A 72089-nucleotide genomic window follows, 5' to 3' on the forward strand; every position below is an offset into this window, starting at 1 on the left:
TGCAATATGAAATTATTGTAAAGACAAAAATAGATGTAAACAGCAGGCAGCAGTTTGTAGCCGCCGGACAGAGACAAGCTAGCTGTTTCACTCAGTTTTCATTCTTTATGCTAAATTGAGCTAAGCTAACCAGCTAGCTTCATATTCATTTACCAAACAAAAGAGTTGTATTGATCTTCTTATCTAACGCTTGGCAAGTTAAAGAATAACCGTGTTTTCCAAAATGCTGAACTATTTCTTTAAGCCTGATTTTTTGGCAGCAGGAAAAGTTGTGAACACATCGACCTTGACATAGACCTTTTAAGTTGATATGTTGAACTTGTTAGCGAGTATTTTCACATCCAGCATTTAAGGAGCAACATTATAATTCATTTGGTCGTGTTTCTGTTTCTGTAAGTCCAATATTCACTGTCTTTTAGCTCTGTTTTGGTCTCTACCAGCTCCTGAGGGAAATATATGGCTCTTTAGCTGCTAAACGCTGCAATATGTTCACCAGTTAGTCATTAGTCATGGTGAATGTTAAAAAGCTTTGTCTTTGAAAACAGCTGCCTTCTACGGCCAAAAATAACACTATGAGAGCTGTGAGAGTGAACCAAAACAATGCATTTGTAAACAATGAGCTGAAACTCACTATTGCTCCGTGAAGCTAAATCACCACAAGCGACACCTCTGACATTAACCACTGTCATTTGATACATCGTTATTGCAACAAAAATATTGATTACAGCCATTTCATAATAATACACGTGGGCTGAAGTTATCAGTTTCTCTATTGAAAACTATAGAAGGAGAAGACTATTCTCTGGTTTGATGACTGGAGGACTGAGAAAACCCGTGATGATTTTACAATAATGATTTGATATGTGACCGCTGGGACCAAAAATTCAAACCTGGAGTTTAATGTAGACAAAATCCCCTCAACCTGTCCAGGCCTAATTGAATCACCTGAAACAGAAAAGCTTTTTATAAAATGATTGCTAAAGGTGTGCTTGTAAGCTTGGTGCTAATTTAACCATTACTGTTGCCAAGTGAGTGACCTGAAAGTAACTCCCCCAAAATGAATACTGGTCTCAGTGTGGACACACTGATGGAAACTGCTTGGTTTACGTTTATTCTTACTGACACGTAATAAACACTGAAGCCTCTAGGGGACGCAAGCAGCACCTTAGAGTTTAAATTTGTACATGTATTGAAGTATTTGTGTTTTATTTCGTTGCTATCCATCCATATACATGCAAGTCTGACTGTTAACGTGTGTTTGGAGGTCACGACCCAATAGTAACTGCGTGTGTACCAGGTATTCCTCATGTTGTGGGGACTCGCCTCTGGGACCAAAAGCAAGTCCCCTTAATGTAATTCATAAATATTAGGGGGAAGACTTGGTTTATATTAAGGTAAGTTGAGGGTTATGTGAAGGTTAAGGTTTGGGAAGTGGTGATTAGGCTTATGACAATAAATGTCTTTTGAAGTGATGGAAACACAGCGGTGTGTGTGTGTGTGTGTGTGTGCATGTTGAGCCTCTGGATCAGAGTTAGTGAATTAACACTGAAGTAAAATCACGTTACTGTGAGTGGGGGCGTGACGCAAAACCAGACGCCGATTACACAACACACACAAGCACACAAACACACGCACGCACACACACACACACACACACACACACACAAAAAACCTCCAACAATCCAGTTTCGGATTGGAATCCAACACACACACATTTCTACAACACTGTGGCTCCATTGGTTGCTGCCAATGAATGGACGAGTTGTTAACCAATCAGAAGCATGTGACCAGTGAATATGTAGCCCGATCAGCATCAGCCGGCCGCATTCTGACTGACTGTCCCTCCATCACACACACGTACACTTATATACGCACACACACACACTCTTCTAGTCAGTCAAACACACACAGTTGACAGCTTATAAACACACACACACCTATCAGTCTGCTTCATTTTCATCATCATCCTCAGTCATCTGTTATCCGTCCATCATGCACAGCAAAGAAGAGATCAGGTAAGAGAACACCTGTTGAGCTTGATATTAACATCTGTCTGTCTGTGTAATGAACCAGTGTTATAAACTAGTTGCTCTTATTGTGTAGGTCTGCTGACTGTGACCAGTTCAGACAAAAAGTGTTTTTTTGTTGTTGCCTTGTTGAATTGTCTGAATGGGTAAAAGAATGTCACAAAAAAAGAGCAAAAGTTAAAAGGAAAGTTTGGGGAAAAAAGTATGTTTTTGTTCTGCTGCTTTTAATGTTCCTGTTAATCAGATGATGACGCCTCAGATTTATCTTGGGACTTTTTTGGGGGGTGCAAGATAAATCTAAGCAGCTCTAAGCCGTTGGCAGGTGTAGTGTATATTGCCCTTATCCTGTGTTAACTTGATAATCTGTCTTTGTCTTGTGGTAAATCTTCCAAAACCAGATGTTTACTTAGATTAAAGATACAGTTAGATGTGCCAATTGTTAAAAGCTAGCCATAAATGAAGGGTCAGGGATATGTTTCTTGACTGACCAGGAGTTCAGAAGGTGGAGTTTTTAGAAATAGGGAACTATATATACTGAGGTTAGGAATGTGGACAGGCTCAAAGTCAATAGAACACTGACTTTTCACATTTTGTGCAAAGATTTGCAACCACCGTACGTTCATCTACACACTTGGACAGAAGGGATGAGACGAGGGGTATTCATTTGGTTGTAATCTGCAACCTTGCCAATAGACGCCACTAAATCCTACATAATGGTCCTTTAAAGAGCAACTATGACAGTTGTATCAATTTTAAAATGTCTGCCACAAAGCAAATAAGTATTTTCTAAAATGTTGACCTATTCATTTAAAATAAAGATGATTCACCTAGATATATGAGAAAGGTAAATGCTAATAACGTTTGCATTTTTCAAAACAAGGTTACAAAGTTTGAGCGTGGAATTAGCGTAGAATTAAAATAAAATAAAAAGAAATAAAATAAATAAATACTCCAAATATAAGATTTTAAAAAAGAAAAAGAAAATCATCAATAATAAAACAGATAATACAAAAATAAAAGAAAGACCTTTTTTGTGACAACATTTAATGCCTTCACATGATTAAACTTGTGGACTATTTAATAGTTTTGACAGTTATTCCTCTCAGTTTTGGAGACATGGGAAAAGGGGCAGCATCATTGAGTCCAGCATGACAACAACACGAGGAATCAGCTGATCAGACCGGCTTTAACACAGTTACACTACAGTACAGTTACCCAGATTATCTAAACCAAACTGAATGTTCAGGTTATGTAAACTATTGTAAAGGTTACATCACGTAGAGGGTAAACTTCAGTTACGCTCACACTCACCTAACACTGTTGCAAAGTGTGAAGAGCTGCTGGTACCACAAGTATTTTATTTTGTTAACTCTCATTTCTGACCATCAGATTGAGTTGTTTTATGAGAGTTTAGAGGATGACTGTTAGCACTACAATACCCATGAACCTCAGCTGCTGTTGCCATGGAGAGGAAGGCATTCAGAATGTGTAAACCCGTCGCCATGGTTACCGAATTCCTCCTAAACTGACCCAGAATCTGATAGCAAACTAATTTAAACTACAATGCGTCATCTCATCTCATGCTGCAGTTTGCCTGAAATAACTCCTCGAGCTGCAGCACTGTTGTTTTGACTTGCTTTGACTTTAAGGAACATTTTTGTTGCCTTCAGATTAATCTTCATGTGCAACTAAAAACGTTTAATATGTTTGAATTCAGGATTTAATTAAATTCTGAATGACTTCTCATGTTGTTATCACATGAATAAATTATCATCAGTGATTGGAAAAAAGTCCAAAACCCACAAAATTAGGACCCAGGTGTGAAACACTAGTTAGCTTAGAAAGTATATAACATTAAAGTGCATGTAAATTGTAAACCAAAGGGAGAAGGCATGTTTAATTATTGCCCCTAACTGTTTCTAAAGTGTTAATAACAGTTAACATTAACACTTCAGTATAAATATTGCTCCAGCCAGGTTTCATCAAGTTAAATTAAAACTTTTAAAGACCATTTTAAGATAACATTTAAGATTAATGTAATGCCTGTTTCACCATCATACCAGCAATTCTAACAATTCTTAACAATATAATTGTTTAAATCAATGTGTCCAACACCCAGATAAACAGCAGAACATTGAAGAATGGGTTAAACAAATTAAAAAATCATTTAATTTAAGTTCATTTAGCTCTGTTGGTTAAAATTGACACTTCCTCATTATGAGACAGTGAGTGTTTGTTACAGGTTTGGTGTTTCTGACTGAAACAGCTTCCCGCAGCACAATACATCAGTCTCATCAGTCTCACTTGCAGTTTATAGAAATATAATGTATCTTGAAAGACAGAAATTGGATAAAAAACATTTCATAACTTACATTACTGCTGTTAGATTGGTAAATTACATTAAACACTCATAAATACCTTCTAGGGTCTTTTTTTAAGGAAACTAAATGCAATAGTAGTTTAAGAATTTCCCGATACAGATAAAGTGTTCAAAGACTTTTCAAGACAGATGCCCTGTGCATGTAACACAGAACGGACCTTCAAACTGACCCTTGGGAACATGAACTCAGCATGCTTCACTTAATTTTCATGAAAAAGAGACCCAGTTCAAATAAAACCAAATGTAATTAGATCTCAGTGTGATATCCTCAAACAGAGAACAGTAAGATATGACGAGAGTAAGATGATGATGATGATGCACTACATCATCAGAGCTGACTGAACTGCTGCGACTCTCACTGTTAAGGCTATTATAAGTTAACAATGTATTTCCTCCTCTGTTCCCTTTATCTGCAGTCATGACGAATACCAGAAAACTGCTGATTGGTTGATGTCCCAGACGAAGCACCGTCCCCAGGTGGCGATCATCTGTGGGTCCGGACTGGGCATGCTCGCTGACACCCTCAAGTGTCAGGACTCCTTTGCTTACTCTGACATACCAGGCTTCCCACAGAGCACAGGTAGAGATTTATTTAATATCAACAATATTAAATAATAGATGATAAGTAACTTTATTTTTGAATAATACTACATGTTTCTCAATCAAAACTACCAGTGATGTATTTATTCATATATATATTTTACATTTAGAAACTTTCTTAGACTTTCGGTATTTTCTGCACAAATTTGTGTAGAAGGGGCCAAATTCAGAGTTACAGACTAATGTTCTGTATTAATTTAACTTTAATTCCCATTATTTAGCATTTACAGTATAAGCAGCATACCAACATTTATTGTTTTTGTGGGTTAATTACATCACTACACTTGTTACACTATAATCCTGACTGTGTGTGTGTGTCTGTGTGTGTGTGTGTGTGTGTGTATGTGTGTGTGTGTGTGTGTTTGTTGTAGTTGAAGGTCATGCAGGTCGGCTGGTTTTCGGGGAGCTGAAGGGGAAGTCATGTGTGTGCATGCAGGGTCGCTTCCACATGTATGAAGGACACTCACTCTGCAAGGTACACCTGCACACACATGCATACATTTACATCACTGAGCTTAATGGTGAAGTCCACTAATTTCACACAAGATGTTTAGTTTACTTTTCATAAGAAGTACTATGTAAGTTTATTATATAACATTTTAAACAAACAGCCTGCAGTACAAACTAAAGTTGTGGAGCTCGCAAGAGATTTATGTTTAGTAGCCAGGTGATTAAAAGTTAGGATATTGGCCAATACTGCTTTATAATTTGGGCTATTCTTTTTTTTCTTCTGCAATGAGTATCTCATATTTCCAGACCATGAGAATGAACATGAATGCACCATTTAAGTGATTTCACCCAGTTCACATATTTAACTGTATTTATACACAATGAATACACAAAGTACAATAAGCGGTAATCAATTCAATTGTACTCATGCCAAACACAAAAAAATGCAGTGAGCTGATTAAAGTAGCTGAGTCACGCCAAATGGGTGAAACACACATATGACTGTTTGTTTGTTGTGTATGTGTGTGTGTGTGTGTGTGTGTGTGTGTGTGTGTGTGTGTGTGTGTGTGTGTGTGTGTGTGTGTGAACCAGGCTCAGGTCATGGGGGAGAGGTCACGTGTAGCCTTTTAGCAGACTGTTCAATACTGCTATTGTTTTCCTGTATACAACACACACACACACACACACACACACACACACAAACTGGTGCTTCTCATTACTCAACAGGTAACTCTTATTCTGTTGCATTTAAATCATATTTAACCAGTTGCATAAAATATCTGCAGCTGTAGCTCTAGTAGACGTCCTGCAACAAAAATGTCTTGTGGACCTTTTTTAAAACTTTAAAAACAGCTAAATATATATATATTTTTTAAAAAGGCTCATTGATTTCATAGAACAGTGGGTATATATTTTTATAAGGGACTATTTTCACCACTTGCATGGGACTCAATGAAAGCATGTCTCACAGTGCAACAATAGCTCACTGTTGCCAATAGCAAAAATTGAGATGCACCAGACTTCCACTTTAGGTCCTTGGCTTTTCAGTTTATATTGTGCTTTCATGCATACTGACATAATTACCACATAGTTTACCAGGGGCTTTTGCGCTGTGTGAAGCACTTTCTTTGTGGTCTGTCTGAATATACCATGAGTGTCTGGGACACAAAGCCCACTTTGCTCCTTGGTTGACATAGACTCTGAGAGTGATGAAGTGTTCTTCCACATTGATCCCTGATTCACATGTTTATGGTTGGGTCAGTGGTCTGGGTTTCACTCTGACAATCACCGCTGTTAGGGAATTTTCCAAACTTAGATATCATACATTGGGTCAAACTAAGGCCTTAAGGTCATTGTAAGGCTGACCCTGAGACACACTTTCTTCCTGTGAGACAGTAGATGCAGCTGTCTGCTCATTTCAGGGAACACAGGAGGCACCCTGATAGTGTTGCTATGGTAGCCAAGGTCAGAGATATGTTACCTGTCTCTCTGAACAGACTAGAGGTAACTGCAATCAGAGTTTGGATTTTGGTGACCCTGGGGAATGCAGGGAAAGGGCGCTGAGCTGTGTTCCCAGACGTTGTACATTCAGACTCTCATAACAACGAACTTTAACAGGAAGTTTCTCCTGTTTAAGAGACAAATGATCACCAAGGTTATGACAAGATACCCATCTGTCTCTCAGACAACGTTTCCAGTTCGAGTCTTCAAGCTGTTGGGGGTGGAAACTGTAATTGTGACGAATGCCGCCGGCTCATTGGCGGACGGTCTGCAGCCTGGTGACATCATGATCATCAAAGACCACGTCAACTTCCCTGGATTGGTCGGTCTGAACCCGCTGAGTGGACCCAACGATGACAAGTAACTGCTGTTAATTGTTATCAGAGTTTCATGCTTACGATGAAACTCTTTATTCTAAAAGTCCTTGTTTGTTTCTTGTGTGACTGTTTGATAAGCTCAGGTTGTTTACTATGACATTACATGTTTGTGTTTTAACTTGGTTGTCACAGTACCAAGTATTGACATTTATAGTTTTCTTCCTGAGGCTGTTTCATTGTCAGATTTGTTTCAGTTCAGCTGATTGTGTTGTTTGTTAATTATTGTTCACAGGTTCGGGCCGCGTTTCCCCGCCATGTCTGGCTGCTATGACAAAGGCCTGCGTTGCTTAGCAATGGAGATCGCCAAGCAGCTGGGGGTGTCCAGCCTCATGCAGGAAGGCGTGTACGCCATGGTGGGCGGGCCCAACTTTGAAACTATTGCTGAGGCCAGATTGCTACATCGGCTGGGAGTGGACGCTGTCGGTACGACAAACAAAATACAGATATATCGATGTAAAGTGCTGTTAATGCCCCCTAGAGGCTGCAGTGATCATTACAGCCACATTATGGTCAACATCTGAATGATTTAGGTACTCTAAGAGGAGCTAGATAGGTAAAGTTTGACTAAAAGAAAGCTCATGGGGATCATCCTCTAGAGACCTCGAAGTCAGAACACAAAACTTTGAGATTAACTTTGAGACCCAGGAAAAAACTTCATCACCCTGCTGGTCTCTGTGTAGTGTGTATGTATCGTCCAGGATTCGAATCAGCATTACCATTACCATTACCTGGCACAGAGTTTTTCTATTTGTCAGTTAATTTGAGACAGTTTGATTAAATATAATTTATGTAGAAAAATGTGTCTTGTGAAACATTAAAATTAAAAGACTTAATATGGTAGACATTTAGGATGATATTGTACTTAAATGGTGAGAATTCCTTAACAAATGATCAAAGAATCAACTGAAACACAGTGAGTTTGACGCTTTTGTTGCCATAGAAGATCTGAGGTCTGGGTCCACTTTGCTCAGTTTGTTAAGGCTGAACAATTTAATTATCTATCGAAGTGAAATAACATTTACACAAACAGTTGAGTCTTTGTGAAGCTGTTTCTAAGTTGAGTTGATTATACAGTGATGGAAGCACTGTCAGTAACAGTGGTTTCAGTATTAGCAGTACTGCCTCAGTAACTTCAGGTGTTTAACTGTGTTTACAGGTATGAGTACGGCTCCTGAGGTCGTCGTGGCAACTCACTGCGGATTGAGAGTCTTCGGCCTCTCTCTGATCACCAACAAGGTAAAAACACAGTTCAGACACTAATCAATACATCGATCAGTTTTAAATTGATAACAAAGCTGTAGGGCAGGTCTGGTGAAGAGTTATGAGGACTGTGTGATCAATGATTGATTGATTGATTGATTGATTGATTGATTGATTGATCAATCTGTGTCAGGTGGTGAAGTGTTATGAAGACTCAGAAAGTGTGAACCATGAAGGCGTCCTGGAGGTTGGACGACTGCGCTCTCAAACTGTACAGCAGCTGGTGACTGAACTGATCAGCAAGATGGAGATCAATAACAACATCTCTAATAACACTATCTGAACACACACAGACAAACACACACACTCACTGTGTATATATTTGATTGTTGTGTTTACAACATATTTTATAGCTTACTTTAGTTCATCATCTTTTATATTATTTTATATCTTTGCTGTAATAAAAACTTTATTTATATCAACATGGTGCCTAATAATTCTCTATCAGGGTAAATCTGAATGTATTTATTCATTTATGATATTTCATTTTTATCCCACAGATTAATATAACAATGACCTCAAACACCTCTGTGTTTATGGTGCTTTAATATAAAAAGAACAATTTAAATAAATAAAAATGTCTCTTGTACAATGTTGTAAAGAATTTCAGTGATTTCTTGATATATGTTAACCTGATTAAAACTTGCTGCCAAACCTAAGGCTGTTTGTGTTGATCAATCTGCAGTTCTTCTAATGTCCACAAGGTGCTGCTGTGATATTAGAGTCTATTAAAGGGAACTGGAAATCCACCAATTGTTGTATACTGAAACAAAGTCGCATAACTTTTGCTACGTTTCTGCCTAGCATTCACACCACTCCGGTATTTTCGAAACCCCTAAAACTGAGACTTTTGAAACCACTGCTCGGTGCCAGTTTTAGTTTGCGAACTCTGGGTGGCGCTAAACATAAACATAGCAAAAGTGACCAATCAAAGGAGCAGACTGTCTATTCCATCCCTGCCTCCAAAGTGTCAAATCTCAGAGGGTCAAGTTCACATTCATCACAGCCCTGTGCTCACATGACCACATTTGTTTGAGCGAAAATGCTCCATTGGGAGGATGCTTTTCCATTACAGATACTATTCTGTGCGCTTGTATCGTGTGCCTGGTTTTTGGTATGCCCTTTTTTTTTTAGATTAATTAAATGCCACACCCTGCTCACACCTGGAATTAAAAGTCACACTTCCCCACTCTATATGCAAATAAACAAGTACATCATTTGTTTTAACCAATTCACTTCACATGCCTATTCTGCCAGTAATTAAACAAAGAAGAAGAAGACGTTTGCAAAGCTTTTGCAAACCTTGGAGACGTGTGGGCAAAATCAACTCTTCTCCAAATGTAAATCAGAGAGCATGTTTCATGTGTACTCCATCCACAATAATCTATTTAGCCAGTTGTTGTGGCTTCTTCCTCTTGTTGTTTCTCACTTTAATATGACATTAGTTGAGTAGGCGGTCTTTCAATATGGCTGAGGACACATTTAGTGTACAGATTGCTAAAAGAATGTGGCCATATGCAGCTCCTCAATACGTCTTGGGTACATTCATGTATATACTAGAGCTGTCCACTTTAAATTAGATAAACCTAGATGCATTTTAATATTAGTGTGAACAGGGTCAAAGAGAAATATTCTTTTGAGTTTGAATGATGATGAGTGCAGTTAATCTCCACCTCCTGACAGTTCTGATTGGTTTAAGTTCAAACGGAATGTTTTCTTTCAACTTTCTCAGAATGAAGAAACAAACAAATTAATTTCCTTCAAACGACAGGATCCCCACAGGAAAGGAAGGTATGTTAAATTTAGAAATTAATACATGCAGGAGCTTATCTTTACTTATTTTTTTGATAGTAAACTAAACTACCAGTGTGCTGCTAGCATCCCCAAGCACCTGAAAGAAGAACCTGAAATATAAACTAAAAACAATCTACAGGTGTGTTGGATTGCATTCAGTTTCTGCATCTTCTTGTTCAGATGTCAGTGATAGACAACCAGGTGAGCTTTGACCTCTTCCTCTTGTCTCTGGTGGTTCTGCTGCTGGTTCTGGTGGTTCTGTTAGTTCTCTGTTGGACCCTTAAACTCAGTAGAGTCAGGTAAGAACATACAACCGTTTTTTACATTAAGGTGATTGCAGTGTTTTCTTTGTGTGATGTCCCAAATTTGAGACTAAACAAAACAAAATATCCTGCTCTCTTTCTAGTTCTTTTTGCTAAACATCCTCCCTCAGCTCAGTGTAAATGTTCAGAAACGTGATCTTATTCATTAAAACATCGTCAGAGTTTCTTTTAGTGCCGGTGTGTGTGTGGTGAGGGAGTTCTGAATTGTGTTTATGGTCTCTGATTCCTCAGAAACTACACACAGCTGCAGCTCTCAACGGGTCAACCCGTTCGCATCCTGACCGTCAAAACTGAACCACACCAGGCCCAACAGCTGTTGGACCACATGCTGGACCGGGTCCTTGTCCAGGTGCAACCAGAAGCAGAACCTGTAGAGGGACCCCCAGTGGAACTCGGAGAGGAACCTGCAGGAGAACGTGAATCTGTTTGTATATCAGACCCTGAGTTTCCAGCAGCAGCTTCTCCCCCCAAAAGAGGTAGGCGTTATTGAACCAAACCTTTTCAGGGTCAGAAGCAGTTAGATTTCCTGTTCACTACGTCATCTTCTTCTCATGTAGAGTGTAATTATAAACACATTTAAAACTAAAACTAAAATTTAAAAAAAGAAGATGATAATGCCTACTTGGGACTATACTGTGATTTTGGATTGTAGAAATTAAAATGACTTGACTTTTCATTTATTCAGCCTTTCTGGTGTTCAATTTTTAATTTAACCCTTTAATGTAACTTAACCTTTTTAATTAAATGTTTAACCCTTTTTAATTGTTCATGAGTCATTTCCTCCTGGGTCCATCTCTTCCTGAACCATCGGTTCAGTTCACTGAGCAACAGCTTCACCTGCTGGAGCTGAAAAGGAACTTCAGTAATTTCTGTCACTGAACCCTTTTTGAAAGAGCTCAAACAAAAATCAGTGCAAATCTGAATTATTCACCATTGAATTGATTGACATTAAGAGAAGTCTTAACTAGACTTGTTTCTCTCCTGTGGCAGTGAACACTCTTCACAATAAACTGTGGACATGGATCACATCTGCACCTCCTCCTCCAGGTGAGAAAAAATATATTTAAAAGTCTGTATGGATCAAAACTTACATTTGTACAATACAGTAGAAAACAAAAAAATGTATTATAATAGTTTTATTATAATAATATTTTTTATTATTCTAATGTATCCCTTATTTCTCTAATTCTACTGGGGTACATTGTAATATATACTATTTGTTAATATGACAAATAAGTCGACTATGCATGCATCAATTACTTTAATTATTGTATATATAAATATTTATTATTATTATTATTATTATTATTATTATTTGCTGTACTATTATTTTGTTTTTGTTACATAGTAATTCAGCATTATTCATTCAGGTTTATATTGTAAGATTTGATATATTGTATTTTTCTGTAAATTTGTATCCATTATTATTTAAATTTACAATAACTAATTACATTTCATCTACGTTCTGCAGCACCTGCCCCTCCTGCCCCTCCTGCCCCTCCTGCTCCTGCTCCTGCTCCTGCTCCTGCTCCTGCTCCTGCTCCTGCTCCTGCTCCTGCTCCGGCTCCTGCTCCGGCTCCGGCTCCTGCTCCTGCTCCTGCTCCTGGTCATAAGGATCAAACCAACGACCCTGGTACTCAGGAGTCAGATAGCTCTTGCTCTTCTCAGAGCTCCTCCGATAGTGGATGGTAGGAGGAGGAGGAGTAACATGATGTGTCAGAACTTTAGAGAGGATAAAGGGCATTTATATTAATAGGAATAACACTTACATACATACTGACTGACTTCTGAAAGATAAAACTGCCCAATAAAAATTAATTGTAATATGTTTTCAAGTTCAAGTGTGTGTTTATTTGTCAGTCCAACTATAAAAAAATGGAGTGAAAAAACATCCAATATGCATAAAAAGCCTGAAAGCAATAAAAGATATGAACTTGCCCCCTTAAAACATATATCATAGTAAATAATAATAAGTAAGTAATTCAAGGCTGACAAAAGCTTCCTGTTCTTTCTTTTGACACTTTGGATTATAATTAGATCACTGACTGAACCTTTAAATTAAATTGTGCCAATTTCATTCATTTTTTAAATGATCATTTATCGATGTTTACAGAGAGCCTGAGAAAACTTAAACACTACATTAAACTGTTGGTTTGACAGCCGCTGTGGAGTTATGTTTCATCCTGTGACCATGTGGGGGCAGCAGGAGTCAATATTCCACATTATAAAACCAGCAGCATCAGAACAATAATTACTGAGAGGTCTACAAGTTCAGTATTGTTTATTCATTCATTTTAACACAATTCATTTGCTGAAAAATAAGATGAAAAATAAAATAACAGAAAATGCACAAATGTATATGTTTCTGTTGCAGAGGTTGTTCAAGGACTCATAAGGATTTTTTCATATAAGTTGAAAAGAGATTAAAGTTAAGAAAGACTATTATTACTATATTCAATATATGTTTATATATTATACTATATAATTACTATATTCAAAAAAAGTTAACGTCATTGTATCAAATCAAGAGCCAGGTCATTTAGAAACACATTTTTGACGATATAAAAGTGTCAAATAAACTACATTAAATAACAATGAGTCCAAAACTATATAGAATAAAATAACATCATGTAAATAAATGACTCATGGTGTGGGTTTATGATCACTGTCTCGTTCCTGTGCTGGTATTGAAAGAAACTGTATTTTAGGCTCACTGGATTGGATGAGGTGATCCAGCAGGAAACGCCTCCTCTTCAATTTTCAACTTTTAAACTGAGGGGGCGGATGCAATCTAAACATCTGTGATGTGTTGAGTTTAAGGACGGCCACTCACACTCACACAGAGGAAGTGATGAGTGCCTCTATAACCTTATTTTCCATGTCAGTTCATGTCATGTGAGACTGTGGAAAACTGTGCCAGAAAACAAACAACAGCAAAAAAAAAAAAACTAGACAAAATAATACAATACTTACAATAAATTCAAATGATGAGATAGTACATTTTTTGAACTCTCCAAGTATCACACTTTTGTTTTAGTAGATTGGACTGCTGTAACGCCCTGTTCTCTACTCTCCAAAGAAAACTTTAAAACAATTACAACTCAATAAACTTTAATATCCTCTTACTTCTTTTTATATCAGCTTTGGCCCTAAATATATTTCCCAATACTAATTTCTTTATGAACCCACTGGAACCCTCAGATCATCGGGGATCGGTCTATGACTCGTCCCTCAGCTTAAAACTCAGCATGGAAACAGCTTTTAGAAAATGTAAGACATCTGTAGATACATTTAAATCCAGACTTAAAGCTCACCTGTTTTCCAAAGCTTTAGAGTGAACATTAATTTAGACCTCAGCACAGTCATTAAGGGTCTTATGTTAACAGACATGTTTAATATGTTTACATTATCATGCTTATATATGTGTGTTTTACATGAGTTTCTACATAGTTTTAATATCCAGTTTTATGTGTTTTTAGTTTATTTTAATTTGAGTGTTTTAATAGTTATTTTATTATCCTCACATTGGTATTTTATTTAATAACTTGAATTGTTCCTGCTTCAATATTCTCTTTGAATTGAATCTGAAATAAGATAGTGAATAAGTTGCCTTGCTTATCTCACTATGACATATTGACAGACCCTGGAGTCATCATTTTGAGATATTGTGAGTTTTTACTTTTCATTTCATTTATTCATTTTGCATTTGGTTTTTGTCAAAAGCAACGTACAACTGAGACACAATCCAAGCCACAGTAGATAAAAGAGGAGTCTTAGACACTAAGTGCCTCAACACTCAGCTCCACGTTCACATTAGGTATGAAGATAAAGTACTCTCGGAAGAGGTAAGCCTTCATGCGTTTTTTTCTTTCTTTTCTTTCTTTTCCAGGCTGATATGAGCTTCCATAGTAAACAAAGTCACAGAGCTAAAGGGGTAGTGTAGGTATTTTGTATTTTACCTCCATAAAGGTGGTGAAATAAAAGAAAACAACAACAAAAATCTGAGCAGCAGATGCAGAAATATTATATTTTAGTCTCTTGTACGAGTGTAGATCCAGTTACACTGGATCCTACATGTCCGATATTTCAGGTGGATAGAGTCTTTCATTAGATTCCCTCTGTGTGTAAACACACATCTCTGAAACTCCACACGTTTGTAAAGCATTAAACATGAGTTCATGTGTAAAATTAGTGTAATATTCCTTTAATGTTCAAAGCTAAAATGGGATGAACAAGCAGCGACCATCTGTCAACAAGGCAGATACACCTCCAACCACACCTTTAAACTATCTATCTTTATCAGTTTGCTAATAATTACCATTTAATGTAACTTAATTGGTCATATGTGTATGTACTGTATGTGTGCTGGCATAATTACATGATATCCAATTAATTTGGGTTTAATTACAATAGATGGTGGACTTTAGCTGATGTGAGGTGTTCATATTTGCTTGTTTTTTAGGCACCTCTCTATGATTAAAGGTGCAGTGTGGAAAATGTAGTGGTATTTAGATGAATGGACTAAGCCACAATGGGCAAACCAAACACAGACTCTAGAGACAGCCTTTTATGTTTTGGGGAGTTTCACGGCCACCATAGGTTCTCATTTGGAAGAGGAGAGGGAGGGTGAGGGTGAGGGTGATGTATTCATTTGGTTTTAATCTGCAACCTCACCATGAGTCCCCACAAAATCCCACACACTGGTCCTTTAAGTGCCAAGTCAGCTATATCTGGACTCTCAGAAAAATTACTTACCTAGTTGTAATTATGGCTTGAAGGTTGACGTGAAACTCAAATATGAGATAAATGTGGCATTAGTTAGCTAGCTAAACAAAACGCTAGTTAGGTAGTTGGTCCTTTGTATGGTTTGGTTTTTTATCTGCTCGTTAGTGAGTTGTTAATCAGATCAATTATATTATGTCAGCTTGCCCTTCATTTGCTAGTTGCTTGCCATGTTTTATTTCATCAGTTAAAGTATTTGGCTGGTGAGTTTCTATGTTTTTCTTATTGTTGAGACATGTGCAGGACCAAACCAAGAATTAATTCAACCTAATTGATTCTGTGTATCCAAAGCCTGATATATCTCATTCCTCTTTTCCATAGACCTCCATTGTTATCCATATCTAATCTAAGTTGCACTAAACACAGCATTAGTCTGAAGTGACATGTTCCTTCACACGTTCCAAGTTAGGTGACGTTAGTTTGTTTTAAAAAACGGTTCCAACGGCTAATAACAGCCATTGGTGTTTTCAGTCTCCAGCTCCATGTGCATGTGATTTGTTGACAGTGAGAAAAATCCCCAGCCGTATCCTTTAATGAGTCACTTTGAACTTTTCTTCAATGGAAGAAACTTTTTTACTCATTTAGAGTTAATAAACTGGATAATCTAGACCATTGTATTGTTTATGGTGTTAATTATCACAGTCATCCTACTAAAACTTTACAAAACACCATCATTTAATGTTTTACATGTAAACTAGTCTCTGCTGACTGAACTGGTCATGAAGCCAATTTTTTTCCCTTTGGGTCAGACAGGAAGTGACCAAAATGTTTCCTAAACCAACTCACCCTCCATGCTGATAAAACAACACACACACATACACACACCCACATACACACTCACACACACTCACACACACACACACACACACACACACTCACTCTCTCACACACACACACACTCTCTCTCTCTCTCTTTCTCTCTCTCTCTCTCTCCCTCCTCAGATATCTGTTTCTCCTCTGCTGTCGCTCTGACACACACACACAGAGGGAGGTAGATAACTCTGTGATTCCGCTGCTGAATTTTTAACGCTGTTGTGGAACTTTTTTTTTTTTTTTTCCAGGCGGGTTACTGTGGCACCAGGGTACTGTTACACCGACAGAGACAGAGAGACTGGGTTCAGTTCAGTTCTGTTGTTTACTGAGGCTGGACGGACAGAGACTGTTCATGGGGTTCACAGTAAGTTTATCCATGTATCCATCTCTCTCTATAGATATCCATCTACTGCATATTATTTCAAGTTTTTATATAGTTTTTCTAGCTCTACTTTAAAATGAAAACACGTTCAATTTTATGTTTTCACACATTAAATATTATTTCTCACATGTGTGAAATGCCTTAAAATAAGTTCATATTATATAGATTTTTAGATATTTTACATCATAATCAACACCATATATAAAATCGTAAAAAAAAAAAAGTTCACATTTGGTAAATGTATATATGTAGGCTCATGTGTTTTTTAGACATATCAGGTGATTTTTTTTTTTATTTTTTTTTTACAGCTATTTCATATATGTGAAGTGTAATTCTGAAAAGTTAGACTTCACGTGTTTGTTTTGTGTGGGGTTTCCTGTTATCTTCATGTTAACTAAAAGTGGCTGATGCAATTCATCAACTACTTTTCAATGAGCAAACTAAGGGTTGTATACTGTATGATATTGTGCATGTGTGACCTGTGACCTTTGACCATGTGGCTGTCTGGTCTTGTTCCTGTTGGTCATGTTGTGAGTGAAGAATTAGAAACAGAAAGACTGAAATTTAAAATATAATTATTAATGATAAACACTCATTTTGAGGATTTTTTTTAAAGAGGCTGTTTATCAAAAAATAAATTACTGTAACTCGTCTATACTGTCACTCCAAACAAGAGGTCTCACCTCATCTGACTCTCCCTCAGCGTCAGTGATTGTCATGCTCGGCACCTTTAAATACTTGAATTATTTATTGTAGGAGGTTTGTTTGTGTGTCTGTGCTCTGTTATGCATACCAGAGGACTTCATGGGTCCATTTGCCTCCAAGTAACCAAGATACAAGCAACCAAGTTTGGCGGGTTCCAAATTGTATTTTATAATGAATAAATATTTTATTATATTTATTCTAATACGATTTTTTTAGTTAGGAATCTGTGTAGTAACTTGAATTGATTCTTTATTTTGTAGTGTTCATTGTAACAGTAGTCCTTTATCTTTTTCCACAGAAAAACTAGTTTTTTTGTTCTCTAGACCAATAAGACTCAGTCAAATCTTACTATATGGCTGGACCAAGTATAATTAATGTGCACAATTGTGGCCGATTTGTTACATGGACAGTCCTTGATAGTGTCATTTGAATTCCCGGTTATAAAATGTCCATCTGCTATTATCTGCAGTGGCTCCAGTAATATTTGTTGTTAAAGTGTACTGAAGTAGCACATGACTTGGTTCAGCAAGATTTGACTCAAAAAAAGGGTATAAATGCAGTTGCAAGATCAATACTTTCCACTCATTTCGATTTTGAGGCTGAGCAAGATTCTTGCTTGTAAAATTTTGATAAGTACTGTCTTAGACCCAAACGTCCCACATCATGTTTTATCTTTTCAGAAATACAGACATTAGTTTGGAGAGTGGGTTGGCATTTCTGCTCTTATTTTTTAGAATACACTCTGTGGTTGGTTGATTTGAACGTCAACCAAAAGAAATGATCTAGAATCTTAAACATGTTCATATCCACAATGGAACCAGACTACCTTCTGAAACCTGTGGCCTCCTGCCTCCATCTCCTCAGGCCCATCGTGTCCTGATGCTGCTACGATAAAAAAACCATGACCCTCAACACCCAGAGAGAGAAGGAGCCCCTGCAGCGGCGAGGAAGCACACCCATTCCTCCTGCAAAGTTCTACCAACACCCATCCTGGACTAAAGACCCTCAGCTACCCAGCAGAACCCTGCCTGACCCGGAGAAGCCCCGTCCCCAGCGAAGCCACCCTCCTCTGGGACAGTCGGCATCCTACCACCCTGGAGACAAGTCCCTCCACTACCGTGCACAGTGGAGTTCAGACTCAGATGATGATTCACAGAGTGACTCGGACTGTGTTTACAGAGTGATGTTGCTAGGCGACCACGGCGTTGGAAAGACCAGCCTTGCAGGAATCTTTGCAGGGATCACAGAGAAAGATGAGCAACCTGGAGGTGGGACGTTATGTTTGGTTGTCTAGTAGAACAATTAATCCTTAATGTTTTGGCTTTCAACAAATGCTATATTTAATATGTTTCTATTGTAGCAGCTGTTGAATGTATTTGCACTTTGTAAATATTACTCTGAACGTTGGTTTCCATTAGCCCTGGCTGGGTAAGGCAGCAAATTATCAGATTTAAAGTTAAATTTTGCCATCTTATATGTATATTATGATATGTTATATGTATTCAGCCATTAAGTGTTAATGATAAATCTCTCAGTGTGTGCGATATTGACTGAGATAGTTGAGTTTTCCTGCAGGGCCATGTTGGCAAGAGAGAGAGAGCTAGAGATAATATTGAAAAACGGCAAAATGGTCCTTTAAATACAAAGCATTAAGTACTGTTGGTTGTCTCAGCTTGGACTTGGAGATTACAAATTTATCAGATTTACAAACTGGAGTTGAGGAGCATGGATGTACGATATGAACTGGAAACCAAAGTCAAAGATGAAGCACAGACATTCTCCTGCTGGCCTTGCCATCGTATTCCCACAAGACTTGAATTGGAATGACATCACACTTTAAGCTTTCCTAATGCAAAACCTTTCATGGATTAAAGAAAATGATTACCAAAGAGTCATAGATTACCTCTTTTTTTCTTTCTCTTTTTCGTCTATTAGTCTTAAAGGTGGCCCTTCAGATTGGGACAGTGACATTCAGTCCACTATGGAGGAGAATAAGGGTAAAAGAATAATTTCCAGTAAGGCGTGTCATTGACAAAATACAAGAACCGTAGGTTTGTTGGCGGCTGCTCTCATCGCTGATCAAGCAACTACTGTACATTAAGAAATCTCAGACTATAGTAGGCAGGATCGGTAGATTACAGCTCTCTCAGTACATTCATGGTGTGGAGATTGAAAGGCTATTAATCAGTCACAGAGGCTCTACAAAAAAAAATCCAAAAACATATAGCATATAGAAAACATATACAATTTCACAGCTTGACCCCCAATATAGGGACAAAAGGTTTTGATAGCTCAACCATTTGACCCTTCTCTTTTGAATTTGAATTGACCAATCTGTCCAGCAACAATATGTAAAGTGATGGGCTGAATTATTGGATCACTCCTCTAAAGGACAAGTTTGGTGATTGTCTGTACTGTTTCTTTTATTGTTAACAAATCTCATGTGAAGAGCCAAACTACACAATACATAGTGTAGTAATGAGTTTATTGTTGGTTTTGGTTGGGACATGAGGGTTAGGATTAGATAAATAAATAGATAAACATTGAAAATCAGCAGCCTTGTCCTTTAATGTTTCTATTGTTGTGTTGTAGCTTTCACTCTAACTCAGATTATTGTTCGGTTTGTGCCTCTGACTTTGTTCTGACATCATAACCTTGAACGACCTGGCGTCATCGATCAGCTCCTGTGTCACGTGTCGATTGGCCCGAGGCTGTGATTGACAGTCTGTATTGATCCAGTGAAGTCTGACATGATGTGAAAGGTCTGTCTGCAGTTAGTTTTCAGGTTGACTGAGCTTTGTTGTCTGGTCACAATCAGCTTTTAGTTTAACATGTTTTTATTGTTGTTGTTGTTGTTGTTGTTGCTGTCGTATGCTCAGAGAACCGATTCTCCAGATTGCTAGTAATTGACTGTGTTGTCATTGTTGTTCACCAGGTTGTTGTTTGTGTCTTTTTAACCAAAGATATACAGGGCAGCTGTGATTTGTTGATGGTCCTCCATGTTATTTATTGTTTTTAGCAACATAGCAGCGTGGCTCTAGGGATGATGATGATGCTGAATGGTTGGTCAGTTGGTCCACCACTTTAGTCCAGACTGAAATATATTCACAGCTGTTTGATAGATTATCATGAAACTCGTCAAATGTAATAACTTCGGTGATCTCCTGGCTTTCAATACACCACCACCATCACGTCATCTTTGTCCAATACTATCACAAATACCTGCAAAGCTAATGACATACGCATCAGCCTCTACTTTGTGTTTAGTAATGATCAACTAATTTTAGACATTGTCACTGTAAGCACGTTCAAATCTTGCTTGAGTACAGCATCACAGAGCTGCCATCATGACTGAAAACCTCTTAGTCTTACTGTGTGTGTTTACTTTGTTACAGTGGACACATACGAGCGAACACTGACAGTAGACGGCGAGGAAACCACACTCATCGTCATGGATACCTGGGAGAACGACAAACTGGTACATTGTGTCCGTGCGTGCGTGAGTTTGTGTGTGAGTTTGTGTATGTGCATGCGTTGATGAAGTACAGTACTAGAAAGTTGAACTTAAGGTGAACTCTGACCTGACAGTGGTGGTCTTTGGGGAAAATGCTTTGTGGGCCGCAGGGGAATTTTTTCGCTGCTATACTGCAAGTGGCCATTGGGAAAAATTGGCTGCAAGGCCAAGCAGCAAAGCCCTTCCAACTTTTATGATACATACATCCATTGTAGGAGTAGGATCAAGTAATGTTGTTTTAAAGGACCGCAGTCTAGGATTTGGTTGTATCTAGTGGTGAGGTTGCAGATTGCCACCATAAGTTTGACCAGATCCACCTTAAAAGCATTTATTGGATCAGTGTTTCCAAAATAGCTCCTAAAATCTGGATCTTTTTAATAACAGATGTTTCTCTCTCTCTCGCTCTGTGTTCATGTCTTTCTACTTGTCAGGAGGGGGAGGACAGCTCTTCTCAGGATGACTGTCTAAAGGTGGGGAGTGCGTACGTCATCGTCTACTCGGTTACCGACCGATCCAGCTTCGACTCCGCTTCCGAGCTCCGTATCACATTGCGACGCACCCGCCAGGCAGAAAACCTTCCCATCATCCTTGTGGGCAACAAGAGCGATCTAGTTCGGTCCAGAGAAGTCGCTGTGGAAGGTAGGAGATAAAAATCACAGGGGATACACAGATACCAATACGTATATGCAAGAAATTGCTATCTGGTAGCATGTGAGTGATGCTACGTTTATAATATATCCTCTTTTTTTCCCAGAGGGCCGAGCGTGCGCGGTGGTCTTTGACTGTAAGTTCATCGAGACATCTGCGTCCCTTCAGCACAACGTGACTGAGCTCTTTGAGGGTGTGGTCCGACAGCTCCGGCTCCGTCGTGACGGCGGCGAGGCGGTTCAGCACAGACGCTCCATCTACAAACGCAAAGAGAGCATTACCCAGAAGGCTCGGCGCTTCCTGGACCGACTGGTGGCTCGCAAAAACCAGCGCATGGCGGTCAAAGTGCGTTCCAAGAGCTGCCACGACCTGGCCGTTCTCTGAAAACACCGCCCACCAGGTGCGTCAGGTTGGACTTTCTTTGGCTCATTGAGGTTGACTCCGGTTGTGATGTCACGGATGATGTCACGGCCATTGATGTAGGCGGAGATTCCCACAAAGACAAAAAAAATCTGCCGTGAACAGAGTCGGCAGACAGTAAACGTACTCAGTGCGATCGTTTTTCTGTTTGACTGTTTGGTCTCAAAATGTTTGTGACTTTTCCTCCAGATGACCTAAATATAAAGATACCAGACAGACTGTGAAAGATCATCACTGTAGTGTTTAAGATCATATTTTATTTTATTCTTTTTTTTCTTTTTTTTTGTATTATTATTTTATTCTCCTTCATGGAGGTGGTCCTGTAGTTTCCACTGTGTCCACTATGCTGTTCTCCTGAGGTTTCTACTGTTTTTGTTTCAATGCTATGCAGAATAAAGTCTTAAAGGAACAGTCCTCTCAAAATCATGTTTTACAGACGACCACTGTGATATAAATATGGATTTTATTTCAGATACTCATTACATTTTGTTCTTTATTTTCATTTTTTATAGATTATTTACAAGTGACCTCCCCCTACTATCCTTAGAAAATGGTCAATTCTCTTTTATTATTTTCATTTTAGATAATTTTATTTAGTTTTAAATGATTATTGTCATTTATTCTTACATGTATAGTTGGCTTTACTTTTTTACTTTTTCTTACTTAGTTTTTTTATAATTTGATTATCAATTTTCAGGTGTTCTTCCAGCTGTAAACTTCTTTCTACAGTAGCTGCAGGGATCAAGCATCTGCGCACCACTTCACATAAACTCCTAGACGTTAAATGTTGCCACGGTGACCTGGGATGTTGAAGAAGATGTTGTTTACTGGGCGGTCGTCGTGACAACACAGTCGTATGCAGACCCCATTGTGTGGTTGACAGAAAACAGGCATTGGGAGTGTTTGTCTTTTAATGGCACTTTTCTGCCCCTGAGTTTATTCTCTTAGGCTTGGAGTAAAACCTGTGTCTTTTCTCCTGGAGTCAATACTATCATTTGTAGATTTGTTATGTTTCAGTAAGAATTATAACATAACCAAATGTATTGTTTACGTATGTTCACGGCCTGCAACAATCATAAACAAGTCATAAACCAAAGTGCTAAACACACTCCCAAGTCTTACTATTGAACTGAAGTTTCAAGTATCGAACAAATTAAAAGCTTGACCTGATGATGGTGCTAGATGCAAAGTTAAGGGATCACATAAACATCATTAGAATTCATCCTCTTGGGAACGTGAATGTCATTACAACATTTCATGGCAATACATTCAGTAGTTTTTGAGATATTTCTGTCTGTTTGCCCAAAGCAGTGGACCAACACACAGACTGACATTGCCATCTACAGAATCACGCCACTAAAAGTAGGTCATGCCAATGCTTATCAGCTGTGAAAAGTGAGCAACTGCCTCGGGGCCCTAAAACTCCAGAGGCTTAGGTTTACTGTGTGTCAGATGCTTTTTGGTAATTTGATTACTTGAATTTGCACCACTAAAGTTCAACATCAAGACAGTCCTGCAATACAGTATTACTAAACCCCTTATAAAACCCTGTTGAACTCTTATTTTAATCTTATTTTAATTCATTTTATGCTCACATAATACATGTTCCTGAATACATAGCCCTGTTTCATCAAATTATCACAAACTAACTGACCCATGGACATGTAGTATTCTGTAGTTTCTGTGTTTCTTTGTACAGAATATAATGAAGCTGCCATCTATACTATACTCTGTGCTCTAGACTTGATGGAAACTTTGGGGTAACACAGGTTCAACAGCACATTTTTGACCCAGGGCCCCTAAACAGGTTAATCATGCAATGGTGCAGTGATTTTGGATTTGAGGACCAGACGTTTATGTATTCAAATCTGCAGTTCTTCTTTTTAAATAGAGCAGATACTGGCTACAATGAGCACAAACAAACTGAATGTGAAATTATTGTTATAAGTGAGAACAAACAAAAAAATGTTTTTGTATAGTCTGAAATTAGAATTTGACTCAAAAGGCTTTGCAGGATGGAGAGAATATTACTCTAGAGATGCAATTATTAGTCGATTATTTGATTAGTTAATCAACAATATATTTGAATCTGCAACTATTTTGATAATCTGGGGATAGTTTTAGTCCACAGCCTGATATATCTTATTTCTCTCTGCTGTAGAGCTCCACTGTTGTCCAAAAAACTATTGAGAAAACCTCAATGGGCCACACTGCTGCAGTGGGTGACACGTTGCTTCGTTACCATGAACACACACACTGTAGTTTATTTTGACTCAATCCCACACTCAGCAAACCAAATGTGGATTAAGCAAAGGCGGAAAATTGGTTCCAACAAATGCATTATTTCCTCCTGTCTGATGTTTGTTAAAAACTGCAGTTCCAAGCAGTTTTAGGGGATCGAGTCTTTGAAAGAAAAAACAGAGAGAGTTCATATATTTGTAAATAATTTTTAAAGATTTATGTCTTCAGTAAGAACCAACGTGATTGGGGCTGAATGCCACAGACAGGAGAAGTCAGCAAGTATTGAGAGTTTGTTGGTTTTAGTCTTTTTGTGAAATTTGTTGATATTAAGAAAAATATGGAATGATGGTTTTACTTTAATTAGAATAAGAAAGATATTTGGTTAAAAGGCTTGATTTAACCCTTCAGAGATGTTGGATGTATTGTCATTAGAGTGTATTTACAGCAGCCAGTGCCTCCAGTATAATGAAACTTCAGAAATGTCTATACTTATGTTTGTTTTCTTTCATTTTTTTCATTTTTACAAGATGTGAGCAGAAGTGAAGCTGAATAATGACACACATGGTTTAAATCAGTTGTAGTTTGTCTGGAAACTACATCAGACAGACCAGGTTTTACTGATCAAATATCCTATCTGGTTATTGATCAGACATTTTGGTGACACGCACACACATACACACACACACAGTCTGTGGTTGTACAGGGACAGTAGATGGAGGAGGAGTGTTGAACATTGATTTGATGAGGGTAATGGAAAGAATGCATGACTCTACTTAACCCGAATCACACACACACACACACACAAGCACACATGCACACACACACGCACACATGCACACACACACACTCATGCTGTAATGTGTAAACATCCTCTCAGTGGAGGAGGACCAGAGGCTCAGAGCTGTAAGTTCAGATCCCTCCTGAGTCTGTTATGAATAGAAACCTCAGAGAAATCCTCCTCAGTGTTTCCCCTCCAAGGTGTAATAGTTGTGGAGAAGTTTTGATGAAGTCTGATGAAACTATTTTTACAGTAAGTGATGACCTGTTGGTGCTTATTTTATTTCCAGCTGTGTAGATAAAGCACCAGCTTTAGCTGGAATCAGCTACCAGTGAGCAGGTTTGGGCCAGTGCTGGCAGCCTGATATGAGGTCTTAGCCCAAGGCGAGTGTGGATCATTAGCTGTTGGCTAACAGGGACAGAAAGCCAGCTGTCCCCTGCTGTGAGGCTGAGATGGAAACATATTTCATCACATCACGGCTTGGCATGGTACGGCTAAAGCAGACGGACCTGGGCCCATGGAAAAACCGTATTAGTTCCGGGTTAAGTCAAATCTTGGAGTCGTGGAGCAACGGGCCCTGTGGTAGTAGACTTCTTAGCAAAGGCCTAACTAGGGTTTCAGCTCAGGTAAAGATGTTGAAAAGTAATTTTCCCCTTACAAAATAAACTGATTTTTACCCCAAAAAACAATTTGGCTGAGCAACTCTCTCCTCCTCATGGTGACCTCAGAAAACCTTGTAAACAGCCAACTGCAGGGCTGTAAACAAATCTGAAAGCTCCAGAGTAAGTGAGAGAAACACTCTGTAGGCCTATCTGTGTCTGAGCAGACCTTCACTGACCTGATCATTATTCTAAACGACATTTCAAACATTTCAGCCCCTTTTTAGGTGCATTTGATTTACAGAGACAGAGGACAGAACGCAGAAAATCAAACACCCTCCTGTGTTTATTTAAGGCGCACAGTTTCCTCTCTGTCTCTCTCTGGTTCGGTGTCAAACCCTCCGTACTGTAACTGCGCCTCTTTATTCACACACACTTACATTCTCTGACACTGCCAAGAGCTCCAGGAATGTAAACTAAGGACACTCTGCCAGCTGGAAGTGTGAGAGAGAGACTCTGGCTCCCCCTGCTGGCAGCTGAGTGTCAGTATTTTAACCTCAAAATGTAGGAGTGGCTATACACTTCAATGAATATTAGCACTCCTAAAACACTGCTTTTTGGTTTGAAGAGAAAAATTTAATCTGACAGTACACAAAGCAAGATATTTATAGAACTACCAAGTCCTAGGGATGAATGAGAACACTAGGTATATATACAGTATATAAAACAAGAATGAATGAATGAATGAATGAATGAATGAATGAATGAATGAATGAATGAATGAATGGGTAAATTAAATCAACAAGTTATTGCTGACAGATTGAATGAATGTTATCAGAAATGAGTCAAAAAAATTGATTTTGGATCACTCTTTGTATCAACTTTTAGACTCAGACTCAGACTTCTTTATTTTATTGAACAACAGTTTGCATAGAAACAATAAATACAAGCCAGAAAATATACATATATACACTTCAATACTGTATACTCTCAGTTATAAATATAGTATGTACATGTATGTATACATACTCACATATGCATTTTATAACATAAATAGTGGAAAGAAAAAGGAAACAATAAAAAAAAAACAATTTGCATTAATGTTCATGACATTTAACCATAAATATAATTGCGTTTACCATACCCGACACCTTCCTTAGGAGACCATCCTCAGCAACCTGAAACAGATCGGGGGGGGGGGGGGGGGATGCCAGTCTTGTTGCATTCAGTGGCAGGCTGCAGAGTCTGGATACTGGAGCTTTATCTGAAAAAAAGAGTTCCTGGAAAAGTCTTTAAAACGTCAAAGTACATGATACAATTACAATTAGAGGATTGCAAAAAAATTATATATATGGTTAAGTGTACTTGGCTTGTGGCTTCTAGGGGTCTTTCAGTCTTACTTCTTAATGAGAGTTTCCTTTCTGGTGCTTTCAGGAAAAAAGGAAAACGACAACGCCCAAAACACAAACCAGCTGGCAAGGGACAGAAGCAAAGCCAGACAAAGAACTGTAAACTTTTATAGTCCAGGAGACATGTTTAGAGGGAGACATGTTTAGAGGACACCAGATCCTTGGTTCTCTTTGTTTTTTGAAATGGAAAATGGTAAGGTGCAAAAAGCCAAGAAAACAATGTAGCTTTTTCCATGTCATCTTGTCCATTTCCTTTTTTGAGTTTCATATTTGATGTTCCCATTTCCACTGCCATATTCAACTTCATATCTACAATTTAAGCTTTCAGTTTGAGCATTTCCATTCAAGCTTTTTGGATTTTAACTTTCACTTTTTTAAATTTTCACTTAACATTTACAAATGATTCTAAATTAGCTTTTTCCTTTGTCTTTCTGAGTTTAATTATGGCCTGATTATTCCTAGTAGTGAAGTAAAATAATAATCCTTTTAATGTTATCTCTTTAAATTTTGTATTTGAACTTTTCATTTTAATTATGACTAAAAATATCCTCCACAGCAGATCCTCAAACTGATGTTTTAAAAGACCATTTATGAAGTAATGTTGATCCTGTGTAAACAACCTGAGGAACAAAAGGACGTCGAACATGGCTGTCAGCCAGGGACAGGGGTGGAGACGAGGGGTGCGTGGGTGACGTGTCATCATCAGGTGTCTGGTTGCTCAGAATTACTACTTATTCCAGGTGACCTGAGAAATATGTACCTTCAGCAAGCAAGAAGTGCTGAAACATGCCTGGCTTATAAAAAGCAGCTCCAGACCTGTTTACACTGATGCTCAAGTAACTTTGAGATATGCATCTATCCTCTGTCTCAGTCAGATCAGTTGCAAACCTGGTAACTCCACCATAAGGACAGGACTGCATAATGATGCTGCAGAATTGCTATAACACCAGACCCTCCTTTTGAATCTTTTCATACAGCTGTTTAATTACCTGCATGTTTAGTAAATCTTCCTCGGTGAATACTCTATGTTTAGTTGGTAAACATTCCTTGTTACTTTGTCCACCTCAAATGCCCTTTATCAAAATAACAGTTCTGTAATCCATTTCAGATGGGGCGTGGTCGACATTCCTGAAATTGTCTCAAGCTACCAGAGAGACAAACACAGGAACATAAGAGGCTTATTTCAGAATAAATGCCTCCAGAGTCTGTTTAGAGATGGTGGTCCGGTCCAATGAGAGAAAACAAACAAGATAACAAAAGCTGCAACAATAGATTCTGTAATGTTGAGTAGAAACAGATACTAAAGCATATCAATGTGTTATTAAAGCACTTAAAACAAAGACAAAAAAACTGCACAAAGGAAGTCTGTAATCTCTCAGAATAAACTACAGTCAATACTCTTCAGGATTGATCAACTTTAATAAAGCAAAACATATGTTGGTGCACAGTTTCCATTAAATGTTACTTTAGCTGCTTGATGTTGTTCTTTGACGTTGCATATATGTTACTGAAATGTTTAACAGCACACAGAAAATTAAAATGAACTACAATGATTTTGAGAAAAGGTGAACAAGCTGAAGGTTTATATTTTGGTGTGTTGCAGGAAGTCCTAAATCTTTCCCCGTTGCAAAGACCCTTTAATCCTGTGTTTTATCTTCAAAGTAATGTTGTGGGTCTAATCTTTGACTAAATCCAAGAAACTTACATTTCAAAGAGGAAAACATATTCTTTCATCTATTAGGAAGGGTGTGGCATTGAAAAATGTAATTCAATACAGATTAAGAATATAGTAAATATCAGAAAATATGACATTATAAAAAATACACTCTATACCAATGCACATGCTCAATATGTAATGATGTTTTTAGTTTTTTTTCCTCTGAAATTACTTCTTTCCCCAAAAAAAGCACCAGTTTCTCCTCTTTTTGTTCACTTTGATGATCTCAAAGTTTCCAAAGTTAGAGAAATCACGTTGAATTTTAGCAACATTATGCAGCAGGTCTGTGGAATATTTCTATCTGATGGAAAGTGCAGAAAAAAAATCTAAAAAAAGAAAAGAGTCTTGATTGAACATTTCCCTTGTGGAAATGTCATAGAGTTTCAATGGAAAGCCTTGGAAAGAGAAAGGAGGGTGTGGAGAAGGAAAAAAGACAGCAGGGAATGAAAGGAGGTAAGATTAAAAAAAGTGAGGGTGGGGAAGCTATCAGGGGGAGGTGAAGAAAGTAAAGGATAAAGGGTAGGACTAAAATCTTAATCGAAGGCAAAGTGAGGAAAGGAAAGGAGTGGTAACAAAATGGAGAAGGGTAAGTTTAACATGATTACATTGTCTACACGTGTAGTGTGATTGCCGTTCATTCTGTGCTTTCTTTTTTAATTTGTCATACATGTTCTATGTTTCTGTGCTTGTAACATGTGTAGAAACACAGATGTATCTTTGCATGTAGTTTCCTTCATTGCATGTAATTTGTAACATTGCAACTTCTACCCTGTGCTTTGCTTGTGTTGCACCCTGTTTTTATTTTATTTATCCTTTCAATACTTCTGATCTGTTTTCTTGCTTTTTATATAGCTATAATATACATACAATCGCCAATATTTTAGATAAAATTGTCCTACAGGAGGAATAAGTACATTCTAAGTCTCATCATTAACATCTTAAAACAATAGTCAGGTATCCATATGAACACTGAAAGATGTCTTCCTCGCTGTAATCATTCCTCTTGTTCATACTGACTTTATTTTTTAAATTAAATGTGCTGTCAGTGTAAGCGATTGGGGCCAAGATCAACAGTACGTCTGCAGTCAGTTTGTGCAAAAACGCATTTAAAAGTTGATGTGAAGCTTTGACTTGAAGACTTTGGCTCAAAAAACACTGTAATGTTAAAAGTTTCATATTAGCTTCAGATAAACGTTAACATACATTTTCACACAGAAGGAGGACTGTGGGTTTTTTGCTTCCCATCTCTTACATTGTAAGTTTATTATGAAGGAATCTTCTCATGGTCAGTATGAGGAATTATTATGACATTATGACATTATGATAGGAAAACCTATTTCAGAGCCCATTTGGGCACCTGACTGTTGTTTTAAGACAGAATTCCTTTAAGGTCCTTTAAGATCCTTTAAGGTTAAAGCTGAGCTGTTGCTTATAAATTAGAGTTTTATTCTGAAAACCTGACCGGAAATTGTGGTTGAGGTATTGCACACTGGCAGAAGCTTGTGTTTTCGGGCACAGAGAGATCGTCTGGATTTAGTGAAAAACGAGTTGATCAAACGGATCAAACAGCTGCAGGATGAACAGCGCAGGTAAGATTTAAAACACACGACAGGACACCAAATTACACATGTGGCCAAACTCAACGCAACACCACCTGCTGCAGCTGCATATCAGACACTTAAAACCGTCCATCAGTAATCATATATGCTGGCACTGCCTTCACTGTAGCCTATATGAACTGTACCTATGTATTGCATTGAATTCGTTCTTGTTAAAGGATTGCATTGATGATATTAGGTGATTTATTTTTAATCAGACCATAATTTAAAAAAAAAAAAGAAGCTATTTAACTAACTAACTGGTCAATGCGGAAACTGAAATATTGATTATTGCACGCTGTCTGAAGGGAATAAATAAATAAATAATTACTTCAATAAATAAATAACTAAATCTGCCAGGTTACCGTTATAGTAACACATAGCTGGAGTGCCTTTTAAACATTTTATAGCCTGCAGATACAAAAATATTTTACTACACTTCAACACGCAGGGGTGGAGCAGCGATTTTACAAGTGTAGGGGCTTCAGCTTCCTTCCTAGGGGTGGGACATGAGCACTGCAACCCATCACCCCCACCCAGTCAGGTTTTATTTTAAAACCTAAGGAGCTTAAGTTCGAGAGCTTCATGAAAAGTGGCCTCCGCTAAAAAAAAAAAAATGAGTCTGGGCAATGACTGACAACAAGACACTGGCAATAAAGTAATTAAAATGTGCGTGTTTCAGGAAGTAACTTAATTATAAAGCCATGCAAATAAGCAACAATGTACTATTGGCCATACTGTACCATAACTGCTATGTACGGGGTTAGGGTTAGATAAATATACACACAGCCCTGCATAGCCTATGTGTGTGCATGGGTGTGTCTGTGTGTGTCTAAAAATGTATGTATAGATAAATTGATAGATAGATAGATTGATTGATTGATTGATTGATTGATTGATTGACTGATTGACTGATAAATGGGTGACTATTTGATGATTCGGTGCTATTTTTACTGCAAAGTGGGAGAAATCAGAGTCTCTAGAAAAGCTCCCGTACCCCCATCGTCAGGTCGTATTAACGGTACTTGCGGTACTTGCGGTAGATCCAATATAACATGAATGCGGAATAGACTCATTACAAACCTACAAACTTGTGGCTTTTTAACTGTGAACGTAAGCCACTATCTTCATCGTCCACGAGCAAAGAAATGAGTTCTCAACAAACTAAAGGTGGGTTCAACATCTGAAATACTTTTATAAATGGAAATAATATTTGTTGTATTAGTGTGGTAAGTTAATACAAATATTGATCATGTCACATGTAGGGCTTATTTTAAACTAATGTTAGCATTTGCTGTTAGTCAACCTAGCTAGCTATAAGCATCAGTTAAGCTAGCCTAAACCTACTATTCATTCCCAAGTAAGTTAGCTAGTTCAGAGTCCTGCACAGGACGCGTGAAATGCTAAATTTTGATGAAATGGGTGAACAATACCCTACTGTGTAATATGTGGGTAAGGGTCCAGTTGGACATATGCGGACCGCTGCTCTAAAGTTCGTGTTCGTGTGTCGCCAATGCAATAATTGAAATGGATCCTGAGGAGTTGAGGAGAAGAAGAAGACGAGAGATTTTTTTTGTATATATGTAGTAGACTGATTCTACTCAGGGTGCTGGTCAGGTTTCAGTTCTATTTACAGTAAAGCGGGTCGGGTATGGAATTTAATTAGTGATGCTGGCTAGGTGCGGGTTTACAAACAAGACCGATACAGGAGCTAGTTCTTGTGAAAGAGGGTGCGGTTACAGATACATAATTTGTCAAACATAAGATAATATTTAGCACTCAGGGGGACATGAAGCCAGCCGTCTGTCAAGCTGGCACAGACAAGTGAAAGGTAGTAACTTAATTGTTTCCATGTTGCAACATGTATTAGATCTCCTTCTAGTGATACACTTTAACCTTGTTTAACCTCCCTACTGTTAATGTTGGCTACTATTTGGTTAAGATAAGATATTATTATTATCATTGCCATTATCAGCTTCATGTGGTTAATGTATCACAGTTAAAGTACTCTTAAAGTATTATCAGTAAAAGTAAAAGGATTAACAAAATTAACCAGAATCAGAAACTGTTTAATGGCAGGTAGGTTTACAAATGAAAGGAGTTGACCTTGGTGTTTGCCTATTCTGTATGCACAGCAAAGTTGCAATATGCTGTACATATCGTTGTTTTTATCATTTTCTTTCTTTTCATTTCAGATGACAAACCACTGGACTATTGATGATGTTTGCAAATAGCTCCAAAGCAGTTTAATTGATGCAATACAGGCCTTCAGAAATACTGGAAACTCAGAAAATGCCAAGTTTGTAATGGTGTAGTGTTTCAAATGTCACAATACTTGCAATACAGACAGCTATTGCACCATATTCAGCATTGTCTTCAATATAGATGAGTGCAAGAGGAGTTAGAAAATTGTCAGTTTTAGAGCCCACATGTATAGAAAACAAAGGGCTGCTATCAGGAGGCCAACAGATAATCATTATCAGAACAAAACTCTCTCAGAGAAAAATGAGGAGGACGAAGTGGGTGATGTAGACGAGTCCGAGCACTCACAGTCAGTCAGAAAAAACAGTTTATCTGACATACGATAATATAATATCCTGCTGTCAGGGCCACAGAAGGATGTGGCACTTTTTATCTTCAATCTACAAGAGAAACATCTTCTCCCCCAAAGTTTCTCAAGAAACAGTTGTTGAAAATCTTCCATTTGTTTTTCACATTTTTTCCACTGTATAATGCCGACATGATGACATAACATGGACTAATCAGCATGCGGACTAAACGACCACAAGGATTTGGACCATCTGCTTCCAAATCAAACAGTTTTTGACCGTGTCTTTGAGGAGGGCTGTGTATCTTTTAGGGTATCGACTGAAATAAATACCAAGTAGTATTAAAACTTCTTCCATCAAACGATACCTGCAATCAGTCCTCTTTGTACCCAGAACTAAAAAAATATGAGTAATTGTGTAGACCTGCTCACACCCATCAATGCAATTATTGCTCAATATGTAATGAAGTGATTGGCACACTGCCCAGCCAAACTCAAGGAATGGTGGCATTTTTACGCTATATTGCTTCTGTTCACATGATGGGTATCGAATGAAGTACTCAGTTGATATCGGTATCACTTTAAGGCTGCTTGGATTGGTAATGGAAGCGTAATTTTTTTAGATGATACCCAGCCCCACCTTTGAGTACGTAAAGTATGAATATAAATTGCTACAATTTATCAAAGAAAATCTGCATCTGGTGCAGTCAGTCACCTGTGTTCATGGGGTTAATGGAAAGCAGAAAGAAGACCCTTTACAGCAGTATTGTCAAACTCATTTTGGTTTAAGGGCCACAAACAGTCCAATTTGATCTCAAGTGGGCTGGACCAGTAAAACCACTGCATAATAACCTACAAATTATATATGATATATATTATAACTTTACTATAAGTGACAACTTTGAAGTGCTCTTTGAAAGACTTCATAGATGGTAGTATTTCCCATGCCTGTCCATTGTGCAGATATCCAACATACCATGCATACATTATACACTTGAATTTGAAGTAATGAACCCTCTTCTCTCCAAAAGAAAATCCATAAAGTAACTGCTGTCTATTTCACTATTGGAAACCTAGAACCAAATTACAAATTCCAGTTAAGGTATACACTCATGTCTTTTTATAGTACACTATCAGAGGCCTCTCATACGTCCTCATACTGTTAGTATAGAGACAGTAGGAGTTGCATGCTAAGCTAACAGTCTGTCAGCTGTGCGACTTTATATATCCATGCCGTGACATCTTTTAGACCACACAATCACTGCCTAACATGGTTCAGAGACACTGCAGCAACATCTTATTTTTATACCGTCTCTAAGGCTACAGACAGCACGACACAGCTATGCTAACGATGCTAGCCATACTAACTTGCTGCCAGCCACAATTCAGGCTACTAAATGGATCTGTCACGTCTCTTTGTGTCTTTGTTTAATTTGAGATTTAGTGTGGTTTTGTTTTCTCTGATGTATAATGTTAAGAGTGAAATGTCAACCATATTCATCATTAACTTGTTTACCCACCCCTTTTTTGTTCATGCAAGTTACACCAAGCAGTGAGTAGGCGTAAGCATTTATTTAAAATTCTTACTAATGCCATGAGTGATGCAACTAGTTTTTAATCAGATGTTGTGTAAATTTCCATTAGTGCTCATGTGACCGGTCACGAACAGCAGCCTTAGTGTGGTTACAGAAAACAGAGCAGAGTGAGAGCTCGTTGCCTCTTTCTGCTTGAGTGCCCTGGTATCATGTTATCCCACCAATATTTAAACTTGACTTACTGGAACAGCTGCGGGCACTGTGGGAGGAGCGGGATCGGGAAGGAGGAATTTCCCTTCAGAAACAAGTCTTGTTGAATTAAACACAGATGCTTATTTTCTGTAAACTGAGAGTTTTATAGAAGAGCTGGGAGCTGCTTTTCTTCACTGTTTCACCAATTTTCTGATGAAAGTGAACCATGTGGGGTGGGGGCGGGGCTCTGAAGTGCAAAGAGATCTAACAAATGAAATGGCAGCCAAAGGTGCTATAAAATATGATTTTACTTTATACTAAAGACAGCTTAATGTTTCCTTTTGTGGGTCACATATCTGATATTTACCTCATACATCATCTCTCCTAATGATAGCCCCCCTTAAAAGATGGAAAAGGATTGTTTTTTTAGAGACTAACTAAACTGAACAAAACCATTTTGACTCCCTTCAGTCTCTTTTAAACCATAATTTTCCACTTTAAATGTTTGTGAAGAGATTAATTGTCTTTCTCATTTACCAAAATAAATAACAACTGTGCATTAGACTGTTTCTAAAACCATCATGAAGTCCACATCTGTGGTTTTGAGTGAAATATCTAGATTTTGAATTTGTTCTCATGAAATCTGGTTCATATTCACGGTCTTTGTGAATTTTGGTGGGCATCCCCATGCATCAAATGCCATGGTTTTAACTCAAGGGTTCCTGCACAAGGTGCTGAACAACAAGATACAACACAATAAATAGATAACACAATAGAAGCACAGTGAAAAGATGAAGTAGAAAATGGAAAGATAAAAGCAATAAAATAAAGTGCACTGCCCGCACAACATAAAAACATGCATGTACAGTATACACATAAAATCAACACTCTACATGGTGTCAAAAGCCAAAGAAAAGAGTTGGGTTTTAAGAAGAGTTTTAAAATGAGACAGAGAGGAGGCCTGTCTAATGTGCAGCGGCAATTCATTCCAAAGTTTTGGAGTTGCAACGGCAAACGCTCAATCCCCTCTGAGCTTAAGCCTAGCTTTAGGCACTGTCAGGAGCAGCTGGTCAGCTGACCTGAGAGGTCAGCTAGGAGTGTAGGGGTGCAGCAGCTTAGAGAGGTAAGGTGGGGCAAGGTCATTCAAGGCTTGGCTTTAAAAGCAAATAAAATAATTTACAAATGAATCCTAAAATGGACGAGAAGCCAGTGGAGTGAAGCTAAAATAGGTGAAATGTGCTCGTTCTTGCTTGTGCAGCAGCATTTTGTACCAGTTGAAGACGAGCAATGGAGGACCCACTAACCCCCATATAAAGTGCATTACAGTAATCCAGCTGAGTGGTCACAAAGGCGTGGATTACTGTCTCAAAGTGATGTCTCTGAAGGACTGGTTTAATTTTTGCCAGCTGCCTTAACTGGAAAAAGCTAGACCTCACCACAGCTTCAACTAGGGGGGGTCACAGAAGTGCCATTAAAGACCATGACTTCTGTCTTTTTTTCATTGAAATTCAGCAAATGTAAAGACATCCAAGCTTTAAGGTCGTGTAAACACAGTGAGAAACACCTAATTATGCACCTGACTACTGTTTTAAGACAAACTTTAAAAAATGTGAAGTGTGGTTGTTAAATACATGTACTGATTGGGACTGAGATAATCAGGTGACGTCTAGGAACAGTACCTTGATCATTATTGTCCCCTGTACATGGGAACATGTCAGATGTGCTCACTGTGAGCACAGGTTGCCTATAAGGCTGTACTCTTTGTGCTTTTCGCTCTTTTTTCGAATGATTTTGTGATCAATGACAGTGATTTTAAACTGGTTAAATATGCAGGCGACATGGCCTTAGTTGGGCTTCTACAAAAAAAAAACTACTCTGTTACTGAAGCTGCATATTTAGCCTACTGTAGGTAAAAACTTTCGAACCTATTGTCAAAGCTCCAGCTTGTCATTAATGTGGATAAAACAAAGGAACTGGGACTCTCCACAAAACAGGATGTGATGATAGAGCCAGTTTCACTCATTGGCCTCATTGGCCTCATTGGTCTATTGAAAGTGTGGTTACCTTTTAAGTATCTTGATACAGGTCTGGACTCAGATGAGCCTCTCTGTTAATACAGAAATGAAGCTCTCTAAGATAGTCTTAGCCAGTAAAATAGTTGGTTCACCTTAAACCTCTTTGAACCAACTGTTCACTGGGAGGACGAGGAAGAAAGCGAGGAGCATTGTTGCTGACAGCTCTCATCCTCTCTCTGGCCAGTTTGAGATTTTGAGCTTTAGAGTTTGAGCACAATAGAGTTCCTTTGGCAACCAGAAAAGTTTATAAGAAGTATTTTATCCCAAGTGCAATTCATATTTTAAACACTTGCAAATGATCAATACGCACACAGGAACTGTTATGTACTTGTATTTCTATACCTCACATATTTTATGTATTTTAAGAAACGATTTTATGTAATTTCTGTATACTGTATTCCTGTAATTGGTGCCAATAAAGTTTTATTCTATTCTATGATTTCGTCTATGGCTTTTGTCTGAATGTAGACCCTCCTCCTGTTTTGCAGTTAAAATTGTCAACTGACCAACTAAGAACCACCTCCCCCTACCAAGTTGACCCTTGATTTTGACCCTGTGTATCACACTGTAAGGTCTGAGTGCAAATACCCTCCCTTCCTGCCCTTTTGTGTCTTTGCTGATTGCTGCCTTGGTCTTACTGTATAAAATCTTTCCATTTCATTTGCTCTGAGTCAGTCTAGTGTCTTTGAACCAGGAAACAAAGAGGATAAAGTTGACGATTTTGTGTTTTTCCGCTTTGAATTCATCCTGAAGTCCAAACTTGATGTAAGTCCTGTTTCCTGTTATTTATTCCAGCGGCGTACCCCCCTCCCTCTGCCCCCCCGGCCAACATGTTTGGCAACGTGCCCGGCTATGAAGGCATCATGTCAGGAGGAGGTGAGAAAAATCAAGCCCACAACTTTTCACAAAAATATGTATCATGGACAACTACTCTAAATGTGTTATTGTTACCACAGGTTACCTGCCACCTCCCATGCCCCTCGAGCCTATAGCCCCGCCCCAACCAGGCCCCACACCTGACAACTGGAAGTAAGACCTGACATCACTTGGTCTCACTGTTTATCAACCTGCTCAACAAGCAGCCAGCAGGATGCTCATGTTTGTCTATGTCTGCTGGGTGTAGAAAGGCTGCACTCAGAAAAATATCCTGTCAGAACTTAATCTGCATGTTTGTGTTGGTGTTATATAGCATCCCGTCTCTGTCTGAGGACGAGGCCCGTGAGGCATTCAAGAGCTATGTGTCAGCTCAATGCTGCTACCGTAGCGGTCCTGCTGAAGATGGAGTCATCACCAACACGGAGCCATCCAACACATACAGGGTAATCTGATATTTATACACTTAATGTTGTTAAATTATGATGGATCCTCCAGTCAGCTGATCTGATCCAGAGCATTGATTAGTTCTGGTTTGGGGTTTTTTCACACAACTTTCTCCAATAACATTTTTTGAGTGTTTTTTTTTTGGCTACAGTTGAGCACATAAGCTGCTGGTGAAAGTTCCCCCCTTAAATTTGTGATTTTGTGCTACCCAATTTTTTTTTTACTGGATCATTTTTGAAAGACAAGTAATATGATTGCTGTATGCATCTTAACTTGTGGGTAAAATTCAAGAAGGCTCTATCTGCAGTCTTGCAGACCTACACAACACACACCCCTGATGTTACATGACACCCCTGAACCCTAACCCTAACCATCTCACTGCTCATGGCAAGTATGAGTGTCATGTAGTGAAGTGGCTGTGTCATATAGATACTGCGAGTACACAAATAGACCTACTTGTAAAACTCTCTTATAAAAACCAAAAATCAAATAATGGCCAAGACTCAAATTTTATCCTGGGGCATGGCCAGCAGAAATGTATAGAAATTGGGTAGAGGGTAGGAAGGTTGCATACTACACAGCTTACATTGTAGATTTTATATAATGCACATTACAGCAAAGCATTATAATTCTATCAGTACAACAACAGAGCCACATTATACTCACCACTTAGCAGAAATCATGTTGTCATATCCTAATTAACTCTGTGCTGAACTCCTGATTGACGATAAGCTACTGTACCATCACCAAAACTCTATACTGCCTGATGGTTTTTTAATATTATAGGACGACCTAAAAAAGGAAATCTGCAAGACCTTTAATGTGAAAATTCTGGAGGAAGTGTAGTTTCATTCATGTTAGCTTAAGCCAATTTGACCTGACATAACTCCTGCTTATCTGGTGGACTTAGTACTGTGGAAATGATCAAAACAACATGTCAATATGGGAGAATAATGCAAAATCAGGAACAGTGCCACACCTTAACTTTTTCATTTCCTCTTTGACATTGAGAGTTCACATAAGCATTGGCCTTGATAACAGATAAATGCAGCCTTTAGCATCTGTGTGGTACGTTATGCAGCATTTCCCATTGAATTATCAGGTTTCAATATTTTTTTCACTCTATAGTTATTTTTCAAATGAGAAAGAGTTAACCTTACTGTGTAGATAAATGGAAAATAATTATCCATTGTGAGGTTTTCAGATGATTTCATCTGTCAGTTATGGGGGTCTCGGACACCTGGGACCCCCAGTATTTCACATACTGGTTTATAGCCCGATCCTTCAGAGGAATCCACCCGAGTTGACATCAAGTGTGTCATCCCTTCAGATAGTTTCACATCCTTTTATAAACATCGAAATTCATGTGACTCTGATGACTCTATTATGACTGTCATGTGACCTCTGAGAAGCTCATGTGGCATCAACATGTGATGAATGATATTAAGCTGTGTGCATGGGTGTGTATCTCTTGTTAAATTTTGTGTGTGTGTGTGTGTGTTCTCTAGTACCGGCTGGAGACGTTCACCGAGTCTAGGTTGACTGAGTGGGCCACCAAACCTCATGAAGGTGCACACACAAGCACACACACATACATACACACACACACACACACACACACACACACACACATTTTATACATGTGAGGACCCTCATCGACATATCTGTGATTGACTTATGATGTATAATGTTGCTCTTGTGTGATTGACAGGTGAGCCGGCTGACTTCTACACTGAGACTGCCCCCCGGCCCTGGGAGGTTCAGGCCACGCCTCCCGACCTCTTCAAAAATCACACACAGGAGATCCGTGTGCCCTACACCGCCTCCATCAAGGTGATTAACATGAGCTGTGTGTTTTCAGTCAGTTTGGTTTGGCTAGTTTCATCTGTCTGATAACTGAAGCATCAGTACTGTTGCTATGGTTACCTGCAGTTTACTTTAACCCGAGCTTTGATTTTGAATTGTTGATCTGAGGTGTTTTTCATATTATAAACTCCTGACCGCCATTCAGAAAGCAGGATGGTCTCGTGCCATGATAAATTTAGGAAAAATATTTTAAGAGTCTTTGAGGAAGTTGGAGAGGTTCTTGAGGAAGTTCTGCTGATCATTGAAGAGGTCTGGGGGGTCATTCAGGCTTTTGAAGAGGTAACAAAAGTCTTTGAGGGGTTCCTGAAGTTAATGAAGATGTTTTTCGTGCCTTTGAAAATATTAAATATTTTAGGGGTCAGTGGTTTCAAGGGTTTCCTTGAATCCTTGAGAAGGTCTTTGAGAAGGTTACATAAGGCCTTGGGAAGCTTACAGTGTTCATTTTAAGAAGTCCAGAAGATGTTACAGTCCTTGAAAAGTTCCCCGGGGTCTTGGAAAAGATGGAGAAGGATCCACGGTGCCTTGAAAAACATGAATGCTTCAGGAGGTTCCCTGAGTCCTGGAAGGTGTTCAGGGCTCCTGGAAGATGCCACAGTGATCACTGAGGAAGTTACATTGGGCTGTAAATATCCAAGATCCTTGAGAAGGTCCAAATGGTCCTTAAGGTCCTTACGTTGTAGTAGAAGTACTCCAATAGGTTCCAGACAGGGTCTTGGAGGGGATTTAGGAGATTATGCCTTGAAAGGTTGTTGTGGGTGTTCAAATAGTTCTTGAGGAGGACCCACAGGGCCTTTAGGAGCTTCCATGGGTCCTTGAGAGGTTCCTAAAGTTCTTGAATATGTTTTACAAGTTACTGAAGAAATGTCAGGTGCCTCGTAAGGGTTTGTTTAAGAGGGTTCACATGGAGGACTTTCCATAGGGCCTTGGAAAGCTTCCAGTCTATCCTGGAAGAAATCCAGGACATAAGCTCCAGAAGTCAAGAGTTACTTAAAAGTTTCCTGGTGTCTTGGAAAATATTTAGGAGGATACACATGTGCTGGCTTGGCTTGACTCAGCATGTCAGCCCAGCATGTAAGGGATTTGCATATCTCGGGCTACCTGCTTGAAGATGTTTAAATGATGACAAGCTTGTCTTGAGTTGAAAAGCAGCAGGCTATAAATGTCATGGCTATGACTAGTGAACAAAGTTACGACTGTAAAGCAGTGGATGAACACATTTAATTTCCAATAGATTCTTCACAATAAAAGTCTCCCATTATTTTGTCATTTAAAATCTTATCTAAAATATCTAAAACAACAGCAGGAAATCTTTTCATATGCAGTAACTTAGCAGGGCACCAATACGGCTGAAAGCAATCATGAAATGGTAAAATAAAGCAGATATCTGAAAGTACAAACAGGGATTCGGAAGAGAAGATAAACTTACAAAACCGCTTGCTTACAAAACAAATCACAAAGATTTAGTTGGAAGCTAGAAAAATACTGAGAGCTGAACACACAGAAACTTTTAAACATGTCTCTCTCTCTCTGGTCTCCAGCATAGACATGTGATAAGTCTCGCAACACTGCTTGTTTGATGGGAAGAAGCAGTGTATGGGGTGGTCACAGGTTGGACAGGGTCGGCAATATGTCACCACCATTCGCTTGGAGGCAGTTTGGATTTGGATTGAGACAATAATGCCTTAGGGTCTCATTGAGAATTTTCAAATGGTGCTTGATGTCCATTAGGCCTTAAATGGGTCTCTTAAGGAGGTTTCACAGGCTCTTGAACATCCATGGAGTTCTCACGATCCTTTGAGATGTTTTGGGGGTCAATGATGAGCTTCCCCTGTGTCCTGAGGAGGTTAATCACGTCTTTGAGAAAGTTCTAGATGTTTTTGGGGGGGTTTTTTTAGACCTTTCAGGAGTCCTGAGTGAGCTGGTCGCTAACGTAGTGTATAGCATCAATACCATTGCTATGGTTACCTGCAGTTTAATTAACCTTGAGCTGTGATTTTAGAACCGAGGCGTCACTGCTGACCCGAACGATGATGGATTTTAACTCTGATGTGAAGCATTTTTACAGCCTCATGCTGTCAGTGTGACCCCAACAGACTGTAAAGTTAATTTTAACGTGTGTCTGTGTGTGTGTCTGTGTCTGTGTGTGTGTGTGTGTGTGTGTGTGTGTGTGTGTGTGTGTGTAGGACTGCCACAGCTGCCATGCCACAGGGACGATGCCGTGTAAAGAGTGCGATGGACATGGATATGTAAGAATCAATCAATAATCAATAATCATAAATAAAAAAATGAGTAGGTTAATGAGCAGATCATTTAATGTGTATATACAATGAAACTATGATTTTTTTGTGTGTGTGTGTGTGTGTAGAAACCATGCTGGGTGTGTAACGGCAGTGGGACGAAGTCTGACGAGAACTGCAGCCACTGTAATGGTACAGGCAAAGACAGGTACTGCAAGGAGGGCGGGGAGTCCTGGTGGTCTTCTCATGTCACATCCCATTTACAGGTTTTCAAAATAAAGAGAAATGTCAGAGAAGTTCTTGTTGTGCAGGTGCATGTCCTGTCATTTTAATCAAATCATGTCCCCTCAGATATATATATCGTTTGATGGTCTGCATGTCATCCCCCATCTCTTTCTGCTAATTTACTATCTCTCTTATCGACCGTCTATTAGAAAAGGACTGAGAGTGAAAAGTGTCATTAATGAGTAAACCCAGTAAACAAATGATCTGTAAAGATGGACGCTGTGAAAATGATTTGGTGACTTTGGTTGTAGAAAAAATATTATATAGAGTCACAATCTGAAATGGCACATTTCAGATTGCCCCTAAACGCATCAGCATAGAGCGTTTCTCCTCTCAACTGTATCACAACATTAACTTTAACCAAGTTATGTTTTTGCTTTCGTATAAATACATATAATCTACCATATAACATATTATGATTAAATGGGTTATTAGGCTTTCTATAATAAACTATGTAAATTCCAACATTATTAATGCTATATCATATAGTTTCATTAATAGAGACCTGCTACTTATAAATAAAGAATGTCATAATGTTAAATAAAAAATACTAGTCTAAATAATTAATGTTGTATTTCTATCTTCACTACAAAGAGCACTGTCCTTTGCATTATCTGCATTATCTTGATCTAGTGCTTAATTCTTGTGTCTTTCAGGATAATTATTTGCAAATTAAATACATAGGAGGTGGTGAGTAGGATCTGCAGGTCTGCAGACTTCCTTTCAGGCTGCATACAGCCCCCCACCCCTCCTCCAAATACATAGTCTAGCTTATATGTTGCCCAAGAGGTAAAGCCAGGACGTAAAGGTCTGTAAATAACTCACTGGTTAACGGTTAACATTTAAATGCTGTGAGTGCAGTGTAACAGTGCAGGCAGACAGTCAGAGGACAAAGATTAAAGACATTTTAGTGAATTAATCAGTCTGAAACTTTTTGGTAGGAACTAAAGTATGATTCAGAAAGATGGGTAGAACGTGTTAATGAGTTAGAACATGAAAAAGAGCAGTGCGACCTTAAGAGTCCAGTCAGTACACTGAAGCATGTGAAGCATGCCTTACATGTCGGAGTCTCACTCCCTGTGTGTGTGTGTGTGTGTGTGTGTGTGTGTGTGTGTGTGTGTGTGTGTTTTCGTGTGTGTTTTCGTGTGTGTGTGTAGATGTAGAGAGTGCGATTCCCATGGAACGAGGGATTGTGAAACCTGTAAAGGAAAACGACAACTGCTGACCTACATCAAGCTCAAAGTGGAGTGGTGAGTACTGATACTGCAACCGTGCCATGGACCCTAATATCCACTTTCCACTAGGTGAGGCTACAGCTGTAGGTAGCTCTGTGAATTTTGTACATGAGATGATACATGCACCGTACAGTGTAGCAGAGAACCCAAGCCCCCAGGAAGGGCACCGGGCTTTGAAGCCAATTTGACATAGTTAAATTATGCAATTACAACATCACGTGATGCCACTGGGCCCCACTAAGCAGCTTTCATAGGAATGAACGGGAACCTCCTCTGATGCTGTTCACTTTATACATGCATGAGAGAACCGGCTGCTGATGGCTAGCATCTAGGCTAGCGGTTATAAAAATTTAAAAAGGTATCTTTTGGTCCTGCTCAGCAACTGCTTTCACTTTACAATCATCATTACATCACCACAACAATCTGTGTACATTTTCTCTGCCTTGCGGTGGTAAATGTTATCTAATAAGGAAGCAGCAATTGGGCAGAAAATCGCCCAATCTGGCAACATTTCTTGGGAGTTTTGCAGTAATTTGTGGCATACCATATTAACCAATCAGGGGCAACCAGGAAAAGCACACAGACACCACCTTCGGCACACGGACAAAGTAGAGACAACAGTAGGCGGATTTGGTTTCAAATCGTGCTTAAGAAGTTTCAGTGGGCCTTAAAGAGCTTTGAGGGATGTTTGACCCACTGTGTGTAGGATTTGAACATTCTTGACTTTGGTGCCCCTCGTAATGTGTGTTTGCTAAAAAAAAGAAACTAAAAAGAAATCACACATTGGTGCTACAACAGGGTCCGAGATACCGCGGGGGAAAGGTGATAGGCTGTTTGTGGTTTTCAAACTTCGTGTGAAGTGAATAGGCCTGTTGAAAAAAGGCTGTTACTTCTCCTTTAAGTAACAAATGAAGCGAATCCACTGCAAACCTTCAGCTCACTGTGACTTCCGCTCTTTTTGCAAAGTGACTGAAAGACTGTAAACACAGTAACTGTAGGGGACATGATGAAAGCCCAATATGGGTTAATCACATGCATTACATCTGTTTTGACTTGTGGTTGTGATGTAAAAAGGTAAAATTAAAACCTACAATACAAATATCTATGATGGGACTCTTAATGAGTATCTCCTTTTTCTTCTTATTTATGACATGAAATAACTTGAAAGATAATATGATAATGTACATCTCTACACATTTTTAAATGAAATGGGTGTACACTGTTGTTATAAATGATATGTTGGCCCCCTCTGGTGGCCTAAAAATGAAACTGCATGATGTGAACATTGATAAAAATGCATGCAGTTAGTATTCAATCATATGTGTGTGTACAGCATGTCCATGTCTGTGTGTGTATATGTTTATATGTGGATAGATGTGTTAATATGTGTGTATCTATAAATCTATATAGTTAAGTGATAAATTATGTAATGTAATATTTGCTTTTGTGTGTGTGTGTAGGACTAACAATATTGAGGACCATGTGGTGGAGCAGAACTCTGGTCTGACGGCTGATCTTAAATCAGTGACTGGAAAGGAGCTGTTCAAGAACAGCCAGTACCTGGTACAGACACACACACACACACACACACACACACAAACACACACACACACACACACACACACACACACACATACACACACACAGTAATTTTAAACACCTCACATGTCAGATTTCTTTGCTGTGTGACATATCACCAATGCTCAGTTTCCCAGAAGCTAAATATGCTTAATTTTATATTTCATATATGTAATATAATAATTCATTCTGACTTTATTGGAGGCACTCCTTATTTCATTCATGGTAGGTTGCCTCCATTACAATATGCTGCAAGACACATTAACTCACCTCCCCTCATTATGTTCCTTAAATAAAAACTAAAACACTCCCCCATTTTGTACATTGTATGAAAAGACCACACTGTTCAATTGTTGTAATTTATATGTGGAACTTTAATTGTGAAACAAAACTAAAGTATATTATTAAAATGAATCACTGAAATACAACATGGAGAAAGTAGTGTGTAGTGGAGCTAAAAAATGTCAAGTTTGTTCTTTGGATGGCTCCAGGTGAAATGTCACAGAGTCGTTTACAGGATGCTGCTGATGTCTATCTTATTATCTTGTCAGCTCTACCCACTAATCGGGTTCCCAAACCCGGTTATCGCTGAAGCTTCTCAGCGTCTGGTCACAGAGCACCAAAGCAAGTATGCCCAGAATTCCAGGATCCTGCAGCAGGTAAGACAGCACACAGCTCCTTAAGATTTAACAGATATAGGAAATGATTGAAGCTATAATTGAAATATTTAAATACATTTTGAAGGATGCAACATATCATCTGTTTTCTCCATAGTCAGTTTAAAAAATGGTGTAATCCAGGATGTGCACAAAGACTGCTAGCCTAACTCCATCAAAAAAGAAAATAATCCACCTTCCAACAACTCTAAAGCTGTCTATTTATATGTTTTTATCTAATTTGTCTAGTATGTATGTCAACAATAGTGTTGTTAGAAATGTAAGGGTTAGGTACAGGCTGAAGAGAAGAGAAGGCAACACACTGATGAGATGCTCTTCTATAAACTGGTGCAAACTTCAATGGACCGTTTTGTTCATTTTGAAATCTAAGTCGCAAAAGGAAAACATGAAAGAAAGGTGTTTTCCTGACTACATTTACAAAACCCACAGAAACCAGACTTCAAAAACAGCAGTTTAAATCTCAGTTGATGCTAGTCTTTATTCAGTATCATCTAAGCGATCTTCTCTCTCTCTCTCTCTCTCTCTCTCTCTCTCTCTCTCTCTCTCTCTCTCTCTCTCTCTCTCTCTCTCCCTCTCTCTCTCTCTCTCTCTCTCCCTCTCCCTCTCTCTCTCAGAGGCAGACCGTCGAGTTGATCCCCATCACTAAGGTGAACTACAAGTGGAAAGGTGACTCCTACACCTACTTCGTCTACGGCAACGAGCGCCAAGTCAGTGCTGATGATTACCCTGCGACTTGCTGCTGTGTCATCATGTAAACACGCAGCTCAACTCAGCTGTTACTCTCATTATTGTTTCTCTTTTGAATAATCAACCCTCCCACCAGGGCAAATTTTAACCAATCCCTGCATCAATCTTCAAGATATTTCCACAAAAATGGTTCAATCAAGAGAATGATTGCAACCAGTCAACATATATATCATTATATGTATATAAATATATCAATCTTATCTGCTTTCAGGAGCTCAGCTATAACTAGTTAATCCATTGGTTCCCAAATGTTGGAGTCCTACCTGTGTTGTAAAATATCCTTTCCACAGCATAAATATATACTGTATATACATAGACATTAATATCTCCACAGCTCACTTTGGTGATCATTTGACTTTTAAGATGGGGCCATCATCATTTCAAAATTATAATTTGGCCAATACTTTGGTTTATACCTTGGCAAATACCTGCAAAAACACAGACATTCCTCACAGTCTCAGCTGCAACTTGTGTTTAATGCTAATTAGCAAATGTTAGCGTGTTAATATGCAAAATTACAGACAGTGAACATGGTCAACATTATACCTGGTAAACCTCAACATGGTATCATTGTCATTGTGAGAATATTAGCATGCTGACTTTAGCATTTAGCTCAAACCACGACTGTGCCTCAGAACAGCCTCACAGAGCAGTGGGGCCCTACTGTAACTCCACCCATTTGGGAATCAGTGCCTCAAACAAGTGCTGTGTGGGTTGCTTTCACCTGAACTCATCGTTTCAGGCAGAGACCAACACCTAAACCAACCCTCACACTGAAGCAGTCACCTCCTGCTGCGCACTAAGAAAAAGACACCCTGGAGGGACTGGATGTATGCGTTTGTCTTTGTGTTCCTAGAAACTACTGCTCAGTTCTGGCTCTCTACCTCCGGTTAAAGTGCTGTGATGCTCCATCAGGCGTCCCAATGAGAGAAAATAATGGAAGAATGCAAGAATTAAATTTGAACTAGATTAATTTGTAATTATTGACAATTATTAACTGAACTAGAATTTTAACTTTATGGAGAGAGAGGGGGGGGGGGGGGTAAGTTCAACCAACCTACTGTACCCTCCTCTGTGTGCCTGTGTGGACGCTTGACAGTGCATCATGTCTTTGACTCTATGAACACTTACCAAAGGCAGTTTTCTATCACAACACACTCTTCCTCAACAGTTTAATGAAACCACATGCCAGTATGTGCCAATTGATGTCCTCAGTATTGCAAGGAAACCTCATATAACCTCAAGAACAAAAAAGTCCATCTGACTTCCTTTTGAGGCCTTAACCTTTTATAAGAAGATGTGGAGGCCTATATCTGCCAGAAAAAGAACAAAGAGCAGAAGGAAAAAACAGGAAATATGAGATTATTCTCTGACTGAAGTGAATATGTGTTTTATATAACACTTTACCTGAGAGGAGGGTTAGGGGTTTGAAACTGAAATATTGTTTATAGAATAAGAACAGACTCTGTTTCACTTGGTTCCTACCTCGGTTCTTCTTCTGTGGCTTAACATTACATTAAGGTTGAAACCACTTCAATATTTAAACTGTGGAGAACTGGGGTTTGTGACTCCAGACACAAACCAAGCCGATATTTTTTTTTTCTTTTTTCTTCAGGAAGCGGCTATTGGCACGTTTTCCTCCGTGTCAATAGTCCATTTACGTTTTGTATGGAAGTATTACCCATGCACATCAGTATTGATCGTGCAAGACTATGTGATCGAATCCAAATTGTACCAAGATGGAGGAATATTTTTATTTGTAGGTGATATGCAAATCCTCCCCATGGTTTGGGTTAGCTTTAGCGACATTAACCACTTGGTTAGGGTTAGGGAAAAGATCATGGTTTGGGTTAAAATACAGTACAAAAAAAAATATAGTAAAAATGTGCTGTTCAATGGCATTAAAAAGCCTAACATGACAGTCTAATTGAGAGATGTGTTTATAGTATCATGTCTCTGTTACGGAGCAGTTTACACCCGTTTATTTTGGACTCCATGGCTGGTCAGAGTTCACCAAAGTCAAAATGTTAAGCAGAAAAACAGATTACCTAAACCACTGATCATGCAAAATTAGTTCATTTCTATAAATTCACTCAGCAAAAATGTTGGCAGGCTGAATGAAACTTATGAGTGTGATATCCTTAATTTTCTGTTGAAAGACAAACCCATTATGTTCTGTGAGAAACAAAAAGTGTGACATGATGTTTGTCACATTCAGTTGTAATGGTAGAAAACAAAACTTGCCAAAGTGTTAAAACAGTGTTCCTTAATGTTTAATCTTGCTGATTTTTTTTTTAATTACATCATCGCTTAAACATATCAACACCATCAATTTTTGTATTATTGCCAAACTAAACTTTCATATTTCCTGTTTTGTATGAAGTCCATTTAAGCCTGTCTGCTTGCTTCTTCCTCACCATGGCTCTCAGCCTACTAGCTGGTAGAAAGAAAGAAAGAAAGAAAGAAAGAAAGAAAGAAAGAAAGAAAGAAAGAAAGAAAGAAAGAAAGAAAGAAGGAAGGAAGGAAGGAAGGAAGGAAGGAAGGAAGAAGGAATAATCAGAAGAGAGTTGCTGACAAATTGGGTGCAGCTGGAGCAATCCTGCAGCAACCACGAGCTGATGGTGTCCTGTGCCAACCTTGTATCTAAATGTGTTAATAAGTCTTTTATGCCTTGAGCTGAGACTATTTTAAAAAACCTTTATCAAAAGTCTTTCAATAACTAATGCTGTTTTTGTTGGATCTCAAAAAAGTTCTTGGAGATTCATGTTTTCTACCTAACAACAGCAGTTTTAAACAGCTTTGACATTAAAACTTAGTAGAATATAATAATGGATTACAGCCTTATTAATCTGGTCAAAGTCACAGATATATGGAGCATAAACGCAATTAAAGACCTACTGAGATCAAAGCATTCCTAATATTTAAAGGGCTAATTCAGATATTTCCTTACCATCAGATGTCAAGTTCACAAAGATTCCTGAAGCTGCAGCTAACAGAAACAATGCAACATAAAACCAGACTAAAACTAACTCTCTTAAAACTCTTAAAACATGCTGCAAATCACTTGAACTCAACATCACCTCACCAAGAATGAGTGAACCTGAAACTTTTGAATGCGAAATATAATAATTACCGCTAGAAAACAAAGTGGAATATGAGCAATGGTGCAATTTAATCTCAGACTCAGCTGAGCATTGTTCTATGCAAAATATATGCATATAAAATTTTATTTTTTCATATTGGAAAGATGCCCAGAAACAGCACTTTAGATCTGTACACAGAGATGGGTGGATGGTTTGAACATATGCATCTCCCAAATCTCTGACCTTGCACATCAAACAAACAGACTGGTTGATAACTTCGTGTCAGGTGTTTGGTTTTCCCCCAAAGCGGAAATGAAACTGTTACAGACTACTCCACCCAAAAGAAAAAATATTGACAGAATGGGTATATATATATATATATATATATATATATATATATATATATATATATATATATATAACCACAACATCCTGACCGCCGCAATAAGGAAAAATAAATACAACCATGAAATGTCCAGCTGCATCAAAGTTGTAAATAATGATATAATCTGATTGCCTCCTCTTGATTTTTTTAACACAAAAGTTATTGATGGAAAAATTTGTTTAAAAAAAATCAGTAATTTGCTGAGAAGTTGTCTAACATCTTTAATCCATCAAAAATATTGAATCCGTCCTTTAAAACTGTCTTCTGCAGTACAGCGGAGCTCCTGTAGAGGGCAATCTGTGCCTGACTGGTGTTTAACAGACTCTGCTGCCCCCTGTGGGCTGCACTTAGTACAACCAGAAGTCTGTGCCAAATATGACGAAGCCAAGTTTTACTGTTAACATTCAAACGGCCGTACATGTATGTATGTTTGTTTACATATTAATGTGTTTGATAAAACAACCAAAGCCACAGTCTGCATATCATAATGTCCAAGCATCTGCCGCTTTTCTTTTTTTCTTCTTTCGAGTAGTTTTTAGTTTGTTTGTTTTTTTATCAGGGTGAATGTTTAATTAGTTGACTGTTACTTCTCTGACATTTGATTTTGAACACATTAAACATCAACACATTTATTGTTTCATGCTGAAGAGATGCTGCTCAAACATAATTAACGTAGACTTGAGAATGTCCCTTTTATTTGCAGTGAAAATAGCTTTTAACAGCATTGTGTGACTAACAAATATCTCTGCTGGTAACCACATGGACCTGATAATGTCATTACCCTGTATAGTGCTCATTAATACTCTGTTGTCAGACTATGCATTGTATGTGACTGTTAAAAGCTACAAATAAACTCTGATACTCATCTGCTTCTGTCATATTTGTTCACAACCACACAGGAGAGAAATGTTTCAGGTGATGATGATGATCCACAACAAGCCATGGAGACATCAAAGAGTATGATATACAGGTTAATTAAACAGATCAGGCAAAAGCAGGACCTTTCTTACAGCTGCAGTGGTCCGAGTGTTATCAATCAACATCCTGATATATGAGTATGATATATACAGTGTATGTTGTGCATATGCTTCTTGATGAGTTTTTGAAGCATTTTTTTCTAAATGTTGCATGTGCATTGTCAAAGCAGTGAAAATATTTGCAGGGCATTGAACTGTTGAACCATGTTGGAATAAGACATTTCTTAAGTAAAGTATCAATACATATGAAAACTACTCCATTAAATATGAAAGTCCTGCAGTGAAGTTCATAAGTATTATGAGCTCCTTATACCTCACTGCTCTTGCTCAGAATCACAATTCATTGATCACACACATAAATCATTCTCACAACAATGACTGTGGGAGCTATTTGTTTGTTTAGTTTAGTTTTTAATTTCAGTTAATATAATTCACTAATTATGAGTAACTTTGTTTGTTTTTTTTTTACTTTAAATGTGTTTGATTTATTTAAATGAGTTTTTGGTCATATTTTTTGTTAGTTATTTGTTATTTGCTTAGCATGTGGGCGCCTGGGGTTATTTGAATAGGTAAGCACATTGAGGACCAGCATGCACCTGGGCGGACCTATGGTGTTTTTTTTACCAGTGCAAGAGAAGCAGCAGGAGCCATGGCTTTGCTTTATTCTTTTGTTTGTTTTATTATTTTGCAATAAATGATGACAAAAGCGCAAAACTCTGCAATGGACATTCAACTTCTTCTGCCTGCGTCACACCACATCCCCACGGTGCATCAGTGGCCTTTTGATTATGTTTGGTTTAAAGTTTAATTTGTTTTTTGTCTGCACAAATAGTAACTGCAATGACCATAAATAGATAATGCTGCACCCTCTCTAATTGCATGGGTGTGGAGACCTCCTGGGAGTGCCTGTCACAATAATAATGGGTAGTGACATATCATGACGAGCTGCGGCCAAGCCCAGAGCACATACAGCCAGGGCCAGTTTCTTTGGATGGTTCACATGCACAGAATATAATTGTACTGCATTGTATGACTACTGCAAATATTATTATTAGTAGTAATGATTTACTTCGGTCCTTATTATTATTAGGGCCCGAGTGCTGACCAGCACAAAGCCCTATTGTATCTGTAAACTGACATGCATGGGGTGGCGAGGGCCCGTTCATCGCTGCTTGCAGATTTAATTATTATTATTATTATTACTTATAACTATTTTTCCAAAAAAGAATGCGCATGAAAATACATAAGTAACAATAACGCGTTGAACCTAAAGGAAAACAAAAAATGACTACATTTCACTCAGTAACATGTCTTCAGAAGTTTCTCTCTTAATCACAATTGTTGACAAATTGAAGTGACTACAACTAGATTATGTGTGGGTTTTTTTTAAATAGATTCAGGGCTTTGGAGAAAACATTTGCAGCCCCAAAAGCCACCCAAAAGCTCCACCCCTGGTGACATGTACAACGTGTCTGAGAACAGAAATGAAAAAAAAAGGAAACAAAAGAGAAAAACAAATGAAAAACAAGAACAAGTGAAACATCACAACACACACCTGTGTCTATTTACAGGAACATTTAAAATAATTGTACATATAATGAACTGAAACATCGGCCTTGCAGCATTAATAAGTCATATAAAGTTGTGCGATCATATGAAATACTGAAATACTATCTTGAGTGCACCATAAAGTCCTTTTGTGAGTCCTTTGGGAGGATAAAGTTTGCAAAACTGACTATCCAGTATACTTCTCATTTCTTAAAAGTGTCATTCTTCACTGACCTGGAACTTGAATGGTGAGATGCCAAAGAACAGTCACTTATTGTCTAATTCAAAAAGAAACTCGTAGAGCTTGTCCACGTCAACCCTCACCTACAATTACGTCCCTATGCTAACACTCAGCGCCACTGTTGGTGCTTTTGTTTGCCGTAATCTCTACATCAACAATGATGTATTTGCCACGGTTTCTATTTTTCATCCTTCATGAATACACAAAGTACACAAGCACGAATGTGAACAATGGAGATAAGATCACAGCTATTGACTACGTGGGCACATTGGTAAAAAACAAGTACATCCAGTATATCACTAGTTTAAGTTCCCATGGGTTGTTCAGAGCAGGATGGGACTTAAAGAGACTTGAGCTCAAATGGCCTGTTTCAGACAGAGGCTGAACTGAGGGGCTGCATAAAGAGGAAGTTGTTTTCTGTGTAAGTCATGCAGAGATCCCCATGATATAAATCTAGACCTGGGAATGTGCATGATACATCCCCTTTTAAACAGTTTTATGATTTTGCTGTTGCCCAAAACACGTCAAGTTTCTTTAATGACACTTTAATGATGCACTAATCAATATTTTTTAAATTGACAATGAATCAATTAACTGTAATGTTTGTTTTAGCAGACTTAGAGCAGTTATACAGAACATGTAGAGCAGGAGGCTGAAGGTTTGAGCTGGTTCTTGTCTCTCTGTGTCTCTGTTATCTCCACTTAATTCATTTAGACTAAATCCACCCTGCCGTCTGACACTCTGCTGATTTCACTCTCAGATCAACTCTCAGATGTCCTCTCTGTCTCATCCCAGAATGCACTGCAACACAACTGCATTTTGCTGGAGATTACAGGGCAACTACATCACGGTTGGCCTGTTGTTCCTCTCTGCTAAAAGTAATGGTCTCTCACCCTCTGCTGTATTTCCTGTGAATCCTCTTACTGCTAGAGGCAAGTGTATCAGCCTGTCTCACTTCCTGTCAGATACAGAAGACGTGACTCGCAGTTGATCTCTGGGGCTTTTAGTGTGTTCATATGAATCAGATAAATAAGTCAATTCTGTCCATCAGTTGCACAGAATTGTGCGACAGAGACATGAGGACGACGCCAACTGATGGATTTACTTCTGAGATTATTTCTCTTATGATTTAATCACATTCATATCTCTTGGTGTATAATTTTGGATATTTGTGAGTATGGTGAATATCTTAAGGGTAAAAGTCACCATCCATGACTTTAACACACATTAGAAAAATGGATTTAAAAGTGTATCTGTAGCTAATATGAAGCTTCATCCATCCAAATGAGTCAAATCAAGTAGATATTGTTCAGTATTAATCTTTGTGGTGCCAAAGTCCCAAGAATTTGATGCTAAAAATACTGTAAATGTGGCAGATATCCACTTGATATTACTAACTCAGACTGCTGAAGCCTCATGTTACAATGTTTACATGTTGAGCTGCAGTGGATGTGAATAAATACAAGATGTTAATTTCTGTTTATATACTGTCTTCTATTTATGGAAACAGCTTGGACATGTTCTTGCAATAGCTGTCGGCAGTGGTGGAAGAAGTATTCAGATCCTTTACTTCAGTAAATGTACCAATACACCAATGTGAAAATACTCCATTATAAGAAAACGTTCTGTACGAATATACCACTTATTAGCAGCAAATGTAATATGCAGTATTACAGTTAAAGTACTGCAGTATTATGAGTGATGTAGTATGCAGTATTACAGTTAAAGTACTGCAGTATTATGAGTGATGTAGTATGCAGTATTACAGTTAAAGTACTGCAGTATTATGAGTGATGTAGTATGCAGTATTACAGTAAAAGTACTGCAGTATTATGAGTGGTGTAATATGCAGTATTACAGTAAAAGTACTGCAGTATTATGAGTGGTGTAGTGTGCAGTATTACAGTAAAAGTACTGCAGTATTATGAGTGGTGTAGTATGCAGTATTACAATAAAAGTACTGCAGTATTATGAGTGGTGTAGTATGCAGTATTACAATAAAAGTACTGCAGTATTATGAGTGGTGTAGTATGCAGTATTACAGTTAAAGTACTGCAGTATTATGAGTGATGTAGTATCCAGTATTACAGTAAAAGTACTGCAGTATTATGAGTGATGTAATATGCAGTATTACAGTTAAAGTACTGCAGTATTATGAGTGATGTAGTATGCAGTATTACAGTAAAAGTACTGCAGTATTATGAGTGGTGTAATATGCAGTATTACAGTAAAAGTACTGCAGTATTATGAGTGGTGTAGTGTGCAGTATTACAGTAAAAGTACTGCAGTATTATGAGTGGTGTAGTATGCAGTATTACAATAAAAGTACTGCAGTATTATGAGTGGTGTAGTATGCAGTATTACAGTTAAAGTACTGCAGTATTATGAGTGGTGTAGTATGCAGTATTACAGTAAAAGTACTGCAGTATTATGAGTGATGTAATATGCAGTATTACAGTAAAAGTACTGCAGTATTATGAGTGGTGTAGTGTGCAGTATTACAGTAAAAGTACTGCAGTATTATGAGTGGTGTAGTATGCAGTATTACAGTAAAAGTACTGCAGTATTATGAGTGATGTAGTATGCAGTATTACAGTAAAAGTACTGCAGTATTATGAGTGGTGTAGTATGCAGTATTACAGTAAAAGTACTGCAGTATTATGAGTGGTGTAGTATGCAGTATTACAGTAAAAGTACTGCAGTATTATGAGTGATGTAGTATGCAGTATTACAGTAAAAGTACTGCAGTATTATAGTGATGTAGTGTGCAGTATTACAGTAAAAGTACTGCAGTATTATGAGTGGTGTAGTATGCAGTATTACAGTAAAAGTACTGCAGTATTATGAGTGATGTAGTATGCAGTATTACAGTAAAAGTACTGCAGTATTATAGTGATGTAGTGTGCAGTATTACAGTAAACGTACTGCAGTATTATGAGTGGTGTAGTATGCAGTATTACAGTAAAAGTATTGATATATTATTATATATGACATCATTAGATTATTAATAGTGAAGCATCAGTGTTAGAGCAGCATGTTACTGTAGTAGCTGCTGGAGGTGGAGCTAGTTTATACTACTTTATATACAGTTAGCTAGTTTACTCTACTTTATATACAGTTAGCTAGTTTACACTACTTTATATACAGTTAGTTTATACTACTTTATATACAGTTAGCTAGTTTACACTACTTTATATACAGTTAGCTAGTTTATACTACTTTATATACAGTTAGCTAGTTTACACTACTTTATATACAGTTAGCTAGTTTACACTACTTTATATACAGTTAGCTAGTTTACACTACTTTATATACAGTTAACTAGTTTATACTACTTTATATACAGTTAGCTAGTTTAGTCCAGTGGTTCCCAACCTAGGGGTGGGGCCCCTCCAAAGGGTCAGTAGATAAGAGAGGAAAGAAGAAAAAACAAAGTTCTGATACACAAACCTGTTTTCACTTTTTGGGCTTTTTCTCTAATCTTTGGTTTTGGTGAAATTTTGGATCATTTGCACATTTAATGAAATGAAACTATGTGAGAAGTTTAGAGGGAAAATTACTATTTGGTGAAGCCGTTAACAACTCATAGACATCTGAAATGTGACTTCAGCTACACACTGCTTTACTGGTTTCATCTTTAACAATGTGTTGTATTTTAAAAGCTTGTTATATTATCTATTGTGTCAAATCTTCATCTGAAAAGTAACTAAAGCTGTTAGATAAATGTAGTGGAGTAGAAAGTACAATATTTACCTCTGAAATGTAATATAGAGGAAGTATAAAGTCTATGCTCTCTGGAGTAACTGGCTGAATCTGGCACCAGTGTAGACATTGTTAGTTAATAATTGGGTGTTTGACCATTGTGTAGATGATATAAAATCTATCATGAAATAAAGCTGCCACAAAGAAAAACACAATTACAAAATGAAAACAGACCTTTAAAGAGCATTTCAATAATCGAGTGTTCAGTTGATTGTCAGTTTTATGTGTTTGATTATGACTGCAGCTGTTCAGCACCATTTTTTACCAGTGTTGGAGTTTTGTCATTTGTTTTTGTGAGTTACCAAACTTTTATACTTCCCCTAAAATCACACAACGATAACAAGCACACACACAAACCACACTCACAGTATTGTGAAACACATTAACCAAATGCACGCACTCATACACACGTACAGGGGTGGAATTAGTGGTTTGGAGGCCTGGAGCAGGCAAACTCTGTCTTGTTTTGTTTTCAGCTTCTCGATAACTAAATTCTGGTATTGGCAGCAGGAGAAAAAGTACTTCAAATGTAAGTAAGTAAAATAGCTGCACAAATACTGTCAGTAAAAAGTCCTGCATCCAAACTTTTTACTGAGACAGAGAGGTATTATAAGCGCAATGTACCTTAATTCATTTGACTTGTATTTAAGGTGGAGCTTTTAATTCTTTTATAATGCTGGATAGTTTAATCAGTAATAATGCATCATATTTAAGCAACATAGCAACATAACCAGTAACATTTATCTGTAAATGTGTTAAAAAGTAGAAGTATACAAATATATACTGTATATCCAGACTCCAGACAGCAATGATAGCTTCCAAACTACTTTTTTTTACTACTCTTCTCTCATTTAAAACACAGGACACAATCCAGTAACTATGTTACCTTAGGTAGGCCCTCATGTTGGCACTAATGTTGGCAGAACTAGTTTCAGGTATTGTGCAAAACTGCAAACTTCCCACACACTTGAGTATTTACATTCCTCAGATTCCTGCAGCTTTTAAAACTTTATTATCTGATGTTTTTTTTATGATTCTTGTTACTGTTTTGGATTAATTTCTTGTTCATTGTGTAGTTGTCCTGGTTGGCTGTTTGTGTCTGAATTGCCTTATGAATGTTTCTAGAACAGTAACATTATTCAATATATTTAATATCTAACCATCATAATAAATGTAAAGCTGTTTGGGCCCCACACAGTTGCCTACATTGTTATAATAATAAAATCCGACCATGCACACACTCCAGATAGCAATTACAGCTTCCAAACTACCTTGCATCTCTTCTCTCATTTAAAACTACTATCTACAGGACACTAACCAGTAACTACATAGCCTTAGATAAGCTCTCATGTGGGCAGAACTGGTTTCAGGTACCATACAAAACTGCAAAATGCTCATAAAGTTGAGTATTTACATTCCTCAGATTCCTGCAGCTTTTAAAACTGTTTTATCTGATGTTTTTTTATGATTCTTGTTACTGTTTTGGATTAATTTCTTATTTATTGTGTAGTTGTCCCTGTTGGCTGTTCTTGCCTTATGAATGTTTCTAGAACAGTAACATAGTTCAATATCTTTAATATCTAAACATCATAATAAATCTAAAGCTGTTTGGGGCCCCACACAGTTGCGTACCTTATTATAATAGTAAAATCCGACCCTGCACACACTCCAGATAGCAATTAGAGCTTCCAAACTAGCACTAACCAGTAACTATGTGACCTTAAGGTACGCCCCCAAGTTGGTACTAATGTTGGCAGACCTACTTTCAGGTATTGTACAAAACTGCAAACTTCCCACCCACTTGAGTCTTTACATTCCTCAGATTCCTGCAGCTTTTAAAACTTTATTATCTGATGTTAGTTTTGTTTTTTCATGATCCTTCATACTGTTTTTTTTTTTTTTTAATTTCTTCTTTCTCATTGTGTGGATATCTCTGTGAGCTGATGCATTGTGTTCATGAGATTGTTGAAATGAGATCTTAATCTTAATGAGACTCCCTCCCAAAAGGGAAAGAAACAAAAAATAAATAAATAAAACTAAACCTACTCCGTTCCAACCCCTCCCCTCCCCTCTTCCTCCTCTTCTTCCTCCTCCTCCTCCTCCTCTCCCTCACCCCTTCACCCCTTCCTCTCGGTGGGCGGGGCTTCTCTCTGCATCATCATCATGCACTCACAGCTCTCTGCAGCTTCACAAAGGAGAAGAAGAAAAATCATCCGGGCGTCTCTAGCTGCTCTCATGTGAGTCCTCTTCAGTTTGTCCTGAACGGAGCTTTGTGTGCTTTTAACCGGCTGTTTACCGGCTCAGTGTGTGTGTGTGTGTGTGGGTATGAATGTGTGTGTGTGAGTATGTGTGTGTGACAGCACGGTGGTGGAAACTTTTGACTGGAAACTTCGGTGAAAGTTTCCACCAAACTTCTCGCCGTTTTTTGCAGATTACATGCTGTGCTTCACCTCACTGTTCTGTTTGTTTGTTTGTTTGTTTGTTTTGTTGTAGTTAAAAAAAACAAAAAACATATATTTGTGTGTGTGTGTGTGTGTGTGTGTGTGTGTGTGTGTGTGTGTGTGTGTGTGTGTGTGTGTGTGTGTGTTTATTTGGAAGAAGAGGAACGCGAGACTGATAAGAAAGGACAGATGAGTTGAGAGAGAGAGAGAGAGAGGCCGAGGGAGGAGAGACTGTGTTCATACTCTGTGTTTACTCTCTCACTATTACATGTTGCTACTTTCATACTGTTCAGATACCTAGTTTAGACATTTCTGTAGCTACTTTGACTTTTTCTCTTCCTTTAACAGTTTAACAGTTACTTTGAAGCATGTAGTGTACACCCTTAAACACTTCCATAGACAGTGTGTGCTGCTTATATGCTACTATATATGCTCTACTGTACAACATCTAATACTACTGTACAACATCTAATACTACTGTACAACATCTAATACTACTGTACAACATCTAATACTACTGTACAACATCTAATACTACTGTACAACAGTGATTTTTACAGTATTAGTACTTGACTCTAACTCCTAATAAAGGCAATGTTAGTAAGCTTTCCAACATAATCTTATAATATATAAACTACAGCTGCAACAATTATATCAATATTGGTTTTAAGCTGTTCAATATGTGCCAATATGTTTTTTTTTAAAAAAGATGCATAGTATAAAGTCATATCATGATACAGTATATGAATGAAAATGAATATGAATCACCAAATATTTTTAAAATACTTTTTAAATGTAAATATTTTCTGGTTTCTTTTGTCTTCTATGATAGTAAACTGTATTTTATATTAATGGTTGAGCAAATACATTGACATATTAATAATGAGAATAATCATTAGATGTAGCCCTAGTTTTGATCTCAACTTACTTCACTTTAATGTAATGATATTAATATTCTTATTGTTTTTATAGGAGCTGCATATTCAAATCTTACCACATTTTCTACAGTGTGTCTCATTCACAGTCATGTTTTTGTAGACTCTGCTGTCTCACTGTCTGTAGTGTAATGTACTGTACATATACTCGTGCACAACCAGCCTGTAGTTATGGAAGCATATGTAATTATATTGTCCTTCACAGTTTCCTGCTTTGATTTACAGATGTTGTTGTTATATATAGCTGCTTTGTGCTTACTTCCTTGTTTGCACGTGAGTCTGTTTGTTTCGAGTCCCCTGATATTTAAACAATGTGTTTTTCCCGTCATGACCTTGCCTGTACTTCACCTCACCTCACATTGTTGTCTCCTGAAGTATTTCTATAAGACTCCTACAGAGTATTTTTGGTGTGTCTGTTGTCAGTTGGGTCTGTTTAGACTTTAATGTACTATATTATTATGTCTTAAAGTATTCCTGTAATTAGCTTTAAGTCTGCTGGTAGCCTATAGTTAACTTATTGTAGGTGTACCTCAGTAAACTGTCTCCTACAGTTTCCTGTGATGCTTATAGGTTTTTCTTCACAGCTGCTCTGTTTTTACTTGAATGCACTTTACTGTCATTTTATCAACTTTTGCTGCCAAAAACACTCAAGAAACAGTAATATAAGCATGGGCTGATTGCCAGATAAGATCCCCAGGAGGATGATTTAACATTTCTTCAGAAAAAGAGGGAAGTAGAGCGGTAGTAAGTAGTAAATACTCGACTTCTACGATGATTTCTATGATGTTCCATATACTCAGTTGGCCTATTATTATTTCCCCTCTATTAATAGTTTGTTTTAATCATCATGTACTTCACTGTATTTTTGTCTCGTATAGTTCTGCTTTAATATTGTATTCTACTCTTTGTCAGAGGAACTTGATTGTATCTGAAGACCTTACTCTACTTCATACAGCATGTCTATCTCATAGTTTTTGTACAGAACCACACGGAGAAGCATACTCCAAAAAATAATCATGTGTCTGTTGGGTCTGTAGTATCTGTCGTGCTTCACTTTAATCTTCGTTGTATTTGACTAATTAGAGCCTGACCGATAAATCAATCACTTTATCCTAAGGGTACTGTATGTATATAGAAGATTAACATTGACCAAGATATCATTGTTAGACTTTTTCAGCCTCTCCTAGTAGGTCAACAGTTTATGTCACATATGTGTTGTACATCATCTGTAAGCTGGGAAGCTGAAGGTTATTATGAGATGCCTTTTGTTTTGTTTAGGCGAAGGTTTAAAGTGTGTGAGAGCTTCCAACATTATGAAGGAAGTGGATGATGGCCATTCCCCTGCTCAATTATTCATCGTAAATTGTTGCAGTATTTTTGGGGTTGATACTATTTGCTACAGAGATTTGTTGCAAAGTTTAATCATTTTTGAGCACATGAGAATTGATACAAAATACCACATTAAGACTTGAGGAGCTTGAGGAATACCGTTAATAAAAACCATACCTTGATTTGGTGGCAAAAACTTTGGACATTTCTGTAAGAAGTGCATTTTTTGGTGATCCTTTAATTCACTATTATTTTAGTACATTATTTCTAAGTTGGCTTAAATCTAATAAATCTGTCTGGACCAGAGTCATTATTTATCCATGTTTCAGGAGATATGTTTCAGACTGTTTTATTTGTTCTATCCTGGCTTTCATTGTCTTTGTTATTATGTTTTTTCTCCTGTTGTGTTGGTACATGGTGACTATTGTAGTAATGTTTATTGCAGTAACATCCTTCCTGAAAATAGGCAATTTTTACTTAATCAACCATGACTGGTGAGCAGCCCCTATTAGTCTCATATACCCAATGTTTGCCAAACAGGAACATTTACACAATTTCTGTTGCATAGTTATTGACAGACAGTACAGCCAAACACACCCACTGAAACTAAATGATATGAACTGCAGCAGAGACTCGCTGTCGACTGATAACGCTTTTTGGTATTTTAGTATAATTCCCAGCTAGCCTTGGCTCTCCGTGTGGATCCAACCGGAGCCCCAACTCCCGGTTTGTTGGAGGGGAAGCTGAGAAACTGGCTAGTCATATCAGCAGAATAACACATTTCAGGCCAATGCCAGACGCATGCTTATCTAGTCATAGATAACCACCCTAATCAGGGGTCTGCTGAGGTCCGTCATGTGCTGTAGTATTTTTATTTTTTATTTTTTAATCTCGTCATGCATTTGTGTAATATTCTTATATTACCTGTCTGAGTGTTAGGGTTTAATGTTTGATGAGGTGAGCTTTAGGTTGATCTGACAGTTGAAACAGGAAACTCAAAACATAACATAATTATAGACGGAGACAGAGACTGTGTGGTCTGTGAGTCAAACGCTCCTCCTCTCTATTTGGACAGATGTAATCATAGAGGCCTGATTCTAAATATGAGTTACAGAAACTGATTGTTACAGACTTGACCGTCTGTCTTTCTGTCTCAAGTCAGTTTTATTTCTACAGGTCAGAATTACAGGCTCAGAGGCCTTTACAGTGTATCCAGCCTGTGACACCTTTGTGTCTTATAGAGCCTCGATTTATTGGAAGGAAGAAAAAAAAATCCTTTTAACAGAAACAAAAATGTCAGGATGAGCAACAGGGTGGACAGACATGAAATGGATGTTGTACAGAGTAGATGCTTTGGCAATTACTAAAATGACACTGGTAGCTAAATAAAATTAAACCTATTTCAAAGGGTGTGTTCATGTTTGACTGACCGTCTGTGAGTCAGTACTTTTAATAGGAAATAAGTATGTGTAACTTTTTCCTCTGGTCTTCTTAAAACTTGGCAGAGCTTTAGCTGAACATGTTCTCCTTCTCATTTTGTTTCAGTGACACTTTACATTGTTCTGTCTCCTGTTTTTCAGGAAACTAAAGCATTCAAGTAGTGCTTGGCTGGTAGGTCGCTAACTTGGGAGAAGTCTGCCTACACCTCACCCATTCATTTCTGTATATGATATATTCATTTCTGACTTAATCACTTCTCAGCGTGACTAATGGCAGGTGTGGGCGTGTGAACTGGCTAAAATGACTGGCTAAAATTTGTCTGTCATGAGAGATTTGGTCATGCCATTTATAATAAGGTATCTATTCCTTTTAATATCACTGTTTGTATAAGACCACTGCTACAATCATTGCACAAATAGAAAATATGTCATTTCTTGGCTAGTTTGGTCACTACTGTAGCTTGTGAGCTAATTGCTAACATGCTAGCGTTAGCCACACTAGCTCTCTAAGCCTCTTTATACTATCTGGCCCCTGGTATTGTACATCATTTTATTCAATAACGAGTCATTGAAAGGGTATAAAAACTTTTTACTAGCAAATTCACAAAATGTATTAGAGCTGCAACTCGATCACCAGAAAATTAATATGCAACAATTTTCATAGTTGATTAAAAACTTAATTTGATTTATTTTAGTGCAAAAAGGTCAAACATGCAGCTTCTACAATGTGAGGAGTTACAAAAAACTCGAAAAAATAATTTGCTAATGATAATCGCCAATGAAAAGTCCTATAATTATGGTTGTCTCAAAAAACCGACACATATTGGCAGTATGGACTCCTGGCTCATAACTGTCAGTAAACCACATCCCTTTGGTGGGGCAGTTTATACTCTTAAAATGAGGTTAACTAAGTCTGAAGGTTGACACAAAGTGAATCATCTGTTTTTGACTCTCAGGCTCAGTACATCCCATTTTCTTGAGGTACAGTATAATATTTGTTTCAATATGTTTCTGGTTATTCAGTATCTGCACAACATCCTTTTTTTTTGGTTAATGCTGAACACAAACTGGTGAGAAAGTGAAATCTTTGAGTTACTATGGAGAGATATTACCTTAGCTACAACCATACATTTGACTTCTTACAGTCATCATTTCTCCATTTTTATTCTTGTTAAATGTGCTTTTTAAAACATACTTTCAGTTTGTCATCGAGAGTATTCAGACTAAAAACCGTCCAGTTTGCCATGTTGGTTCCCCTTTTTTTTCTCTTAAAGACATGCGTATCAGTATGAGGATCTGTCTTTGACACCCAGAAGAGAGTGAGATGTTCCCTGTTTTTTGTGTTTGTTTTGTTTGTTCAAACACATTCATGAAAATGAAATGGTTTCAGTGTTTATTTTAAAAGTCTCTAAGAGTGCCAATAAAATAGCTGTCTTTTCAATATCAATATTTTGACACCTTTCTTTAGAAAAAATATAAATGATTGAACAAACAAACACTGTTAAACAAATGAAGCCAAAGTTGCCAAATGCTAAATGTTGTCCAAACACAAGCAGCTGTACTTTGTCTGAAACTGGCAACAGTATGGCTGAAATCAGCACTAACGATATGGATAATAAATAAAAGGCCCTTGTACACTTGTGTGATTTCAGAGAATACTTGATAATCGTGAGAGAATCGTGGTTAACAAAACAACTCTGGTCATCAGTCTAAAGGGCAGTGAGAGTCTCATCATGCCCTCAGCTCTGTAGATTATCAATCTGTGTAACAAATCATACAATAATGTTGGGTTCTCCTTGTGAGAGTTGACACCTTCTGTAGTGTCATGATTTTCCAGATTGTCGCAGCAGCTGGTTTCCATTCTGATGTCAACAAAGAGGTCAGATGTCACATAGAGGCAGAGAGAGAGGGGGGGGGGGAAGAGAAGGAAAGGGAAGAGTGGAAGGAGTGCTGTCACATGGTTTTCACAGCACAGGAAACCATGTGACCTTTTAACCCCGTCACAACCTACCCCCACCCATCCCCCACTCTGCAAACCCCAAAATAACATACAGACCCTGACAGAGCTGATAGCCAGTAACCCTCCACTGTCCTCTAAACTCTCCCTTTCTCTTCCCCTGTTCAGACGGGCACAGTTATGGATGAAATACTAATCTTTGTGTGAATGTGCCGCCATGTGTGGAGTATTTTTCTTTACCGTGAAATTCTTATATTCAAGTTGTCTCTTCTTCTTTAATCATATCTTCAATGTTCATTAACATAGAAACACAGGGCACGTCTGGATAATATAATAATGTTTTAGGCAACTCTCACGGCTTGAGGCCCGAGGCACCAAATGCTCCATTAGTCTCCAATTGAAATAGCGAAATAACTTCTCTGTAGAAATTATAAGTCATGAATTCAGGCCCTCTAACCCTAACCCTCATCAATTTGGAAGCTATCGCTCCGTTAATAAGATTTATCGTGGTTTTTATGTCTGCCATGTGGGTGTTGATTAACAGCTGTGGTTAACAGTTGGCACACCTGCTGCTCTCTGCGGCTCTGGGATTTGCACTGAGGACTATTGTTGCAGTATTTCCCTAAATTTAATCTTACCTGATTATGACACATCGGTCCAAGGTTGCGGAGAATTTTTTCCAGAGTGTGAAAGGTACTCGCACCCTACACTTTGTATTTGGAAGGCTCCAAACGGGAAAAGATGGTGCCGCGCGTAAGTGGCAACTTTGGGCTTCAAACCGGGTGATTTAATACCTCGCTACGTCCATCTCTAGATACAGTGTATGGATCAGACCTTCAGTTTGATTCATTTCAACCTGTTTCTCTTGTTGCTCAGATCTTTGCTTTATTCAATGTTTTCACTTTAGTATCTTCTACTATCCTGAAAAGAAATTAAAATCTGTTTAATAAACGAAAGGAAAGGGGCTGACTGTCAGTAGGGCTCACTGATCACTTTTCTCAGGATTCAAAGTGTTAGCTGCAATGATTTGAATATATATTCAAAGCTTTGTGGATGTTGCAGGTGGGGGTGCTGAAGGAAGTGGCAGATAGGAGCGAGGGGTGAGGAGAGCAGAGGCGACAGAGGCAGCGGTTTAGAGGGAGTCACAGGTTCCTCCTCCTCCTCCTCTCTGCCCCGCTGGACGCCTCAAATGAAGCTTCCAAGTATTCAGTACAGCCTTTATTGTCAGTGGAGATTCTGTCATGTCCCATCAGTCCAAAAATAATTTCCCCCTAATCTTCAGAGCTGCAACTAACAATTGTTTAATTATCAATTAATCTACCAATGTTTTTTGGATCCTAAAAAGTGTTTCGTCTTATCTATCCATTGGTCAGGTTTCAGCATTTTGATAAATCCAGTTTTTGCTCCTGCTGTTGAAATAAAAAAGAGGAATGGTGGCACATGAGACCGGCCTTCAACTCTATAAATACATGAATATCTATCAGAAAACTTCACATATAGCAAGTGCACAAACAGGCATGTCTTATCATGTCTGAATAAAGCTGTGTTTATTTTAAAGTCGTCCGCAATGCCAGAAATCAATTACCATATCATCTCGGAGGAAGTGAGAAAAGAGCTCAAGAAAAAACAACATTACTGTACTGCACTATGGTATTTACCAGTGAGTAGTTCTGGGCTTCATTCTTTGAATGAAACTTTTAATGGTGTATTGAAGCATTGGTCTATGCTCTCTGTGTGGCCTCTCAGTTTCAGACCAAATATCCACCTGATCAGTTTGCTCTGAGCTGCTTTTGTGCCGAAGCCCTTTGTACCAGGACAAGTTTGCACAGTCAACTTGGCACACAGTCAAGCTCTGTGCTAACATGCTAATACCGACGTTAATCCAGGAGCTAAGCTTTCTGTCAGGGACTTTTCCATTTTTCCTCTGAGGAGTTGCACCGTACTGTAGAGGGTGGATACAGACAGACTTTGATAATTATGTGCGTGTGTGTCAGAGTCTGTCGATGTGGTAATCAGTATCTGTCGGGACTTGTCTCATCTGTTCCTGCTCTCCAAAAGCACAGTCACTGTGGCTTGTACTGTGGTGATAATAGCAGTCATGTTTCTGATATTTGCTGTCGTATATTGATCAAATGCAGTAAAAAATAAAATAATAATAGCAGTGATACGACTAGTGGTTATAGTGGAGTGGTATTACTGTAGTTCTGTCTTCATTCGTGTGTAAGTGAACGATACAGAAAGAGCCACAAGGATTTGTCATTTCCCCTTTTTTGACTGATCTGACTTTACGAGAATTTGCTCAACTACAAGGCCGTAAATAACAAGTCACTCTTCTCTCTAGAATCATTTTGCTCAATTAATTTCAAAATTCATAGTTGTGGTGTTTGTTCACATTTGTTTTCAGTAAGACAGTGAGCAAAAGAAAGGCAAAGAACAATATCCACATCAAAATAGCATTGTAGTTCATTAAAATTATTTTATTTTATGAAGCTAAACCCTGCACACCTTAGTTACTGGCAAACTCTCTCACACAGGACATATGCAGTTTACAGTGATAATAGTGGCAGATTTCTGATGAAAATTTGGCAGTGTGTCCTTTTTAATTTCAGCTATAAATGAACAAAAGCAGCCTCTTATTTCTGGCTGATTTTGCTTCAGTGAAAACTGTTGCTGGTAGATTGTATCAGCTGCAGCTACTCGCAAACTGATTCAACTAATATTAGCTCCACGAGTTGGTAAATTAGGCAAGGCAGTTTTAAATTAGAGAATAATATCTCTTAATATAGCTCTTGTTATAACAATTAGGACTATACTGTAATTCAGATGTCTTAAATCATAGTGTGTGTGTGTGTGTTTTTACATGACTGTTTTAATACTTTTTGTCTCAATGGTTTACTGATTAAGGGAATATGTTTGCCAACTGTTGAGATATGATACTGTCTATGAAAATATTTGTCAGTTATGTGAGGCAGCTGAGGCATCCCAGGTAGAGAACAGCATAAAACCTATCTGACAACGCTCCACGAGGAGCCTTTTCTATTGTAACTCTGTCTGTTGCATTGGTAAACGCTCCGCTTGTACAAGCTGAATAAATTCAACTTAAACTTTGATATTTCAAATCCAGTTTTCTTTATTAAAGGTAATCATTCATTTCTTATAACAGCTCTATGTAGTAAACCACTTCAACATGTGAAAGCATGTGCAGACTGACAGACCTGCCATGCCTAGTTGTTACTAAACCATGATTAGGAAATTACCATTGCGAGTTTGGCAAGGTGGCAATGATAATTAATTTGTCATTATAATTATAGACTCAAAAAGATTGAACCTCCCTTGGTGTAATGAACCGTGTGAACCTGTTTTAACCTTTATTTTAATGTGACTCAGCAAAAAGTTTCACCGGTCTAAACTTGATATCCGGATATTCAGGTTAACATGACATTCAGCTTTGAATTCAGTCGTTTTGAAGTCAAATAAATACTACCGACCGGTCTGAACTAGTCGGATTGACGTTGGAACATTTGACATTAGACCATCATGTGAAATCATTTTATTTATGTAACAAACAAATGCAGGTCTAACGAACAAAAGAGGTTAAGTGCAGGTTAGCAGAAGGAGAAGTAATATTATTAGCTAATACTATTAACCACTTTAACCAGAAATTATGATTTCATTATTCGATATTGTGTTGTTATGTTTTAATATTGACCTACTGAAGAGGCTGCAGATGACAATTAGATAACTCTGGGACAGTATATTAAATGGTAACATTTAGGACCCAACAGATACTGGATTTTTGGGGCCAATACTGGTGTTGGAAATTAGCTTCGGCTACACGTATGTTGGATGCTGCTGTTGCAACTACTAATGTTCTCTGTACTCGTCCCTTACAAATAACATAACATAGAGAGAGAGAGTGAGGCAGACAGGAGGAGAGCGAGAGCTGAAACAGGAGAAGCTGAACTGAATCCAGATCTGTTTGGTATTCAGAGACCGAGTCTGTCTGCAGGGAGGCATTCCTGCTGGACGAGGGTAGGGAAAGGAAGTAGAGGGTGACTCAATTTGTGTTTCTCTCTCTTCCTGTTTTTACAAGGTAGAAGGCAGTGTTTGTTGTTGTTGTTGTAGTGACGTCATATCATTCATCAGCAGCAAAGATGACATCATTAACAGCATTAGCGTGTTACTGTGGTGATGTGATTCTGATGACGAAAAATGAAACTTCAACAGACTTATGAAATTGTGAGTCAGTTTATTTGCACAATGAGAAAGACAGAAAAGAGGCACCCATATTCAATTTTCATAGGCAGAGCCAAAACACATCACCGGTTAAAGATTTCCTTCTCGATTTCCTGCGATCACACACCACACCCGTATGATGTCTTGCTCTTAGGTGTATCTCTGCACGTACACTCTGTTTTAACTTTTTCACAAGAGTTAACCTTTACAATACCATATAATCTCACATGAGGGTGAAAACCTAGTTAAGTCAAGCTAATTAGCATTTAGCAAAATTCCACTTGTTAGCTTGCAAAGAAAGCCCATCACAGCCCTCTTTAAATCATGACTCTTCTCCCTCGTTGGGAAACCACAGTGTTTTGGATGCAATGGTGTTATTTATATATATGTGTGTATATATATATGATTAACATAAAGTAAACATAAATGTAATGTAAGCATGTCCTTGATTAATTGGCACATTTTAGAAAACCAGAAGCTCAAAATACATCCCACATCCAAGTTACACTTCTATAAAGAATATTGGAGTTTTTACGTCCATTCATCACGGATAACATTTCAGATATGATAAAACACAGCAATTTAATTATATAAAGCTTAGCCCATTATTATACTTCACTGAAGGTTAGAAAGTTCACACTCAGTCCTATGCGTCATCCTTACACATAGAGAGTTATCTTCAGGCAAAAAGATAAACAAACGTCGTCCTCAAATGAAAATCAAAACTTCAGCCCAATGTGCATTCTTACACTTCTTGAGCAATCACCATGGAGAGGTTCCTAGGAGTTACAATGTGTGGTGATATGGATAAATCTTTCCTTTCTGTGAGTCGTTCCCGGTCTTGGAGATTAGTCAGTTCCTCTCAAGTAACCTTCACTCTTTCCGGCTCCACCATATACCCTGGAATAGGGAACAAATCAGGCTGACTTACTCACCATTTCAGCAAGTTGAAACTCTTAACTTAACAACAGTTGAGTATGGGCATGATGCAACAAATTAAATATGATCAGAACTATTTCATGCCTTAAATTCTTCTGGGATTCCTCTAGGCTGATCTATGCTATCTAGATAAACATATGGACCTAGAATATAGAATATACTCTCTCCTAGACCTGTGAATCCTGTCAGGAGAGTCATTACCACTAATTAGGTCCCTCACCCCTCGGTACACTACCTGGGCAGGCACCTTCATTCTCACCAAAGTATTTCCCACATGAATCCCATGCCATATTTTGAAACTCCTCCACTAGCAGTCCTATCCACTTTATAATCAGTGTGAAGCTCATTCTGAGAGGTTGAAGTCTGGAAATCTGCAAACGATGATTACTTCGCTGAGAACCATAAATTATCCTACACTCTGCCACATGTGGGTAGGGCAAACATTCTAGATGCTCCTTGTGAGGGAGTAAATCTACCCTCTCTGCTCTCTCTTTGCTGCAGCTTAGCACATTATCTTCAAAAGTATACCTTTCCGGGATTACTGCTGCAGCTTCTGCACAAACTATGCATTCATCAGGTATCATTTATTTTGCAGTGTACCACGCCCATCTATACCACTCATTATAACTGTCTCGTTCCCAAATTCTATCTTCTAGACTTGTTAAGCTTCTCTGCATTGGTTTATATTTTCCAATTGGTCATATTCTAACTCCTATATTGAACTCCTAACTCATATTAATAATCTGGATTCCATTGAGACCCAAATTCTCCTTCAACCTTCCACTCATCAGGTTCTTTGTGGTATAGTAATTTTACACCGATTTAATACTACTTCCTCTTCCTGTGCGTTCATAGTAATACTACATAACCTAGTAGTGCCCACCATTACTGATATCTTATTCTCAGTATACCCTTACTGTCAGCGCTCCCTCTCTTCATTCACTCTCTATCTCGCTCGACCACAACACAACAGCATTCTGTAGCCACTTCCTCTGTAGCCGCTTACTGATGGAGCAACTGTATCCCCCCATTCAGTGTATGGTCTTGTTATACAAAACAGCAAGGCGGAATAAAGTAGCAGCAGAACAGACTCTCTGGCAGCAGAGGAGAGCAGCAACCATTAATGACAGCAAACTGTAGCAGAGGCTAACGTTAGCTGCTGCTCTCCTCTCTGTCTCAGCGGGGGCGGAGCTGAGCCCTCTGTGTGCAGCAGACACAGGCAGACAGAAGTGTTACCACAACTCAACTCAGTAATTTAACAATGTAATCCGCGCTAAAGAAGTCTCCAAATGACAAAAATATTGCTGTAAAAAGTGTGACTATAAACTATAACGTTATTAACAATAATGTCTTGTCCTATATCGCATTTGAAAACATATTGATATAGCTTAAAAACTTGATATGGGCCCAGCCCTAGTTTGTAGTTTTTTGCATTATTCCCAATTCTCAGATTAACTTTGAATGTTCTTCATAAGTGTTGTATATTTAACTTCTAGAAGAGTCACTTTCATCTGTGCAGTGTGTGTAGTTATATGACTTCAGAAATATGTAAATATTAAAATTTCAAATCCAAATGTTTTCTCACAAAAATGTGCATTTAATGTCAGGTTAAATAAGTGATAGCCCATCTCTTCTTAGTATTATTATGATTATTATTATCATTTTTCTATAATTCTTGGTTTAATTAGACTTTTAACCTATATAACTTTAACTAAGAACACAGCATCTGACCATCACAATTGTTGACTGACAAAGAGCGCACTACCGACAGTGCTCAAAGATCAATCAAACTCTAGTAAAACTTGTGATCAATGGTTTCTAATGTACAGACTCTTTTAAAATGTCAGAAATCTTAGATACACCGTCTTGAGAGTAATGTAGGAAGAGCTTTTTCTAAGGGCACACTCGAGGCCTGAGGGTTAAGGCCCACCGCACCCTGCAACTGTTGTCTCATGCAGTAACGCTTGAGACACAGCCACGCTCGCATCCGTTCTTACTGGCACAGAGCCAAACACTTCTAACATTTGAGGAAGAGGTTTTATTTGAGTATGTACCACACATTAAACAGATTGTCAAAACTGTTTAATGTGTGGTAGATATCATATGGTGTTGTACAGTAAAATATCTAATCTGTGCAACACTTCCTCACATTCAAAGCGTACATAAACTGATCTGCAGCACTCAAACTTTTTATCATAGCAAAAT

The 72089-nt window shown here is 38.1% G+C and overlaps 4 protein-coding genes across 4 annotated transcripts in view; all 4 read left to right on the forward strand.

Annotated features, from left to right (window-relative positions):
• The first annotated feature begins 1992 nt into the window (after nucleotides 1–1992).
• pnp4a (purine nucleoside phosphorylase 4a) lies at nucleotides 1993–8877 on the forward strand. The gene is made up of 7 exons (XM_053316552.1): nucleotides 1993–2015; nucleotides 4824–4987; nucleotides 5379–5482; nucleotides 7142–7317; nucleotides 7567–7757; nucleotides 8491–8570; nucleotides 8728–8877. The coding sequence occupies exons 1-7, from the start codon at nucleotides 1993–1995 to the stop codon at nucleotides 8875–8877; spliced, it is 888 nt and encodes a 295-aa protein (XP_053172527.1).
• Nucleotides 8878–16490: 7613 nt separating this feature from the next.
• Nucleotides 16491–22174, forward strand: rem1 (RAS (RAD and GEM)-like GTP-binding 1). Its single transcript, XM_053316579.1, has 5 exons — nucleotides 16491–16670; nucleotides 18258–18661; nucleotides 20789–20871; nucleotides 21339–21546; nucleotides 21662–22174. The coding sequence occupies exons 2-5, from the start codon at nucleotides 18295–18297 to the stop codon at nucleotides 21937–21939; spliced, it is 936 nt and encodes a 311-aa protein (XP_053172554.1). The 5' UTR covers nucleotides 16491–16670; nucleotides 18258–18294; the 3' UTR covers nucleotides 21940–22174.
• An 8028-nt stretch (nucleotides 22175–30202) lies between these two features.
• On the forward strand, nucleotides 30203–49084 carry LOC128356101 (protein SSUH2 homolog). Its single transcript, XM_053316544.1, has 12 exons — nucleotides 30203–30308; nucleotides 37463–37543; nucleotides 37624–37696; nucleotides 37857–37986; nucleotides 39496–39556; nucleotides 39699–39820; nucleotides 42037–42099; nucleotides 42219–42298; nucleotides 43533–43625; nucleotides 45071–45173; nucleotides 45740–45847; nucleotides 46480–49084. Exons 1-12 carry the CDS (start codon nucleotides 30296–30298, stop codon nucleotides 46618–46620), a joined length of 1068 nt encoding a protein of 355 aa, XP_053172519.1. The 5' UTR covers nucleotides 30203–30295; the 3' UTR covers nucleotides 46621–49084.
• A 9724-nt stretch (nucleotides 49085–58808) lies between these two features.
• The window catches only part of st3gal8 (ST3 beta-galactoside alpha-2,3-sialyltransferase 8), a 21179-nt gene continuing 7898 nt past the window's right edge, over nucleotides 58809–72089 (forward strand). Inside the window, exon 1 of the mRNA XM_053316541.1 lies at nucleotides 58809–58845. The gene's annotated coding sequence lies outside the window, so the exon portion shown is untranslated. The remainder of the gene's footprint in view (nucleotides 58846–72089) is intronic.

The sequence above is a fragment of the Scomber japonicus genome, chromosome 3, assembly GCF_027409825.1.
Source record: "Scomber japonicus isolate fScoJap1 chromosome 3, fScoJap1.pri, whole genome shotgun sequence".
In the NCBI taxonomy this organism is placed as follows: domain Eukaryota; kingdom Metazoa; phylum Chordata; class Actinopteri; order Scombriformes; family Scombridae; genus Scomber; species Scomber japonicus.

What these genes read in the sequence shown, in the direction of transcription:
- pnp4a (XM_053316552.1), top strand. Translation starts at nt 1,993, where the DNA reads ATGCACAGCAAAGAAGAGATCAG. An exon ending in AGTGGACCCAACGATGACAA is followed by an intron (nt 7,318 to 7,566) that starts GTAACTGCTGTT and finishes TATTGTTCACAG; the next exon opens with GTTCGGGCCGCGTTTCCCCG. An exon ending in GCTGGGAGTGGACGCTGTCG is followed by an intron (nt 7,758 to 8,490) that starts GTACGACAAACA and finishes CTGTGTTTACAG; the next exon opens with GTATGAGTACGGCTCCTGAG.
- rem1 (XM_053316579.1), top strand. Translation starts at nt 18,295, where the DNA reads ATGACCCTCAACACCCAGAGAGAGAAGGAGCCCCTGCAGCGGCGAGGA. An exon ending in GAAAGATGAGCAACCTGGAG is followed by an intron (nt 18,662 to 20,788) that starts GTGGGACGTTAT and finishes ACTTTGTTACAG; the next exon opens with TGGACACATACGAGCGAACA. An exon ending in CAGAGAAGTCGCTGTGGAAG is followed by an intron (nt 21,547 to 21,661) that starts GTAGGAGATAAA and finishes TTTTTTTCCCAG; the next exon opens with AGGGCCGAGCGTGCGCGGTG.
- LOC128356101 (XM_053316544.1), top strand. An exon ending in CCCACACCTGACAACTGGAA is followed by an intron (nt 37,697 to 37,856) that starts GTAAGACCTGAC and finishes GGTGTTATATAG; the next exon opens with CATCCCGTCTCTGTCTGAGG. An exon ending in GGCCACCAAACCTCATGAAG is followed by an intron (nt 39,557 to 39,698) that starts GTGCACACACAA and finishes TGTGATTGACAG; the next exon opens with GTGAGCCGGCTGACTTCTAC.